The sequence below is a fragment of the Capra hircus genome, chromosome 5, assembly GCF_001704415.2.
Source record: "Capra hircus breed San Clemente chromosome 5, ASM170441v1, whole genome shotgun sequence".
Lineage (NCBI taxonomy): Eukaryota > Metazoa > Chordata > Mammalia > Artiodactyla > Bovidae > Capra > Capra hircus.
This window is the reverse complement of record NC_030812.1, coordinates 17,472,030-17,544,118: the sequence shown is the minus strand read 5'-3', so window position 1 is coordinate 17,544,118 and position 72,089 is coordinate 17,472,030.

The window sequence follows — 72,089 nt, the reverse complement described above, 5'->3', positions numbered from 1 at the left end:
GGGGCTCCAAAATCACTGCAGATGGTGACTGCAGCCATGAAATTAAAAGACGCTTACTCCTTGGAAGAAAAGTTATGACCAACCTAGATACTATATTCAAAAGCAGAGACATTACTTTGCCGACTAAGGTCTGCCTAGTCAAGGCTATGGTTTTTCCTGTGGTCATGTATGGATGTGAGAGTTGGACTGTGAAGAAGGCTGAGCGCCAAAGAATTGATGGTTTTGAACTGTGGTGTTGGAGAAGACTCTTGAGAGTCCCTCGGACTGCAAGGAGATCCAACCAGTCCATTCTGAAGGAGATCAACCCTGGGATTTCTTTGGAAGGAATGATGCTAAAGCTGAAACTCCAGTACTTTGGGCACCTCATGTGAAGAGTTGACTCATTGGAAAAGACTCTGATGCTGGGAGGGATTGGGGGCAGGAGGAGAAAGGGACGACAGAGGATGAGATGGCTGGATGGCATCACAGACTTGATGGACGTGAGTTTGAGTGAACTCCGGGAGATGGTGATGGACAAGGAGGCCTGGCGTGCTGCGATTCATGGGGTCACAAAGAGTCGGACATGACTGAGCGACTGAACTGAACTGAACTGAAATGAACTGAACTGAACTGAACCAATAAAGAAAATTTATTGAGTCATATAGCTGTAAAGACAAGAGGTAGAGTAGGTTTCAGGTATCACAAAAAAATCATTTTATTTCTCTCAGTCCAGCCTTGGATATGGTCAATTTCCTCAGCTATGGTTCCCTCACCATCTTGAAATGGTTGCTAATAGATACTAGAACTATGAATGTCTTTTTTTTTTTTTTTTTAATTTTTTCTTTTTCACGTCTAACATACTAGAGATAGACTTGGATCCAGAATTCCTGGATCTGGGTTGAAGAGAACAGCTCCTTGATACACTGGTTTGGTCATATGTTTACTCTTGGAATAAATCCTTTGCCTCATAGCAGGAAATGAATTCCTTTTTCATCCTGCTAGGGTTGGAGTCCATTTTCCTCAGTCTCCTTCCACTTTTTTTATTCATTTGGGAAGTGGCAGGAAGAAAATATTTCTGGTGAGATGGCTAACAAATGTTATCACCAGTCAAGTTTTATAGCCAGTAATGGCCACACACTTACTTCTTGGGTATGACCTCACCCCACAGACTGTACTATCATTCTCTTTAGTCTGCTATTCTTGTCTCTCTGAATCCTAGAAAAGTATGTTAATCTTGCTTCTGTGGTTGAAGTGAAAAACGAACAACCCCACAAAGACTTCTGTGTGGTCAAGGAGAATTAAACTCTGAAACAACAGATCTTTCTTGTAATAGCTTCTTGTTTTTCATTCTTTCCTCCTTGCTGCATCTGGCTGATGAAGATGGCAAGTACACTTTTGCTTCCATCAAAGGTTATCCAGAAACAGAAAAGTCTTAGTCTCAGTCCTTTGTCAAATCCTATATTCCCTTTTCTCAATCCCATAACTATAATTTGGTTCTGCTGACACAATTATGGAGAGTGATTTACTAAGGCAGGGAAAAGAGGAAGCTGAAATAGCTTTTTGCCTAATCCTCAGAAACCTTTATGTATTCCTCTTCAAGCAAAAAAAAAAAAAAAAAAAAAAATTCCAGAGGGAAGTTTTATAGAGGCTGTTCCAACAGCTGCACTTATCAAAATACCATAAAGTGCACTGGTCATTCAAGGGTGGTAATGGAGTGAAGTATTTAACCAGTTCAACATCTTATTTTTCACTTGTTAGCAACTTGTTCTGTGTTATTACCATTTGCTTTCAAAACACTAAGCTAGGCACTTGTCCATCATTGGTAAAACACTTGTTCCTAGCTATTCTCTGAGAACATCTGGAAAAGCAGAGTGATTTCTTCATGAAGAAATTATGTGTGTGAGAGAAACAATATTAGTATCAGTTCAGTCGTTCAATTGTGTCTGACTCTTCGCGACCCCATGAACCACAGCATGCCAGGCCTCCCTGTCCATCACCAACTCCTGGAGTCCACCCAAACCCATGTCCACCAAGTCAGTGATGCCATCCAGCCATCTCATTCTATGCCATCCCCTTCTCCTCCTGCCCTCAATCTTTCACAGCATCAGGGTCTTTTCAAGTGAGTCAGCTCCTCGCATCAGGTGGCCAAAATATTGGACTTTCAGCTTCAGCATCAGTCCTTCCAGTGAACACCCAGGACTGATCTCCTTTAGGATGGACTGGTTGAATCTCCTTGCAGTCCAAGGGACTCTCAAGAGTCTTCTCCAACACCACAGTTCAAAAGCATCAATTCTTCTGTGCTCAGCTTTCTTTATAGTCCAACTCTCACATCCACACGTGACCACTGGAAAAACCATAGCCTTGACTAGATGGACAATTTTTGGCAAAGTAATGTCTCTGCTTTTTAATATGCTGTCTAGGTTGGTCATGATTTTCCTTCCAAGGAGTGTCTTTTAATTTCATGGCTGCAGTCACCATCTGCAGTGATTTTGGAGCCCAAAAAATAAAGTCAGCCACAGTTTCCACTGTTTCCCCATCTATCTGCCGTGAAGTGATGGGATCGGATGCCATGATCTTTGCTTTCTGAATGTTGAGTTTTAAGCCAACTTTTTCACTCTCCCTCTTTCACTTTCATCAAGAGGATCTTTAGTTCTTCTCCACTTTCTGCCGTAAGGGTGGTGTCATCTGCATATCTGAGGTTGTTGATATTTCTCCTGGCAATCTTGATTCCAGCTTGCGCTTCCTCCAGCTCAGCATTTCTCATGATGTACTCTGCATATAAGTTAAATAAGCAGGGTGACAATATTGCTTTTCCTATTTGGAACCAGTCTGTTGTTCCATGTTCAGTTCGAACTGTTGCTTCCTGACCTGCATATAGGTTTCTCAAGAAGCAGGTAAATATCAGTAGTGTCTGACTCTGTGCAGCTCCATAGATGGCAGCCCACCAGGCTCCCCCGTCCCTGGGATTCTCCAGGCAAGAACACTGAATTGGGTTGCTATTTCCTTCTCCAATGCAGAAAAGTGAAAGGTGAAAGTGAAGTCACTCAGTCGTGTCCGACTCTTTGTGACCCCATGGACTGCAGCCTTCCAGATTCCTCCATCCATGGGATTGTCCATGTAAGAGTACTGGAGTGGGGTGCCATTGCTTTCTCCAAATATTAGTATAAATTACCCTAATTAAATATAAGGTACTTCAGTGCCTAAATCATGACCAAAGTAAGGCATTGTAAATACTATTAGTACTTTAAGAGTGAAATGCCACCTCACACAAGCCCACTAGTTCTAAGAATTCTCCAGTTGTGCTGAATGAATATTTTGGGGGAATTATGTCCCTTATTTTCTGTCTGCAAGACACAGTGTAATATCCTGCCACAGCCTTAAAGATGCTTTTAACCAATGGACTAACATTAAAGCTCTTTTGCCCTAGAATTTATATTTTAACAAATTTGAACTCAGTTGCAAAGGTTAAAATGTGAATTTTATCCTGTTTACTCAGAATTCTATTTTAACATTTAAATAATTAAAGTTGAAAACCATGTCAAACCTTTAAAATAGTCAATACAGTTCAGAATGTAGATCATGACAAGCAGAATGCTGGATTTTTGGTCTAAGAATTCATCCAAAATCAGTGACATTTTAGCCCCAAGAGGTGGATCTTCTGAATATAAACAAGTACTTTCTACTTGCAAACAATGTTCAATACCTGTTTTCAGGCTTTAATTTTCTTTTGCCTTCTTATTTTCTCTTTTGTTTTTCACCTAAAAATCAATGATCCCTAAGGATTTGTCGATGGATTTCTCTCTTTCCTTAGGCAAGGAGTCTTTAATCAGATTTGCTCTTTTTCAATGGTTTCTCTACCCTCCATTGAGAGAGCAAGATTTCAGCAACAATTGTCAACTAGCACAAATAGATTGTGATTATATACAAAACGTCTGTGAACATTTGCAGAAATCGGAGTTTTATGTTGAATAGCACCTGAAATATAATTAGATGTTGGAGATGAGAGGAAAATGCTTCTTGAGGCAATGAAATGTCTTTGCAAAGTGTTCATTTATTTGCATATTTTAAAATACATATTATCATGAACTTTGAAGGCCTCTGAAAATATTCCATGAATTCTGAGGGGTGTCTTCTGCCTTTGTAATGGCTGACTGGAAATATTTCCAAGGGTTTATTTATCACTTAATATTAAAGGAAATAAATCCTGAATATTCATTGGAAGGACTGATGTTAAAGCTGAAGCTCCAATACTTTGACCACCTGATGTGTAGAGCTGACTCATTGGAAAAGACCCTGATGCTGGGAAAGACTGAGGGCATGAGGAGAAGGGGGTGACAGAGGGTGAGATGTTTGGATGGGATCCTCAATTCAATGAATATGAGTTTGGGCAAACTTTGGGAGACTGTGAAGGACAAGAAACCCAGTATGCTGCAGTCTGTGGGGTCACAAAGAGTCAGACATGACTGAGGTACGGATTAATACTAATAAGTGAGGTACAACTTAAGATATCCTTGAGAATGATAGGAGATTGATCCTTATATTCCACTTTCTGCCGAATATTTCAAAATTTCCTTCCATTTTTTTTCTTTCAATGTTCTTTCTGGATATTATGCCTTACAAGGCTTTTTATTATCTTCTATCATAATACTGCTGTTTTGTTATTGCCTGTGGAGGGCAAGGGCTGAGTTCCTGTAAAACCAAAGTTGGTTTTGATATGGAGACTGAGGACACCCCACATGCACAAAGACAGTGTGGAAAGGTTTATTACTCATATAATGAGACTTTCCTGGGTTAACAGGGTAGACACCAAACCAGTCTGAGATGGCCTGACCAAAGGGATAAATGAAGGCTTGGGTTTTCACTGTGGTTAAGGGGTGGGGCCACAGGGAGGGTTCCTGGCAGGGCTCCAAGTTTGTGAGCTTTGAACTTCTGGCTGACATCAAAAGAAGGAGCACTTTCTCTCGACTTGACTCTTTCATTCCCTTTCTTAGACTGAGGGCAAGAAGGGAAGGGGGCAGGGGTGATGCTGGAAAGCTGTGTTTAAACATCCCAAATTAAGGGAGACTTGAATACAATCACTCTAAATGAAAGTCTGTTTTCATAAAATTTAAAAAAAGGGAATCAAAAAACATGTATGAGGTTAAAAACCAAATGTAATGTGGGGATCTTCTTTGAGTTTTTAAAAGTATGTTGACATAATTTGAGACATAGAAAGGCTAAAGGAAACTCAGGCTTTATCTCACATTGTTCTCCCCAACTCCTCCCCAACTCTACCTGCACCTTGGACAAGTTGTGCGTGAGAGTCGCAGCTGGTCCTCTCTGCTCTGTTACTCGTCTCCAGCTCCTACCTCTCTGGCTCTTCTGCTCCATGACAGTTACTGCCTTCTCTCCTCTGGTATTTGCCTCAATTGATACCCTCGTGTATCAGCTTCCTCTAAACCCCTGACTGCCATGACTTTTGACTATAAAGTTCCTTCAGCTTCTTGAGACTTGCTCAGCTTATTTAGAGGGTTTTCCATTGAGAGAACTGTTGAGCCTCTAGGTATACTTTTATCTCCCCTTACACATTGATAACTTACAGTGATTTTGGATTCATGATCTCCAAACAAGAGATTTAGCTTTGGGACCAGGGACCATGCTTGATCACTCAAGAGCTTTTATGTAGCAGAGTTTTATTACAGTATACAAAGGGACAGAGAAGGCCTCTCACATAGACATCAGAAGGGGGTGGAGAGTGCCCCATCACTAGTCTTATCAAGGGAGCTATATACATTTTAAATTGGTTATTACAATAAATCAAAAGAATAACTCAAGGTTGTAAAGATCTTACTACACCTACTCCCACAATTTACATTTTAAGATGACAGGATTAGAATAACAATAGAAAGATCTTGCTAGACCCACTCCCATAACATACATTTAAGATAACAGGATTAGTCAGAAGGTTTTCAAGGAGAAACTGTCCTCAAGCAGGATACATTGTTACGTAATCCTTACTAAGGAATGTAGAAAAAAAAGTTTGTCCTTTCCTCCTCTTTGAGAATTCCAGACCCCTGTCCCCTCCTCAGGGACCCCAGACTTCTTATCAACCTGCCTAGGAATTGACTCTCTCAGCATGAGCTCTGGGTGCAGTAGACCTGGGTATGGCATAAACTCCCTTGGAAGAGGTTGCCATTAACTTCAAAACAGAGCCACCAGAACTTACACAGAACTGGGGAAACAGACTCTGGGAGGGCACAAGCAGAACCTTGTGCACACCAGGATGCAGGAGAAAGGAGCAGTGACCCCACAAGAGACTGACCCAGACTTGCCCATGAGTGTCCAGGAGTCTCTGGCTGAGGCATGGGCCGGTGGTGGTCTGCTGCAGGGTTGGGGGCACTGAGTGTGCATGCATGTGACCTTTTGAAGGAGGTCACATTATCTTCATTACCTCCACCATAGTTTGGCCTCAGGTCAAGTAACAGGGAGGGAACACAGACCTGTCTTTCAACAGAAAATTGCATTAAAGATTTACTGAGCATAGTCCTGGCCATGAGAACAAGACCCAGTTTCCTCCTCAGTCAGTCTCTCCCATCAGGAAGCTTCCATAGGCCTCTTATCCTTCTCCATCAGAGGGCAGACAGACTGAAAACCACAGTCACAAAAAAACTAACCAATCTGATCTCATGGACCACAGCCTTAACTAACTCAGCAAAACTATGAGCCATGCCGTGTGGGGCCATCCAAGACAGACAGGTCATGGTGGAGAGTTCTGACAAAATGTGGTCCACTGGAGAAGTCAATGGCAAACCTCTTCAGTATTCTTGCCTTGAGAACCCCATGAACGGTATAAAAAGGCAAAAAAATAGGACACTGAAATATGAACTCCCCAGGTCGGTAGGTGTCCAATATGCTACTGGAGAAGAGTAGAGAAATAAATCAAGAAAGAATGGAGAGATGGAGCCAAAGCAAAGCCAAAATACAGTTGCGGATGTGACTGGTGATGGAAGAAAAGTCTGATGCTGTAAAGAGCAATGTTGCATAGGAATCTGGAATTTTAAGTCCCTGTATCAAGGCAAATTGGAAGTGGTCAAACAGGAGATGGCAAGAGTGAACATCAACATTTTAGGAATCAGTGAACTAAAATGGACTGGAATGGGTGAATTTAACTCAGATGCCCATTATATCTACTACAGTGGGCAAGAATCCCTTAGAAGAAATGGAGTAGCCATCATAGTCAACAAAAGAGTCTATTATGCAGTACTTGGATGCAGTCTCAAAAATGACTGATCTCTGTTTGTTTCCAAGGCAAACCATTCAATATCACAGTAATCCAAGTCTATGCCTCTACCAGTAATGTCGAAGAAGCTAAAGTTGAACAATTCTAAGAAGACCTACAAGACCTTCTAGAATTAATACCCAAAAAAGATGTCCTGTTCATTATAGGGGACTGGAATGCAAAAGTAGGAAGTCAAGAAACACCTGGAATAACAGGCAAATTTGGCTTTTGAGTACAGAATGAAGCATGGCAAAGGCTGGTCATAGAAAACACCCTCTTCCAACAACACAAGAGAAGACTCTACACATAGACATCACCAGATGGTCAACACCGAAATCAGATGGATTATATTCTTTGCAGCCAAAGGTGGAGAAGCTCTATACAGTCAGCAAAAATGAGATTGGGAGCTGACTATGGCTCAGATCATGAACTCCTTATTGCCAAATTCAGACTTAAATTGAAGAAAGTAGGGAAAGCCACTAGACCATTCAGGTATGACCTAAATCAAATTCCTTAAGTTAAAGGAGTGGAAGTGACAAATAAATTCAAGGTATTAGATCTGATAGACAGAGCCTGAACTACTATGGACAGAGGTTCATGACATTGTACAGGAGACAGGGATTAAGATCATCCCCAAGAAAAAGCAAGGCAAAAAGGCAAAATGATTGTCTGAGGAGGCCTCACAAATAGCTGTGAAAAGAAGAGAAGCTAAAGGCAAAGGAGAAAAGGAAAGATATATCCATTTGAAAGCAGAGTTCCAAAGAACAGCAAGGAGAGATAACAAAGCCTTCCTCAGTGATCAATGTAAAGAAATAGAGGAAAAAAATAGAATGGGAAAGACTAGAGATCTCTTCAAGAAAATTAGAGATGCCAAGGGAATATTTCATGCAAAAATGGGCTCAATAAAGGACAGAAATGGTAGGGACCTAACAGAAGCAGAAGATATTAAGATGAGGTGGCAAGAATACACAGAAGAACTATACAAAAAGATCTTTATTATCCAGGTAACCATAATGGTGTGATCACTCACCTAGAGCCAGACATTCTGGAATGTGAAGTCAAGTGCATTTTAGGAAGCATCACTATGAAAAAAGCTAGTGGAGGTGATGAAATTCCAGTTGAGCTATTTCAAATCCTGATTTGAAAGTGCTGCACTCAATGTGCCAGAACATCTGGAAAACTCAGCAGTGGCCACAGGACTGGAAAAGGTCAGTTTTCATTCTAATCCCAAGGAAAGGCAGTGCCACAATTGCACTCATCTCACACGCTAGCAAAGTCATATTCAAAATCTTAGAGACCAGATTCAACAGTACATGAACTGTGAACTTCCAGACGTTCAAGCTGGATTTAGAAAAGGCAGTGGATCTGGAGATCAAATCACCAATGTCTGTTATATCATAGAAAAAACCAAGACAATTCCAGAAAAACATCATTTCTGTTTTATTGACTATGCCAAAGCCTTCAACTATGTGGATCACAATAAACTGGAAAATTCTGAAAGAGATGGGAATACTAGACCACCTGACCTGCCTCTTGAGAAATCTATATGTAGGTCAGGAATCAACAGTTAGAACTAGACATGGAACAATAGACTGGTTCCAAATAGAAAAATAAGTACATCAAGGTTGTATATTGTCACCCTGCGTATTTAACTTATATGCAGAGTACATCATGAGAAATGCTGGACTGGATGAAGCAGAAGCTGGAATCTAGATTGCTGGGAGAAATATCAATAACCCCAGATATTCAGTTGACAGCACCCTTATGGCAAAAAGTGAAGAGGAACTAAAGAGCATTTTGATGAAAGTGAAAAAGGAGAGCAAAAAATTTGGCTTAAAGCTCAACATTCAGAAAACTAAGACCATGACATCTGGTCCCATCACGTCATGGCAAATAGATGGGAAACAATGGAAACAGTGAGGAACTTTTTTTTGGGGGGGGCTCCAAAATCACTGCAGATGGTAATTGCAGCCATGAAATTAAAATACATTGGCTGCTTGGAAATAAAGTTATGACCAACTTAGACAGCTTATTAAAAAGCAGACATTACTTTGCCAACAAAGGTCTGTCTAGTCATAGTTATGGTTTTTCCAGTAGTCATGTATGGATGTGAGAGTTGGACTGTAAAGAAAGTTGAGTGCCGAAGAATGGTTGCTTTTGAACTGTGGAGTTTTGAAGACTCTTGTGAGTCCTTTCGACTGAAAGGAGATTCAATCAGTCCATTCTGAAGGAAATCATTCCTGAATATTCTTTGGAAGGAATGATGCTGATGCTGAAACTCCAATACTTTGTCTACCCAATGTGAAGAAATGACTCATTTGAAAAGACCATGATGCTGGGAAAGATTGGAGGTGGGGTAAGAGGGGATGACAGAGGATCTGTTCAGTTCAGTCACTCAGTCGTGTCCGACTCCTTGCGACCCCATGAATTGCAGCACGCCAGGCCTCCCTGTCCATTACCATCTCCCGGAGTTCACTCAGACTCAAGTCCGTCGAGTCCATGATGCCATCCAGCCATCTCATCCTCGATCATCCCCTTCTCCTCCTGCCCCCAATTCCTCCCAGCATCAGAGTCTTTTCCAATGAGTCAACTCTTCGCATGAGGTGACCAAAGTACTGGAGCTTCAGCTTTAGCATCATCCCTTCCAAAGAAATCCCAGGGTTGATCTCCTTCAGAATGGACTGGATCTCCTTGCAGTCCAAGGGACTCTCAAGAGTCTTCTCCAATACCACAGTTCAAAAGCATCAATTCTTCGGCGCTCAGCCTTCTTCACAGTCCAACTCTCACATCCATACATGACCACAGGAAAAACCATAGCCTTGACTAGATGGACCTTAGTCGACAAAGTAATGTCTCTGCTTTTGAATAGACTATCTAGGTTGGTCATAACTTTTCTTCCAAGGAGTAAGGGTCTTCTAATTTCATGGCATCAGTCACCATCTGCAGTGATTTTGGAGCACCCCAAAAATAAAGTCTGACACTGTTTCCACTGTTTCTCCATCTATTTTTTGTGAAGTGATGGGACCAGATGCCATGATCTTCGTTTTCTGAATGTTGAGCCTTAAGCCACCTTTTTCGCTCCCCACTTTCACTTTCATCAAGAGGCTTTGTAGCTCCTCTTCACTTTCTGCCATAAGGGTGGTGTCGTCTGCATATCTGAGGTGATTGATATTTCTCCCTGCAATCTTGATTCCAGCTTGTGCTTCTTCCACCCTAGCATTTCTCATGATGTGCTCTGCAAAGAAGTTAAAGAAGCAGGGTGACAATATACAGCCTTGACGTTCTCCTTTTTGTATTTGGAACCAGTCTGTTGTTTCATGTCCAGTTCTAACTGTGGCTTCCTGACCTACATATGGATTTCTCAAGAGGCAGGTCAGGTGGTTTGGTATTCCCGTCTCTTTCAGAATTTTTCACCGTTTATTGTGATCCACACAGTCAAAGGCTTTGGCATAGTCAATAAAGCAGAAATAGATGTTTTTCTGGAACTCTCTTGCTTTGTCCATGATCCAGCAGATGTTGGCAATTTGATCTCTGGTTGCTCTGCCTTTTCTGAAACCAGTTTAAACATCACGGAGTTCACGGTTCACATATTGCTGAAGCCTGGCTTGGAGAATTTTGAGCATTACTTTAGTAGCATGTGAGATGAGTGCAATTGTGTGGTAGTTTGAGCATTGTTTGGCATTGCCTTTCTTTGGGATTGGAATGAAAACTGACCTTTTCCAGTCTTGTGGCCACTGCTGAGTTTTCCAAATTTGCTGGCATATTGAGTGCAACACTTTCACAGCATTATCTTTCAGGATTTGAAACAGCTCAAGTGGAATTCCATTACCTCCACTAAGTTTGTTTGTAGTGATGCTTTCTAAGACCCACTTGACTTCACATTCCAAGATGTTTGGCTCTAGATTAGTGATCACATCATCATGATTATCTGGGTCATGAAGATCTTTTTTGTACAGTTCTTCCATGTATTCTTGCCACCTCTTCTTAGTATCTTTGCTTCTGTTCGGTCCATACCATTTCTGTCCTCTATCGAGCTCATCTTTGCATGAAATGTTCCCTTGGTATCTCTAGTTTTCTTGAAGAGATCTCTAGTCTTTCCCATTCTGTAGTTTTCCTCTATTTGCATTGATCACTGAAGAAGGCTTTCTTATCTCTTCTTGCTGTTCTTTGGAACTCTGCATTCAGATGCTTATATCTTTCCTTTTCTCCTATGCTTTTCACTTCTCTTCTTTTCACAGCTATTTGTAAGGCCTCCCCAGACAGCCATTTTGCTTTTTTGCATTTCTTTTCTGTGGGGATGGTCTTTATCCCTGTCTCTTGGACAATGTCACGAACCTCATTCCATAGTTCATCAGGCACTCTATCTATCAGATCTAGGCCCTTAAATCTATTTCTCACTTCCACTGTATAATCATAAGGAATTTGATTTAGGTCATACCTGAATGGTCTAGCAGTTTTCCCTATTTTCTTCAATTTGAGTCTGAATTTGGTAATAAGGAGTTCATAATCTGAGCCAAAGTCAGCCCCTGGTCTTGTTTTAGTTGACTGTATAGAGCTTCTCCATCTTTGGCTGCAAAGAATATAATCAATCTGATTTTGGTGTTGACCATCTAGTGATGTCCGTGTGTAGAGTCTTCTCTTGTTTTGTGGAAGGCGGTGTTTGCTATGACCAGTGCATTCGCTTGGCAAAACTCTATTAGTCTTTGTCCTGCTTCATTCTGCATTCCAAAGCCAAATTTGCCTGTTACTCCAGGTGTTTCTTGACTTCCTACTTTTGCATTCCAGTCCCCTATAATGAAAAGGACATCTTTTTTGGGTGTTAGTTCTAAAAGGTCGTGTAGGTCTTCATAAAACCGTTCAACTTCAGTTTCTTCAGCATTGCTGGTTGGGGCATAGACTTGGATTACAGTGATATTGAACGGTTTGCCTTGGAAATGAACAGAGATCATTCTGTCATTTTTGAGATTGCATCCAAGTACTGCATTTCGGGCTGTTTTGTTGACCATGATGGCTACTCCATTTCTTCTGAGGGATTCCTGCCCACAGTAGTAGATATAATGGGCATCTGAGTTAAATTCACCCATTCCAGTCCATTTTAATTCGCTGATTCCTAGAATGTCAACGTTCACCCTTGCCATCTCTTGTTTGACCACTTCCAATTTGCCTTGATTCATGGACCTGACATTCCAGGTTCCTATGCAATATTGCTCTTTACAGCATCGGATCTTGCTTCTATCACCAGTCACATCCACAACTAGGTATTGTTTTTGCTTTGGCTCCATCCCTTCTTTCTTTCTGGAGTTATTTCTCCACTGATCTCCAGTAACATATTGGGCACCTAATGACCTGGGGAGTTCCTCTTTTGGTATCCCATCATTTTGCCTTTTCCTACTGTTCATGGGGTTCTCAAGGCAAGAATACTGAAGTGGCTTGCCATTCCCTTCTCCAGTGGACCACATTCTGTCAGATCTCTCTACCATGACCCGCCCATCTTGGGTTGCCCCGCAGGCATGGCTTGGTTTCATTGAGTTAGACAAGGCTGTGGTCCTAGTGTGATTAGATTGACTAGTTTTCCGTGAGTATGGTTTCAGTGTGTCTGCCCTCTGATGCCCTCTTGTAACACCTACCATCTTACTTGGTTTCTCTTACCTTGGGCATGGGGTATCTCTTCACGGCTGCTCCAGCAAAGCACAGCCGCTGCTCCTTACCTTGGAAGAGGGGTATGTCCTTACTGCCACTGTTCCTGACCTTCAGCTGTGTATAGCTCCTCTAGGCCCTCTTGTGCCTGCTCCTTAGGTTGCTCCTCCTGGCCGCTGGCCCTGGCCTCGGGTGTGGGTGGCTCCTCCCAGCTTCCACCCCTGGCCTTGGGCTGGGGTGGCTCCTCATCGTCACCGCCCCTGACCTCGAGTGCGAGGTGTCTCTTCCTAGAGGCCACTGGCCTTGGACGCTGGGTAGCTCTTCCTGGCCGCCGCCCTGACCTAGGATGCGGGGTGTCTTCTCCTGGCCGCCACTGACCTTGGACGGTTGAATAGCATCACTGACTCAATGGCAATGAGTTTGAGTAAACTCTAGGAGTTGGTGATGGACAGGGAGGCGTGGCATGCTGCAGTCCAAGCAGTTGCAAAGAGTTGGACAAGACTGAGTGAATAAACTGAACATGAGCACTCCCTTCTTCCTTGCTGGGGTTGTAGTGTAGAGAGAGTTTCAGGAAAGGCTGGTTAGGTCAGCTAAGTAGCATTTCATATTGGACCTGGAATCACTCTTCCCTCTGCATTTCATTTGTTGCTTTTGGTACCTATTCTGCCAGACTTCTTCACTCAGTTAATCTTTTTGAAATTCCACCCTTTGTAATCTCTTGCCCAATAAGCTTTCATCGGGGCCCTCCGTCCATCAGCGAGTTCTTTACCTACCTACACCTCATTTATGGGATGCGTTTGTTTTTTTACCCATAGGATGGGCAGGCTCCAGGCAAGTCAAGGATGGGTAGCTGAATATTTATTTCAGAAGTCAAGTGCAAATGTGTTTAAAAAGGGAATGTGAGCTATGTTACATGTATTGATAGACTGAGTAAAACGAAGCCTGAGAATTAAGGCTTTGGAAAGTAGAGGTCATTTCTAATCTTGGCTTTTGATATTTTCAGGGAATTTGGGTGATAAAATCCTCGTGGAGAGTGTTGAAGTGAGAACACTATGATGGGAGTGGAGGCTGTTGAGTGTGGAAAATACTAAGGAACTGTGCTGTGTGAGGATCACTAGAGACACACAGAGAGAGAAACATCATTGCTTTGCAAAGGCAATGGTTTTTAGTAGTAAAAAGGAATATGAAAAGATTGATGACACAATTGAAAGTATGCATCGGCCTTAGAGAGGAGCATGAATCATTTATCCACTGTAAAAGCAGATAAGGAAGAGGAAATAGGAAAATAGGCACAGATGTTGGCAGTTTTGTAGTAAGCACTAGAAGAATTCTCTAGTGATTCCTTCCATTTTTAGAGTGAAATGAAAAGCAAATCACTAGTGTATACTTATGCTTAGGTTGAAGGTATATATATGGCTTATGAGATCATTTGGATTAAAGTCTTCACAATTTTTTCCTTTCAGGATCAGAATGCTTAATATTTAAGAAACCATGTATAATGTGAGGGAGACGTTCTTGAATCAGGTGGGCCCAAATAGGAGAAATTGCAAATTGGTGACTTTCTGCATGGAATAGTCCTGTAGATGGATTTTTCTTTTAAAGCTCTAATACAGTTTTAACATTTTAAAATTTAGTATCATTATTTAAATATTGGATATTTTATATTGAAACTAAATTTCACATTTCTTAGAAAAATGGGTTTCTTAGTTGCACTGGGACTGCATTCCTGCATGGCACTAGTAGGAGGGAGTTGAGCAACACTGAGCCTTTAAGCAGGGAATTCCAGTGTTTTCCAGTTCCTCACACTCACCATCATTGCCTTATAATCAGCTTGATTTATTCCAGTAGTCTGCTCCTGTAAATGATCTGAAATTGAGGCATAGGCTATGCATGTTACAACTCCTGGACGCACCTTTTATAGTGTTTGTGACTGTTAACACCTGCAGTGGTGTCCATTGGAGATCCTTGGTCTGACATGCATTTGCAGTTCCTTTTTTGATGCTCACATTGAGTTAAACAACCAAAATGCACGCCAAACAGATTGGTTTTCATACTTAAATTTATTCCTAAGAAAAACCTCTTCAATGTAATTTTCTTTCAGGGCCTGTATGCTCCTTCATTCAGGGGTTAAATTGTATCCTCCAGAAAGACATATTTAAGTCCTAACCGTCAGTGAGTGGGATCTCATTTGGAAATCTCATTTGGTCTTTGCAGATATAATTACTGTACAAGTGGAAATAAAACCACACGGGATTAGGGTGGGCCTAAATCCAGTCACTGACGTTGTTACAAGAGGAGAGACAGAGAGAAACTGGCACAAATACACTCAGGGAGAAGACCATGTCTGAGGCAGAGATTCCAGGTGGTGCTATGGTAAAGAATCCACCTGCCAATGCAGCAGACACAAAAAACGCAGATTCGATCCCTGGCTCGGGAAGATCCTATGGAGGAGGAAATGGCAACCCACTCCAGTAATCTTGCCTGGGAAATTCCATGGGCAGAGAAGCCTGGTAATCTACAGTCCAGGGGGTTTCAAAGAGTCAGATGCAACTGAGTAGGCACTCATGAAGTAGAAATTAGAGAGATGCAGTCAAGGACTGTTGGCTACCACCAGAAACTAGGAAAAGATGAGAAGAGGGAGATGGCCTTATGGCACCTTGATTTTGGCCTTCTATTCTCTGAACTGTTAGAAAGTAAACTTGTTCAGTGGCACCCCACTCCAGTACTCTTGCCTGGAAAATCCCATGGGCGGAGGAACCTGGTAGGCTGCAGTCCATGGGGTCGCTAAGAGTCAGACACGACTGAGTGACTGCACTTTCCCTTTTCACTTTCATGCGTTGGAGAATAAAATGGCAACCCACTCCAGTGTTCTTGCCTGGAGAATCCCAGGGACGGGGGAGCCTGGTGGGCTGCTGTCTATGGGGTTGCACAGAGTCGGACACGACTGAAGTGACTTAGCAGTAACTTAGCAATTTGTGGTAATTTGTGACAGCAGCTCTAGGAAACTAATAAGGGCCCATACTTCTAAAATTTTCTTCACTCCTTTTTTCCTAAGACACTTTGAAAACTCTTAATGTTCATATTCATACTTTATCTTATTTGAATGAGTTCTGATATTTCAGAATTAAATAAGGATCCTGCATTTGAAATATGCTTACTGCCTTTTATCAGTGCTGAAGTAATTTAAACTTCCTAGGCAATCTATATTCACCTATTTTCTCCAATAAAATCTATACATGTCTTTAGGTTCTACATAGTATATTGAAAGATTCTTAAAAAAATGAGGTACTCTGATGAGTTTTTTAACTTTTGGACCACTAAGTGTGTAATAATGATTATGACATCCAGTGATTAAAGCAGAGCTTAATTCTGTTCGTACATTTAGAAAAAACTTGGGAAGAATCTTATTTAAGTATTATTTTAGTGGATAAATATGCAGATCATCAAAATTAGTTATCTGGTAAAAATCTGCAGTTACAGTGTTGCCTAGAGGTAATTTACCAAATGCAGAATCTACTTTAGAAAAAAGATACAATTGTACTTAGAAGAAAGAAATGAAAAGAAATATTCTTAAAATGCTTATCAAAAACTTTTATGTGCTATTTAAATTTTGGTTCCAGACTTTGGAAATACTAGGTGGTAGCAACACTTTAAAGTAGTTTGTAGTATCATATAGAAAGACAGCAATAAACAAAAAGTGAACATAAATATTGTAACAGATGACTTACTCAAAGTCAGAAAAATATGTGATCACCCTAGTGTGATCCTCACTCTCCAGTGAGCAGTATATTGAATGAATTTGAATTCTTGAACTTCTCTTACATAGCTATATATTTTTAGTCCAATCAGAAAAGAAGACATGCAAAAGAAAATGCATTAGGCATTGGGCTTTGTGATAGTTACATTATTAATTACATGAAAAAATGTGGACATATTATTAATTTAACATTTCGGTAATCGGAAAATTAATTGTTTAAGATGAAAGTCTTTCTTTCAAATGAATGACTCCATTAAAACATTTAATAATCTCCATCTCACTGAACTTAATTCTGCTGTTAAAAATCTTCTGAATAATTAAACTGTTCTAATGGTTACAGAGTTGAATATTTTCTGTTACTTTTCTAAATAGATAGGCTAAGTTAGATGCTGTAGCTTTAAGTATATGAATATCTAACCCTAACAGGGAAATAATTTTACAGAATGTCAGCTCTCTTAACAAAAGTTATCAAATCATAGATACATTACCTTTGGTAGTAACACGTTCAGTTACTTTTCAGAGATATGTTAATATTCAGTCACAAGTAATGAATTATTAGTATGGTACACAGCTAAATCCTATCATATTTAAAATTTATTAATATTTCTTTACTATAATAAGAAGAATTTTTCTAAGTTTACATAGACTCTTTTTGCTACTGATTTTTCATGGAGGAAGCAGCAACTCTATGACTACATCAAAATATTTTTCTGCATATAGTCTTATTGTTATCATTAACAACCCTAACAATCCACCCTATCTAGATACAAATTTACTAATAATTGTAATGCATAATAACTAACTTGGTTGCCGTGATATGACTGTATGAATAAGAACCAGTCTAATTCCATTTAACCAATCCATTCTGAGTAATTGTGATATGTTCTGCCATGAACACAAAGGCAATATTTAATGAGCAATTATTTATTCTTCATTTATCAAAATTAAGTGAATTCTTACTATGTTTCCAATACCAGGGATGTAACTATGAGCATGAGGTAGAGCTTTATGAAGCTTATCGTCTATGGGAAAATAAATGAATGTTTCTACATAAGATATTTTCTTTTCACAAGTTTTATTGTATATAATAAATGGTTGCAGGCTTTCCTAGTAGCTGAGACAGTAAACCATCCACCTGCAAAGCAGGAGAACTGGGTTCGATTCCTTCTCCAGGAAGAACCCGTGGAGAAAGAAATGACAATGCCCTCCAGTATTCTTGCCTAGAGAATTCTGTGGATAGAGGAAGCTGAAGGACTATGGTCCATGGGGTCACAAAGGGTCAGACATGACTGAACAACTCACACACACATAGATGAAATGTTTGTGTACCTGTCAAGTTCATGTGTTGAGACTTAATTCCCAATGTGATAGTATTTGGAAGTAGGGTGTTTTAAAATTTTTAATTAATTAATTAATTTTATTTATTTATTTTTGACTGTGCTAGGCATTTGTTGCTGCATGGGCAGCAAGAGGGGGCTATCGTCTACTTGTGGTGCATGGGCTCCTCTCTACGGTGACTTCTCTTGTCTTAGAGCCCAGGCTTCAGTAGTTGCGGCACATGTGCTCATTAGTTGTGGCTCCTGGGCTTCAGAGCACAGGTTCAACAGTTGTGGTGCATGGGCTCAATTGTTCTTCAACCAACAGCATGTGGGATCTTCCAGGATTGGGGATCTAACCCATATCTCCTGCATTGGCAGGTGGATTCTTTACCACTGAGCCACCAGGGAAGCCCCGGAGGTAGGGCCTTTAATTGGTGATTAGAACATGAGGGTGAGGCCCTCATGAGTGGGATCAGTGCCCTTGAAAAAGAGACCCTAGAGAGCTCCCTCATCTCTTTTACCATGTGAGGGTGTTGCAAGAAGACAGCCATCTGTGAACTAGGAGGTGGCTTCTCACCAGACACTGAATTTAAAAGGGTCTTAATCTTGGACACTGCAGCCTTCAGAGTCATGAAAAACAAATTTGTTTTTTTATAAACCATCCAGTCTATGGTATCTGTTATAGCAACCTGAATGGACACTAGGTGGGACAGATGTACATGTTTGGCTGAGTCAAGACATTCTGTATTTCTTGCTTCTAACAGAGGGATCAGGCTAAACATTTTGCTCTTGTGTCAACTATTTTCATAACAAAGTCACAGTAATACTTCATTCCTGCCCTACTTTCCCATCCCAGGTACTGACAATGATAGTAGACAGTTTCTGCTTTACCCAGTTTCTCCTGATGTTAACATTTCATATAAACATGGTTCATTTGCTAAAACTAAGGTTGACACTGGTATATTACTATTTACTAAATTTCTGACTTTAGTAGGATTTCGCCAATTTTTCCACTCACATCCTTTCCCTATTCCAGAATTCAATTTAGGATACTACATTGCATTTAGTGGTGCATCAGTTTTGTGATTTTCTTAATTTTAAACCAAATGTTTTGATACACAGTTTTCTTGCCTTTTCCTCTTCCTATTTATTTTTTTTAAAGTACTGTAATTTTAAAAAAGATTTTTTTATGTCTCTTGAACTTCTCAATAAGTTTATAGCTCTGCTGAGTTTCAGGATGTAGTTTTGAACACAGAGTCAATAAAGAATACATTAGGAGGAGAGAATATGATGAACTCTTCTTAAGTTCATAAGACATTTGAATATCATAAGACCCAATTTACTCCCCCTCCAAATTTCAGAAAACATTTTGTGCTTCTAAGATAGAAAAAAAATTGATTGTATTGCTGCTTGACCTACAAATACATAGTGTTCACAGAAACTGAACTAATGTTTGTAGGAAAATCAAACTGAAATAACTTAAAGAATTAAACAGTCAGAGTTACAGAGAGGTCCTGATGAAACAAGTAAGCCAGAGCACTGCAAACTTATAAGGATTCCTTGCATTGTCCGACATCTGTGAACACCATAAGAGTGAACAAGACATTGAGTGAGTGACACTGTTGCCCTTAATTTCCCAAAGTTCCTTGTACATTACATAGTTTTAGTACCTCACGAGTTTCTCTTTCATTTTACTTTGACTGTGAAGGCTTGTTTCTGGTCTAAAAAAGAATGTCTAGAAAAGTTCAATCATTTTCATTTTCCTCAAGATGAACACATCATTTTTGTTTTATATTTAAGGAAATTTTATCCATTCATTTTATTATTACTATTTCTAAAGATAGAAAATGGTGCATATGGTTAAAAAATTTTACCATTGACTTTATAAGAAAAACAACAGATACCCTTTCATTATTCCAGGCTCATATGTCAGAGGTAAATTCCTTTAATTATTTCTGTTTTGGTTTTTCTGGTGGCTACATTTGAAAATCTAAACAGTGTGTTTATGCTGCCTTACTAGCAACTTCTCTCTAGAAAATAAGAAAATTTAATCTCTACTCAGTCATTGGCCTCCTCTACTTCAAACTGGTTTTTGCTATCTTCCCAGGCTTTGATAGTCATTATTTCCCCTTTTCCCACAAGTCATCTTTATGATTTAATATTAGATTAAGCACCTAATTCTTGTTCCACTGACTTTAGACAAAGCTTTTATTTTTCTCTTCCCATTATGTACAATAGAGTTATTATAGCCCTATTTCTTCCCCACTTATTTTTCTAATATCTATTATGGAGGCTTTCATTTTTTTGTTGTTGAGATTAATAACATTTATGTTTTATTTTATAATTGTCTTGTGCAATTTATCTATAAATTTTAAAATATGAAAACCAGTAAACAGCATTCACATTATGGTCATAAAGCAAATATTATTCCCTATTGATCCCTTAGGGGATGCTAGAAAATTACATTTCCATCTTTATAGGCCCAAAGTAATGATCCCTCTTTCACTCAAAGGTGAGTGTTCTTAGAATTGATATTTTACTGCTCATATCCTATTAATTCAGGGTATGGCTGAATGGCTCAGTAAGCAAAGAAAAAAGTGAAAGTACAAGTATTTCACTTTCAGTCATATGCAACTCTTTGCAAGCCCATGGACTTGCAAAGTCACTCAGGTGTTTCCAACTCTTTGCAAGCCCATGGACTGTAGCCTGCCAGGCTCCTCTGTCCATGGGATTCTCCAGGCAAGGATACTGCAATAGGTAGCCATCCCTTCTCCAAGGGATCTTCACAATCCAAACTGAACCCATGTCTCCTGCATTGCAGGCAGATTCTTTAAAATCTGAGCCACCAGGAAAGCCCCAGTGGGTAAAAAATCTACCTGCAGGAGACTTGGGAGACTACTCAGTAAATTGTAGTGAATGACACAAACAGAAATCTCTGTCTCCTAGAAGTAGAGATGGAGTATAAGAGGGTGGTGCTGATTGTGGTTATAATTTAATATAAGGTAGTTAGAAAAGACCTCCTTGAGTATACAGTATTTGAACAAGTTAAAACAGAAGAAAGGGAAGGAATGGTGAATGTTGTGGACAGGACAAATTTCGATTGTACTGAGTATGCAGGGAGCTGAGGCTTGAGTAACACTGAGTAACATTGAGTAACATTTGCCTTTTTTGTAGACAAAACACCCCCAGACTCTGTGGCTAACCACCACCACCACAAAGTACTTCTCATCCTCTTCTGCTTGTTTCATTTGGGTTCACTCACTCTTCTACCAGGGATTTCCCTTGTGGTTCAGAGGGTAAAGCATCTGCCTGCAATGCGAGAGACCAGGGTTCAATCCCTGGGTTGGTAAGATCCCCTGGAGAAGGAAATGGCTACCACTCCAGTATTCTTTCATGGAGAATCCCATGGATGGAGGAGCCTGGTAGGCTATAGTCCATGGTCGAAAGAGTTGGAAACACCTGAGTGACTTCATCTTACTTCATGTGGGTTCATTTGGTTGGAAGTTTGGCTGAGATTGATGATCTCAATTTTGAGGCTTGGAAAGCAGGGCCAGACAGGGAGGCAGGCTTCTTTATGTGGTCTTCCATGCTGGGATTTCAAGTGGAAGAGGACATGAGTTTCCAGAACTCACATAGGGTCATTTTTGCCGCATTCTGTTGTTCAAAATAAGCCACAAGGAGCAGTCCAGATTCCAGGGATTGGAAAAGAGATTCTACTTCTCAATAGGAAGAGCTGCAAAATACAGCCTTGTTTTCAATGTATAAAAAGTCAGTTGCCTCACAAATAAGATGATGAGGGATATGCGTTGGGTGTTAATGCTTATGTAAGTTCCCCTTATTTACCTTCCCACAAGTATTTAGAGAAAATAAATTAATTTTGGTCATTTAAATTCTTTTTGATTGTGCATAAGATTGTAGAGATGGGAGCAACTGGCACAGTGGTTAATAAAAAGATCTTTAGGTAATCTTTATCGTACATTCACCTTTTCTTTATCTTCTATATCTGTTCACCCTGAGGCTATGCCTGTTCATAATTACACTGCAAGAATGGGCTACCTCATTCGCTGCAGCTTGATCATTTGCATATTCTAGACTGCTGCCTTTTCCACTTTGTTTCTTTATCAGAACCCTTCCATCTGGTTTATGTCTTCATGACGTATGTTGCAATTTCTTGATGCTGAGTTGTCTCTGAATCTCTTTGTTGGCTGCATCATTCATTTCCACTCTTTTCTATGCTTTCTACTGTATCACAAGGGACTGAAAATCTGGAAATTACATTTCTAGAATATGTTGGTTTAACAGTTATGATGCAATTTATGTTCTTCTAATAAGAGGTGCTCACAGAAGATTTGGAAAGAAAAAAAGAGCAAAAACCATTCTTCCTCTGGCAGCTGCATTAAGCTGGAGCAGATGTGTGTTTCTGCAGCATCCAACTAGACTCCATGTTCCACCGTCAGTCATTGGGTTGGGGGTTGAGAGCAAATGAGGCTTTTTGAACTTGTGTGGTGGTTTTCTGACTTTGATTGCAGTTCACTGCTTTGTGATCTAAAGAACCAGTAACTGTTTATTCCTTATATTTTTCTTCAAGCTTTTCCAATTTTTCTGTAAACTCCCATTTTTTTCTTCTGTATTAATTCCCTTTGTGCTTGAAATACCTAGTGTTTTTTCTCTAATTTCCTAGCAGGTTCTTGAAGTTATTACTTTCATTCCTTAATTTGCAATTGTATAGTCCATGGGGTCACAAAGAGACTGACATGCCTGAGCGACTTTCACTTTCACTATACTTACCACTTCTTTTGCTTTTATCCTACATATTTCTCGAGAAAAACTTACAACATATTGAAAGGCAGGAAAAGAGCATTTCTTAATTTTTTAAAATAACTTTAATATGATGTTTCTTGGACACTGAGACAGAACACAGCCCTCCCTTGGAGAGCATTTTTTTCCCCATGGGATGGACAGGTTTTTGTGTCAGCTTGGAGAGGCTACAGTCCCCTGGTTTATTCAAATGTGAACAAGGTGTTGCTGTGAAGGCATTTAATAGATATAGTAAAGGAGAATGTCCTCAGTAATCTGGATAGGCCTGAAATAATCAGTGGAAACAACTTAAGAGCAGAAATGAGGTCTCTGAGAGGAAGAAGAAATTTCACCTGTTGGCTGCAGTGACAGTGCGTCCATGCATATTTCCAGCCTGTCCTTCCTGACGGTCTGTACTCCAGATGTTGGTCTTGCCTAGCCAGTCCCATCCCAACCCCTACATTCCATAATAATCTAAACCAATTCCTTGAATTAAATCTATCTATCTACTTAGCTATCCAGCTTCTCTTTGCCTGGTACTACAGACTACTGTGACCTCCAAGCCACTGAACTGAAAAGAAACTATGTCACCATAGCCCAATCAAGAGGATTTTTTCAAGTTTTAGTCTTTTTTTGTCCCTCTGTTCTCTAGATTAAAAGTGAAAGTGTTAGTCACTCAGTCATGTCCAACTCTTTTCGACCCCATGGACTATAGCCTGCCAGGCTCCTCTATCCATGGAATTCTCAAGGCAAGATGGAGTGGGAAGCCATTCCCTTCTCCAGGAGATCATCCTAACCCAGGGATCAAACCCATGTCTCCTGCATTGCAGACAGATTCTTTACCATCTGAGGTTTTCTAGATAGATCATGATTTTATTTTTATTCTCAAATCTTTGATTTAGAGTTTATTCTGGAGTATAATATAAAGATCCAACTTTACCTTTTTCAAGATGACTACATAATTGCCCAATGCTAAGTCGCTTCAGTCGTGTCCAACTCTGTGCAGTCCCTTAGATGGCAGCCCACCAGGCTCCCCCCTCCCAGGATTCTCCAGGCAAGTATACTGGAGTGGGTTGCCATTTCCTTCTCCAATGCATGAAAGTGAAAAGTGAAAGTGAAGTTGCTCAGTCGTGTCTGACTCTTAGCAACCCCGTGGACTGCAGCCTACCAGGCTCCTCCATCCATGGGATTTTCCAGGCAAGAGTACTGGAGTAGGGTGCTGTTGCCTTCTCTGCAATTGCCCAATAACATTCATTAATATCTTAAGTCCATTAGTATATCTGGGTATATTTCTAGACCTTCTGTTTAAACTTTGAGGCTTTATATTTTAATAACCAATAACCTTGGAAGAAAAGTTATGACCAACCTAGATAGTATATTCAAAAGCAGAGACATTACTTTGCTGACTAAGGTCCGTCTAGTCAAGGCTATGGTTTCTCCAGTGGTCATGTATGGATGTGAGAGTTGGACTGTGAAGAAGGCTGAGTGCCGAAGAATTGATGGTTTTGAACTGTGGTGTTGGAGAAGACTCTTGAGAGTCCCTTGGACTGCAAGGAGATCCAACCAGTCCATTCTGAAGGAGATCAGCCCTGGGATTTCTTTGGAAGGAATGATGGTAAAGCTGAAGCTCCAGTACTTTGGCCACCTCATGCGAAGAGCTGACTCATTGGAAAAGACTCTGATGCTGGGAGGGATTGGGGGCAGGAGGAGAAGGGGACGACAGAGGATGAGATGGCTGGATGGCATCACTGACTCGATGGATGTGAGTCTGTGTCAACTCCGGGAGTTGGTGATGGACAGGGAGGCCTCGCGTGCTGTGATTCATGGGGTTTCAAAGAGTCAGACACGACTGAGCAACTGAACTGAACTGAACTGAACTGAACTGAACCAATAGGGCTGTTCCCACCTTGTTGCTCTCCTTTTTTCAGATGTGCAACTCTTGCTTTTTAGCTTTTTTTCTTTGAAAACTTTCAGTTGTACAGTTTCATTAAAATGTATTAGTAATTTTATAGGGATAATATTACATTTATATATGTAAAGAGATTTGTTGTCATTATAATATTGTTTTCCTAATTATAAATATGGAAAATCTTGCCATTTGTTTACACCTACTTATATAGCCTTTCAGTTTTTCTCATATAGGTCTTGTATATTTCTTAAGTTTATTCCTAGGTATTTGTCATTTTGCTGCTATGATAATTGCAATATTCACTTTACAGCTTTGTTCCCTAATAGTTATTCTTTGTATAAAATGGAGGAAATTGTTTTCTGAATACAAAGATACTAAATTTTTTTGTTTTTGTAGAGCTTTTATAGATTCTTTTCTGTTTCCACATACACAATTACAGCTGAAAGTAGTTATAGTTTAATCTTTTCTATTTTTAATTTTTAATGTCTTTAATTTTCTTTTATTATCTCAATTCATTGCCTAATACATTTAGTAGAATATTATTACAATACTGTCAGAGAACCTGTTTGTAGTATCATTTTGTTTAAATGCCTCCAGTGTGGTCCCATTAAATATAATGCTGGCATACTGTACAAGAAAGTACCAATCGGTTCTTATTTTAATGATGATTTTTAGAACAAAAATGAGTGTTAAATTTTTGTGGAATGCTTTTTCAGTGTCTGTGGAATTGATCACACTTTTTCATAGATGTATTAACAGATAGTTATTAAGTTTTTCTACTGTTAAATTATTATGTTTGAATATGTGGAATGAATCCCAGTTTGTGAAGTAATAAACTCTCATTCATCTTACTGATCATTTGCATTGACATTCATAAGCGAGATACAACCATATATTTCTTTTTAAATCAGGTTTGTTATTGGGGTTACAACTAATTCAGGAAGTAGATTTTATTGTTGTTGTTTTGTACTAATTTTTTACCTCTAATCCTTGTGAAAGATTATAACTCCTCATTCAACTGTCATCGATTTGGCCACATTACTTGGTCTGAGCACATGAGCAGTTGTGAAAGATGTTACTTATTGACAGAAAGTTTAAGGACTATCAGCCTTTCCCTTTGCCACGAGGTCAACATGTCCCTGATAGATGGTGCTTTTTCAGTCTTCATCCCCAAATGAAGAAAACATGAAAATAGAAATAGGCAACTCTCCACAGATATGAGGAACAAACATTTCTTCTAGTAAACCAAAGACATTTGGAACATTTATTACTGAAACATAACCTTCTTGTTAAAATTATTCCTAGGGATTTAATCATGTTTGCTGACATTTTATCACATTAATAATTCATAATGGTTGTTCTTTGTATGCAAAATCAAAATTGTTTTCTTATATGACTGAGAAAAAATACTAAAAAGTTTTACTCCTTTTTCTCCTGGGTAGATTAAATTACATATAATTTTCCTTGTGAAGTCAACTGGGAATAACAATATTTTTGGAGAGCAAAGTATCTCTTTGATAGTTTTAAAGTTGCTTTTTTGAGGAGGTTCTTTTTAGACTATTTTTTATTGTCAATTTTGATAAGCTTATTTTCCAGAAAATTATTATTTCAGATTTTCATATTTACTAACAAAATTAGTTCAAATTAGTTACTTGTAATCTCTATATTGTCTCAAATTTAAAAAAATGTCCTATAGAAAACAAATTTATGGTTGCCAGGCTGGGGGCAGGGAGGGATAAGTTGGGAGATTGGGATTGACATATATACACTATTATATATAAAATAGATAATTAAAAAGGACCTACTGTATACCACAGGGAACTCTACTCAGCACTCTGTAATGGCTGTATGGGTAAAGAATCTAAAAAAGAGCAGATACATGTATATGTATAACTGAGTCATTTTATTGCACACCTGAAATTAATACAACACTGTAAATCAGTTACACACCAAAAACATTTCTTAAAAAATCTTTATTTTTATTTGTACAGCAAAATGTGTGAAAGACAAAATTAGTAACTGAATTTGAAACATTAACTTCTAAATATAAAAATCAGTATTTGTTTGGATCAAAATAAAGTTAAATTTTTTCTAGTTATAACAAATGAATTTAAGTGTTAAAATCTTTTACTATTTATGTTAATATGTATGCTTCAACTTTCTTGCTTTCTATTTTTCCTATCAATTACAAAACCTCCATCTTGAAAAAAGTAGAGAAACCTTTATTAAAAAATTGAAGTTGGTGATATGTGAGGAACATGACAAAATCTCTTTCATTATCACTGTGGAAAAATAGATACAGCAGTCAAATCAAAGATCAATTTGGAACTGGTTTAGTAGTAGAAAAATATTGATTAATCATCCACATTTTAATCAATAACTTGGAGGGTGACAGAGAAACCATGTTACTAAAGTTTGTTGTTGACAAAAACGCTAAGTGAGGTAACTAATATGATGGATGATAAAAAAGAATGTTCAAAATAATCTCAGTTGAAATAGGTGAAGGTGGTCAAAAGGTACAAACTTTCTGTAAGTCCTAGGGGTGTAATGCAAAGCTGGTAACTCTAGTTAGCAATACTGTATTATAAATTTGAAAGTTACTAATCTGCCTGCCAATGCAGGAGACACAAGAGATGCTGGTTTGGTTGCTGAGTTGGGAAGATCCCTTGGAGTAGAATGGCAACATCCTCCAGTATTTTTGCCTGGAAAATTCCTGGCAGGCTAGAGTCCATGGGGTTGCAAAGACAGACATAACTGAGCACACATGCAGCAATCAAGATAGTAGATATTAAAAGCTTTCATCACGAGAAAAAAAAATATTTTTAACCATGTGTGATGATGGATGTTAAGTAAATTTACTGTAGTAATCACTTTACCATATATACATATATAAAATCATAATGCTGTAGATCATAATATAGTTTAGATCATTTATATCTCAACAAAAAAAGAAAAACTGATCTCAATAGTTTAGAATACAGGCTGAGATAAATAAGATGCAATTTTATGGAATAAAAGTAAACATCAGTATTTGAGTATTTATGAATTGTCACTCTGTAGAAAGAGGTTTCGGAGAAGGCAATGGCACCCCACTCCAGTACTCTTGCCTGGAAAATCCCATAGATGGAGGAGCCTGGTAGGCTGCAGTCCATGTGGTCGCGAAGAGTCAGACATGACAGAACGACTTCACTTTCACTTTTCACTTTTATGCATTGGAGAAGGAAATGGCAACCCACTCCAGTATTCTTGTCTGGAGAATCCCAGGGATGGGGGAGCCTGGTGGGTTGCCATCTGTGGGGTCTCACAGAGTCAGACATGACTGAAGTGACTTAGCAGCAGCAGCAGAAAGAGGTTTACAGCAGTATGATAGCTAGGTGACGTCAGTCAAACATGAGTGGGCCGCATTGCATCCTGGATGCAGTCATCTTTCCCTCCCCTGCTTGGACAATGGTGATCAAAACACACCTAGCAATCTTTCCTCTTGTGGTCAAGCACCACTACTTGGTTTCCAGCCACATCATCGTGACAAAGCAAGATAAAACTGCCAGCACAGGTTGGCACAGGTGCAGCAAGATGTGAAAGATGACTCAAAGGGTCCTGGGGTATATCATGCCATGGTTGCAATAAATTAGCATTGTGGCTTTTGCTTTCCACCATGGATTTTGCCTCGGCACTTATGGGTAAGCGCCTGCACACTAGGAGAAAAGCTACATAACCTAAAGCTGTCAATCAGCTTGTCACTCAAATGATGCAGGACACAGGGAGGGACCTATTCTTAGTTTGGACTAATAGAAATGCGAGGAATAAATCCTAAGAAGTACATATCTAACTATTCTATTCTCTGTGCCAGACAGACTCTTTTGGCTTATTGTATTCAGTTTTGAATCAATATTTTTTAAATAAAAAATCAAAAATTTTTAGAGATTTACAACTGGGATTTGTCAAATAACAGTTATTTAGATTGTGAAACTGGTAAGATCTAGAAACTATATTATTAGAAGAAGTTTTAGAAGCACCTGAAATTTTGAGTGTAGAGAATAAAAGACTGAAGGCAATTTCTCTTCTAAGAAGTCTTACAAGAATCTCTGTGTTTGTCCAAGGGCTTTCCTTCTTTGCCTGTCTCACATACTGAATATTCATTCATTCTTAGTGGAATATATTATTCCACTCCACAAAGAATTGTGTGGGATACCTGCTGTATGCCTGCTAAATGCCAGGAGCTATTTCACTCTGTGGGGCACATAGTGATAAATAAAACAGATAATATTCCTGCTCATAGAATTGACTCTGTGCCATCACAGACGTTAAAGTACACACATTAATGACAGGGACTGTGAGAAAGTAAAATATCAATCATTATTATTATAATTCTCAAAATTATGGTTATTACAATTGAAAGAGAAACATAAAGGTGTTGATTTTTGAGGTGAGTTATGAAACATAAAGGAAACTCAACATGGTTAATTCTAACTTTTCTTATATATTTGGAGAATAGAATTAGTACAAACGGCTGAAGTGATAATCTGTCAGTTTCATTTGTGTAAATTATTTCTTCCTCCTCCACCCAGACTGATTGTGAGTTGGATGCATATCTAATATTTTCAAAAGAGGAACTGGCAGCAAGCTTGCTTTGTTGGCATTTTTGCTCATGCAGATGATCTAACTATTCCTAGGGATGGTATAGTTTTTACCTTCCTGTTATCACACTCATTTCTTTATAAAAGCAACCGTTTCAGAATATGAACCTTTTAGATTTAGTTTATTCATTTTAAAGTACCTATCTTTTAAACTTTTTTTCATTTCCATTGATATATGAAGTCTGTAGATTCTATGCTACTAAAAGTCTTTGATATTTATCAATTATCTGGAGCTTTCAGACTGATTAATTATTGATTAGCCAAATGAATCAACCTATCAAGCCATAATACATATTTAATATTTTCTTGGCATGAAGTGATGCATTTCATGAAGATTTTTTTCATCATATCATCCTTCTCTGTGTTTGAATTTCCAGTGTGCTGTGCTGCAATTAGATATAATCCACTTTCAGTGAAGAGAATTTGTTGGTCCTCATATCATACCATGTTTTAAACAAACCAAGCATATAATATAGTTAATCACCATATATTTTTCATTCAAATGTAGATGACTTTAAATGTATCTTTGTTTGGGATTTGGGGGAATCTGATAGTCTGTATTAACAACCAAAAATGTATGTATTTTTCACCAAACAGAGGATGTTTTTGCTGTTCTGACTAGGTACGTCTGTAAGTACAAAGTCACTTTTCAAAAATTGATTGGTTCAGATTAGTATTTGTAAAGAACTGTTAAACTTAGACTACAAGGTGCTGTTACCTGTCTCCATGGAATCAATGCTGCATAAACAAATCATCATTCAATCATGAAAAATACCAATTTCCTCAACAACGTAAGCTTTTACAACAGCAACTGCATTCAAACAATGAAATACTTATAATAACATACTCTTTGTGTAAACATATTCAGGAATTGTTGAAGAACACAAGTGTGTTAGCAGTATTAACCATTCATTAATTTAACAAACATGTGTATATACTCTGCACATTATGGTAGATTCGGAGAATGTAACAGCGGAAAGGACAGAAAGGTTTCTAGCATGAGAGATAAATGCAAGGCCAATTACATAAGTGTGCTGTGATAATGAAAACACCCAGAACTAAGGTAGCAAGCAGTGAACATACCTAACCCTCTGCATTTGTGTGTAGGGGTGGCAGAAGGGGATAAATACAAATTTGCAAGTTGAAGTTGGAGGAAAATAGTTGAAACAGAAGGAAGGGTCCATGCAAATACATGGGATTTTGAAAAGGGTAATTAGTAACAAAGAGAGGAAGGAAGGGGAATGAGAAACATTTAAATGAGCCTAATGTAGTAAACGGTGCAGGTGTTTTAAATAAACATTAGTGACTAAATAAACAAATGAAATAGTTAAAAGTTTGTGAGCAAGTGGGGGAACAATAGTGGAAAGATGCAAGAATTAAAAAAGAAAAGGAAGAAAACTCAGGAAAATATTAAAATTTAGAACATTTATGAATTTATTGTCTAAAAGGTAAATGTGATAATGACATACACGGATTGGATAATGTGTTGTATGGGTGCTATTTAATATTATTTTAAATGCATCTTCATTGCAGTAGATATTTGGGAAAAATTGGACAGATTTATTTATCATAGGATTTTTTAGAGCCTTTAATATTCTAATGTTCTTACAGAAAGAAATATTACTGTGTAGCTTTCTCCCATATTTCTTGACCATGATATTTTTCCCAGTACTATTTCCAGGGATTAAGCTTCTGAGAAACACAATGGGAAATGTATTAACAGAGATATATCCAAAAAATGGAAAGGAGAAGGGGATTAAAGCAACCTTATTTGTTTTTCCTGAATTTGGTGTCAATTCTCCCTTGAGAATTGACAAGGAAAGTAAAACCCCTTTCTGTCTGTCACATCTTTTCCTACCAGGTATTTGGTCTGCTATAATTTATTTTTCAAGCATAAATCCCATGATGTCCTGTATGTATCTATGTGGTGGTTTACTTGCTAAGAGGTGTCTGACTCTTTTGTGAACCCATGGACTTTACCCCATCAGACTCCTTTGTCTATGGTATGTATGTATGTTTGCATATATATATATATACATGTGTATATATACACCTATATACAAAGGTATACATGCATACATTATATATACATATATATATTTTTGGTTTTCCTTAGAAATCAGTTTTCTATCTTCAAGGAAAGTAGAACACATTAACCAAAGATATTCAACAAACTTGACAGTTGAGTACTTTATACAAAAAAAGTAGTAATAAAGACTCATGATTTAAAATAAATATGAAAAACTTATAAGAAAAAGTACAAAAATGTGGAAAATGCTATAGAAATATTTCCCCAGCATTCAAACAGATTACAGCACAGAAACTCTTCAGGGACCACTAACCAGGGTGTTTATGCATGCCATATGGAAATAGCTCCTCTGCCATGTGCCTGCACTGCTATTTAAATGGAGAATAAATGTTATGTTAGCAGTATTTTTATATAGTCTAGAATTTTATTTTTTAATTTTTTCTCCATTGCATCTGGATGGTAAATAAAAGATAAAATTCAACTGGGAAGTATTTATTTGTATAATTTAATACAATAATATGATTTAAAAGGAAATTTTAAAATTTCATCCTTGAAAGAATAAGTGGCTTTTCCTTTTTTAAAAACTAAGTTCAATTGGTAGGTAAATATGTGCTCCAACAAAAATAATAAAAGATTTTATAGACTATTATACTATACCTTTGAGATAAAGCTAAATGTAACAATGAACCTTATATTTAAAGTGCTAATTCAAAAAAAAAGTGCTAATTCAAATAGAACAATTCAGTAACTTTGTAATTTCTAAAGCTAGATGTCTATCTAGAGAATTTTCATAATGCACCAATTTGTTTTCAGGATTTTTACTGACCAAGTAAGAGTAAAGATGAAAATCATCTTAACATCGTTAACTGTTCTTATAAAGTACTGCATTTTATAAAGCATACTTTCCAAATCACAGGAAACATGGAAAACATAAAATTATATAAAGAATATTCAACTTGCAGATATCCAACCACCCAGTGTTAACTGCTCTTAACACTTACCATATTTGCCTACACAGGGATTCTATCTGTACTTCTCTATTTATGATGTGTTATAGACACACACTGTTTACTTTCAACACAGCATCACACTGTATGCATTCCAAGCCATATATTGCCATTTTCCCCCCCAACTGCACTCTAGACAGATTCTCCTGTCTACTCAGACATAAGTCCTGTAGTGTACAATGTGGTATCCACAGCTTGCTTCCTTTCCTTATTTCTAGCAGCCTTTTCATGTTGTCTATTATTATCACTTCTCCTAGATACTGTTATTGCGTACTGCACTACATGCCTATAACAAACCCCCCTCCTTCCTCCATGGGGCCCCAGCAGAGCCGATTTCTGTGAAACTCCTGAAGCCTGAACATCCTTCTATACGATGGGGAAGAGGGAAGAGAACACCTTTTCCCATGCCCATAAAATTACGTTTCCCTCAGTGTATTAAAGCGGTGAGGTTTGGCCCTCAATTTTTGCAGATTTTTTTTTAAAGGTGTTTTATTGTTTACTTATGATTGCAATTTCATTCCTCCATGAAATGAGAGGGTTGGGCAGGAGACGCATCTAAGTGACAGTTGTCCTCTCCTCTCACACCGCTAAAACTTTGTGATTTGTCCACACTTGTGACTCTGGTGCAGTAGTATAATATCATCTGTTAGTTCTGTGCCTCCAGGGTACAGAATATCATGTTTGGCACATGATAAGCCCTGAACATTTGTGTGTCAGTGTGGGTGTGTGTGGAGAGGGTTCAGTTCAGTTCAGTCATTCAGTCATGTCCGACTTTGCAACCTCAGGGACTGTAGCACGCCAGACTTCCCTGCCCATCACCAACTCCAAGAGCTTGCTCAAACTCATGTTCATTGAGTTGGTGATGCCATCCAACTATCTCATCCTCTGTCATCCCCTTCTCCTACCTTCAATCTTTCCCAGCATTAGGGTCTTTTCCAGTGAGTCAGTAGTTTGCATCAGGTGGCCAAAGTATTGGAGATTGTACAAGCTCAAAGAATCTGCCTGCAATGCAGGAGACCCTAGTTTGATTCCTGGGTCAGAAGATCTGCTGAAAAAGGGATAGGCTACCCACTCCGTATTCTTGGGCCTCCCTGGTGGCTCAGCCACCAGGGTAAAGAATCTGCCCTCAATGTGGGAGACCTGGGTTCGATCCCTGGATTGGGAAGATCCTCTGGAGAAGGGAACGGCTACCCATGCCAGTATTCTTCTGCTACTGCTAAGTCACTTCAGTCGTGTCCGACTCCGTGCTACCCCATAGACAGCAGCCCACCAGGCTCCCCCATCCCTGGGATTCTCCAGGCAAAAACACTGGAGTGGGCTGCCATTTCCTTCTCCAATGCGCGAAGGTGAAAAGTGAAAGTGAAGTCGCTCAGCCGTGTCCGACTCTTCTCAACCCCATGGATTGCAGCCCACCAGGCCCTTCCGTCCATGGGCTTTTTCAGGCAAGAGTACTGGAGTGGGGTGCCATTGCCAGTATTCTGGCCTGGGTCAAAAAGCGTGTAGGGTAGGAATAGCATTTATATATATGTGTGTGTGTGTATGTGTATGTGGTGAGAGGTGGCCATTATTTTTCCTGAATAAATGGTGACTATATTGGTGAAAAATGCAGATGAAATATATATTTTGTTTTAGTATGAAGAAGCATTCACTTTTGCTAAATATAGCACCAAATTTAATCCCAGGTATTTCTCATGTATATTAAGACACTAAAGCACTCATATCATAGAGAGAAACCATTGGTTATCTGAGAGCATAAACTATACTACATTGCAGGTGCAAAGCTATGCCACAGGAGTGCAGAGATCCTTCTCAGAATGAATTATCATTAGAAAAATCCCCAAAGAGCCTTTCAGTGATGTTGTCCCATTCATCCTTTTTTTTGAGACTTTAGGAAAAGAAAAATCTACTGCAAACACAGAAAATGGCTAATTTCATAGAAGATAGAAAAACAACTATTAGGAAGACTCCAAGTTTCACTGAAATTTCTGATTCCCTTCAATTGACTTGCATCCTTTTCTGTTCAGTAAATCATATTTCACAGAGATCTTAGAAATTCTTTTCATGATTTTGGTATATACCCTCTGGGCCCCAACTCACTAAACAGTTCTGTCAACTTCCACTAAGAAACTATTCCTAGTCCCTACCCAACACAAAGTTCTAGAACTGCTATCCTTTTGGGGGATACAAATGAAATATTCCTGTCTTCATCCTCAGATTCTCACCAATGAGATTTTCAATATGGGAAACTCAGCATTTTCAATGCTTGGGGCTGGTGCACTGGGATGACGCAGAGGGATGGTATGGGGAGGGAGATGGGAGGGGGGTTCAGGATGGGGAACACGTGTACACCCGTGGCGGATTCATGTTGATGTATGGCAAAACCAATACAATATTGTAAAGTAATTAGCCTCCAATTAAAATAAATAAATTTAAATTAAAAAATTAAAAAATTTTTTAAAGTACAAGCAATTTTTTCTTTAAATAGCAAACACTGGTCAACTTATTATCGATCATATTCTGAAATTTCCTAAAAGCCACCATGTAAGCATCAGTTCAGTTCAGTTCAGTTGCTCAGTAGTGTCTGACTCTTTGTGACTCCATGAATCGCAGCACGCCAGGCCTCCCTGTCCATCACCAACTCCCGGAGATCACTCAGACTCATGTCCATCGAGTTCGTGATGCCATCCAGCCATCTCATCCTCGGTCGTCCCTTTCTGCTCCTGCCCCCAATCCCTCCCAGCATCAGAGTCTTTTCCAATGAGTCAAGTCTTCGCATGAGGTGGCCAAAGTACTGGAGTTTCAGCTTTCGCATCATTCCTTCCAAAGAAATCCCAGGGCTGATCTCCTTCAGAATGGACTTCTTGGATCTCCTTGCAGTCCAAGGGACTCTCAAGAGTCTTCTCCAACACCACAGTTCAAAAGCATCAATTCTTCGGTGCTCAGCTTTCTTCACAGTCCAAATCTCACATCCATACATGACCACTGGAAAAACCATAGCCTTGACTAGACCGACCTTAGCTGGCAAAGTAATGTCTCTGCTTTTAAATATGCTATCTAGGCTGGTCATAACTTTTCTTCCAAGGAGTAAGCGTTGATATAGATTTTACTGTTAGCTAGAATACTAAGTAAAAGCTACAATTGATGTTTATATTATATGGTTTTTCTTTAATAACTTTGCTAAATCTCTTCTCTGTATTTATTTCTAAACTGTCAAATATTAACATTTCTGAGTTAAATACAACTAAAATGTATTTCAATTAATTTCTCATTATTCAAAAATTAAAGTAGAAAATATAACTAAAATATAATTATACTTTCTCAAGACACTCTTTAGAATAATTTTTAATCAATAAAGTCTTGGTTATTGAGTTCATACTTAAAAAGGATACATAATTGTCACTTAAGCTGCTCAATTATGTAGTGGCCATCTCATATGGTCAGACATCCTTCTGACTTCTCACCAAGTCATCTTTTCCAAAGGGCAACTGATTTTTGTTCTTGTTATAATCCTTCAGTTAGCTGTAGGTGAATCTAAGATTCAGCTTTTTTGAGGCCAATTCTGTCAGTGGTAATGTAATTTTGTAAACATTAATAGGTATATAAGCGCATTGCTGTCCAAGATTAATAAATAGGATATGAGTGGAGACCTCTATTCCAAGAGACAACTAGACACAGGGAGATCAAAAAAAGAGAAAGATGTCGGTAGGGTGGGGTGAGGTGAGGGGGTGGTGAGCTCTGGGTACCTGGGTCTTGGTTTGATTCTAGGCCCGTGAACGGGCACTTGAGAACCCTCTACTTGTATGCAGCATGCCGGGGTCCCTGAGATGGTACAGTCAGTATCACCCTGTCTGCCAGTGGAGTGCAACCCACATTTCTGTCTGGCCATATTTTGGGGAGCTCCCAACCTGACAGCGGAGCTGCCTGCACACACAAGAATCCAAGAACCCACATACCCCAGTTAGACAGAAAGCCAATTTCTTAGGGCACAAAAGGAGACAAAAAGGCCATGGTTGTCTGAGAGAGAACAGGTCAACAACCAGCGGGTACCCGTCACAAGTCACCGCTGGATTCGGACCAAATCTTCCACATGCATTTGCCTGCCAATTGAATCTGGAAAGAAAGAACAACGTGAAGGTTTCCCTTCCTCCCTCGCCCAGGCACCACGATCTAGGAGAGCTGACTTAGATAAGAATTCTTACCCTCTTCTGGCTTCTGCCAGTTTCCCCAGGATCCTGCAGGTTCTGGAGCCAGTGGGGCGTCCCAGGGGTCTCATCTTGTCCAGGAGAAAGTGAGGAGGAGGGGAAATAGTTTTTCCTCTAAGCTTTACAGTGAGTGCTGGCTTGAGATCCCTTTTTCACTAAGGTACCTCCTAAACAGCTAAGCTTATCCAAGTTAAATGTTCTCAGCTGCAGCCACTGTAAAACAAGATTACCCTGGGTAAGGGTACCTGCTTGTTTGGACTTAAAATTTTATTCACCTGGCTCCTCATGCTGGGCCCAATCCTGCTTAAGTGGACCCAGTCGGACCTGGAACCAGTTCTGTGATCCCACTCCCAACCGAGTTTCTAAATCAGCCCCTCAGTTCGACACCGACTGGTTTCCAGACTGGGTCTGGAGGAAGAAACCTTCAAATGAAGCCCGAAGGCTCCAGGAGGAACCGATGGACCGACCCAGCAGCTCCTGAGGCAGGAGACGCCGTGAGCTTGGAGCTCAACAGGTATCTCATCTGGTTGCTTGTTGTTCATGAGGCCGCTGGGGTCTCCTTCGGTTTCTGCTTCTTCCTGTTACTAACAGAACTGTTTAAAAAGATAAAGTGAAGTATGCTAAACATTTTAAGAGTTTATTTGAGCAAAAATTAATTTGAATTGGGCAGCATCTGGTCTAGAAGATGGAAAGGAGGAGCTCCAGGAAACTGTTCAAAATGAAAGACTTTTTAAAGGAGAAGGGAGCAGGAAAGAGGAAAAAACAACCAACCAACCTAGGCCAAGAAGAGGTTGGTGAATACAAAGTTGTTTTCCTTCAGGAATGGCACTGGTCTATCAGGCAGATGACCCTGCTAATGCTGATCAGGTGGTTCCTGACTGACTAGTTTAAAATTGTCTTTTTGGGAGAGCCAAAATAGTGATTGTCTGTTGATAATGTGAGGATTAGCATTAGCAACTCCATCTTGGACGTGTTGTCTTGCTTTTAATACTTTATGATTAAATGTAATGTCATGCTTCAAAAGTCTTCTCCATTATAAATGTGAATTAAATATTTAGTGCTTTCTTGAATATTTTACCTTCATCTATTATGTATTTGTTTTTATTTTCAAACTTTTTGGTAAGAATACAAAAAGGATTGTTGCTTAGTCCCCATGTTGTGTCTGACTCTTTGTGACCCAGTGGACTATAGCCTACCAGGCTCCTCTGTCCATGAGATTTGCCAGGCAAGAATACTAGAATGGGTTGCCATTCCCCTCTTCAGTAGATCTTCCTGACCCAAGGGAGCAAACCAGTGTCTCCTACATTGGCAGGTGGATTCTTTACCCCTGAGCCACCAGGGAAGTCCTCCACAAAGGATACAGCTGTGTAATATTTTTCTAAATGAATAGTTGATATTCTCAACATCCTTAATTGTTTTATCTATCTTCTTCCCATCTATTTGGAATACATATTTTCCAAATGTCCTATTTAATCCATCTTTGAACACTATTTAATTGACTTATTTGTCTATTATGTTTTTCAAATAGTTGTTCATTAGAGAAGATGTCCCTTTAGCCAATATGATTGGCATTAGTATTTTCTCATTAAACAATAATAATTAAAAAAAAAACAACTGGTGGCTCTCCTGGTGGTTCAGTGGTAAAGAATTCACCTATGATGCAGGAGAGGAAGGTTTGATCCCTGGGTGGGGAAGTTTCCCTGGAGGAGGAAATGGCAACCCATTCTAGTGTTCTTGCATGGGAAATCCCATGAACAGAGGAGTCTGGCAGGCAATGGTCGATGGGATATCAAAAAGAGTTGGACATGACTCACTGAATAAACAACAACAACATCTAATAATAATAATAAAAACTGGTTAGAGCAGAAAATCATAAAAATATATCATATCATAAATATTTTAACTTAAAAAAATGTATGACTGCATGTTTGCCAGTCTCTTGAATTAGATCTCAGGCATTTATGGTTCTACTGTTAATTTTTGTGTCATCAATTTTCAATTTAATGATGCTCTCATACCTTTTTAAAAAGTGCGACAAGTCTTAGAGGAAGACTTTCATGAGTAATCCGAGTGAGAATCCTTCTAGCTTTTTTTGATTTGTACCTTAGTCTGTTGGCATTTTCCACTCTAGTTCAAAATATTTTTTCAGTAATTTACTGTTGTACTTTTCTAAAACATTTAACTTAGTTTTCATAGAAACAGTCTTCTTTCAGAACTTATATTTTGTGGGTTTACATAGTATTTAATTAAATTAGGTAATTATTTGGTATATACAGGTATAGACAGTTCTGAGTTTTAGTTTTGCTTCTAAGAAAGGAATCAATGGACTCACCTGTGGGAACAGAGTGTGACTGCAACAGAATGTGGTCCATTGGCTCTGTTTTCAGTATGCAGGGGGCATCAGATGCTATGTTTCATAGTGGAAATAGAGCGCATCACTTAAACTGGTAGATTAGTTAAGGGAAGGATGATTGTACTTCACTTGTGTTATCATCTGGGAATCTTGTTATAAGAAATGCATATTTTGATGGTCTAGCCTTGACCTAGAAAATCAGAATTTTTAGTGTTTGACTCACAGGGAAATTTGAGAGTTAAAATGCATCCTGGATGATTCTTCTGCATTATTTTAGAGCCAGGGTTATATAACTTCACTGGTATCAAGCTACTCTAATTTATGTATCTCTATTATACTTTAATATTCTGTAGTGCTTCTCCCTCGGTTTTCTTAATTTCCTTGGCTAGTTCTATATGTTTATTTTAACAAATCAAAGTTAAAATTTTACTTTCAAATTACCTCATTGCAGGTCATATTGATTCAATGGATTAATTTAGAGAGAATTAGCATCTTAACATTGTGACATTTTGTTTTCCACAAACAAGTTATGTGTTTCCATTTATCCAAGGCTTTTAATATGCCTCACTAGTGCTTTAAGGTTTTCTCTATAAGTCCTATGCAATTGTTAAGTTTCTTCCTAAATGTTTATCTTTTTTAATCCCTATTTAAAAGAAGATTGATTTACCTTTAACGTTTCTAACTCCCTTTGGTTTATGTATTGAAAAGCTTTTGCTTTTATATTTTGATTTTGTAATGTCTCCTGATTCACTTTTTTAAATTGTTTTTAGTAACTTTCCTCCCTAGTTTGTTCTTTTGTGTTTTCTAAATATATAGTCATATCTACTGCAAACAATAATCCATTTTTTCTTTTCCTTCTCACAATTTTTATTTCTGGTTTCTCTTTCCAAATGCACTGACTTTTAGATCGGCAGTTTGCTGTTCTGCAATGTGGAGCTGGGTCTACATGGGGATCTTGTTGACTCCTCTTGTTACTGCTGCTGCTGCTGAGTCACTTCAGTCGTGTCCGACTCTGTGTGACCCCATAGACGGCAGCCCACCAGGCTCCTCTGTCCCTGGGATTCTCTTGTTACTGGCCCATGCTGATAACTCTCAGCAGTCTGAGGAAATGATGCTGAGGCCTTACAGGGTTGCATCATTTCCTTCTTGAATAATATTCTCCGAAGTGTGGAAGGTTGCATCTCCCTATTTGCCTCAAAGTGCACAGTATTTGGCAAATCTTTTTCTTAAGTTGTGTTTTAAATTTGTAGGGTTTTTCCTTAAGCAAGGAAGATGCTGTGTTTTTGTTATTATTGGGTTTCATGTAGAATAATTACTTTTACCTATCTAATTATCACAGGAGGTCTTCATCAGCTTTTTTAAAGACTTTCTGAAAAATATATCATTTGGATTTTAATTTGTCTTTCTTTTTTACATGAATTTACATAGTCAGACATAGGCTTTTTTTATGTGTAACTTGGTTCATCCTTGTCATAGAAGGTTGCAGAAGGTAATTGTTAAAGCTGGATAATGAAAACCCAGGAATTCATGCTATTATCATTCCTTTTTGTATGTTTATAGATTTTCAAAATTAAAAAGATTAAGAGGACATTGAGTACAAAAAGGTATTTTTCTATTTTGAGATCTGACATTTACCAAATATTTTCTCTTATGATTTTATTTGTAGTAAATTATTTAATTTAGAATTGTTTTGTATGATGTTAGGTGAGCATATGATATTCCCACCCCCACAAAGAGGCAATCAATTATCCCAGCACTATTTATTGAAGAAATTTTCCTCTTTCTTTGTCCTCCCTCCCTAGACAGAATTATGATGCTACCTTCATTGTCATGTAACATCATCATGTTAGTCTATTTCTGGGCAAATTATCCATTTGTCAATTCTTACATAATAATCTAATTACAGCTTTTGTGATTTTAATTAATTTTAGTATTGGTCATAGCAGATCTTTATTTTACTTAAAAGTTTACTTGGATCTTTTAACCCATTCACTCTTCTTGATAAAGTTTGGAACTCATTCTGTCAACTTCTGATAACAATCACTGGGATATTATTTTTTATTCAAGAATACTAGTTAATATATAATTTAACATATAATAAGTGATACAGTATATATGAAAGTATATATTGAAACCACAATTTAAAAATATGATTATTTAGCCTTATTTTCACAAAATAATAAGCAATTTACATCTCTTTTAGTGGAAATGTATTTTTATTTTAAATATAGCAGTGTGTACATGTCAGTCCCAAATTCTCAATCCTCCTACCCTTCCCAACTAGTAACCGTAAATTTGTTTGCTGAGTCTGTGAGTCTGTTTGTTTTGTAAATAAGTTCATTTGTATTTTTTTAAGGTTCTGCATATGAGTGATGTCATATGATGTTTCTCTTTCTCTGACTTCACTTAGCGTGAAAATTTCTAGTCCACCATGTTTCTGCAAATGGCATATTTCATTATTTATAATGACTGAGTAATATTTTATTGTTTATATGTATCTCATCATCTTTTATGGGGTATAATATAAACAGAATTAAATCCACATAGTAGAGAAGACATTCAGTGTCTTTTCAGCTTGGTGCTTAGTGTGGTTTTCCAATGGTTTTAGTTTTAAGATTCTCAGTAAAATTTAGTAGTTTTTTTCATATATGTCTAGCATATTTTTGTAATTTTTAAATGAAGTTTATTCACTTTGTTGCTGCTGCTGCTGCTGCTAAGTCGCTTCAGTCGTGTCCGACTCTGTGCAACCCCATGGACTGCAGCCTTCCAGGCTCCTCCATCCATGGATTTTCCAGGCAAGAGTATTGGAGTGGGGCGCCATTGCCTTCTCCAATGCACTTTGTTAGCAGTTGTGAATTAGATACATATTTTTCCTAATAAATTTTGTATTTTTCATGAGTTATATAGTACTAATGGTATTTGTTTGCTTTAGTGTATACCTCTTTATTAACTAATTTATTAATTTTATGTTTTTTTCTAGATTTGTTTGTATTTACTGAGAAGATAACTTATCAATAAATAAATGACTTTTCATTTTATTCTTTATATTATTCACTGGACAAGGGCTCCAGAATAATCTCATAGTGATGATACTGGCTAAACTTACACTATTTCTGATTTTAATAGGCATTTCTCTAGTGGTTTATTGTTAATTATGATACTGTAGGCTGATTTCATTTTAAGAAAATAATTTTGAAACTTTGCTAATTTCTTGTTTTTGAAATTTTGTTTTAAGTACTGACAGATTCTGACTTGTGTTTCAGCTTTACAGTTGTTTGACTTTGAAATTGTAAAGGGAAAATGATTCGGTAGAAACCATATTTGAATTTTAATCTTTTCCTGGGCCAGTGATATGTGGTAGATACTCTCTCAATACTCTCATGATGTGGAGCAGTGGCAGCGAGCTGCAGCTCTTGATCAGCCATATGAATATGAGTGTAAACAACTAATATACTGAATATACATTCTGTACCCTGGAGGTCATTCTGTTTATTCTTTTCAGTATGGTATTCAATAAATTCCATGTAATATTCAGCAATTTATTATAAAATAGGCTTTATGTTAATAATTTTGCCCAACTGTAGGCTACTATAAGCGTTCTGAGTGTGTTTAAGATAGGCTAGGCTAAGCTACGGTGTTTGGTAGGTTAGTGTATTAAATACATTTTCAACATGATATTTTCATTTTTGACTGAGTTTATTAGGATGTAATTGGAGAAGGAAATGGCAACCCACAAGTTGAGGAAGATCTGCACTTCAGCTCTATCATGTGTCAAAGTGCATAATTCAATATTTATTCATTTCTCATCAGTTTTATATTTATTTTTATTCTTAATTTTATGTTTATGCTTTCCATTTATTAGACTTATTCAAAATTTGACTCATGATTTAACAGAAAAAAATCTGGCTCTTAGGTTTACTCTTTATTCTGTTCCTATTTTTAATTAATATTTGCTTTAATCTTTATTTCTTGGGCTTTGTGCAGTAATGCTTTTTCTAACTTTTGAGCTGAGCATTTTACAACATGCTTTCATTTTTTTCATTTACTAATGGAAGTATTCTATAACTTTGGCCATAAAGCGTATGCTGTTTCGTTTTTCAATGTTGGCAGTGTTGTGTTGGTCTCTGCCATACAGCAACGTGAATCAGCCATAATTACACATATATCCTCTCCCTCCTAAGTCTTCTTCCCCTCCTCCCATCCCACCCCTCCAGGTCATCACAGACACCAGATTGGGCTCCCTGTGCTCTACAGCAACTTCTCACCAGCTAGCCATCTGACTCATAGTAGTGTATCTATGTTGGTGCTACTTTCTCCATTTGTCCCACTCTCTCTCTCCCCCGCTGTGTCCACAAGTCCTTTCTCTGCATCTGTGTCTCCGTTCCTTCCCTGCAAATGGGCATCAGTATCATTTTTCTAGATTCCATATGTATTTGTTAATATACTTTTATTTTTTTCTCGTTCTAACTTACTTTACTCTGTATAACAGGCTCCAGGTTCATCTACCTCACTGGAACTGACTCGGATTTGTTCTTTTTCTAATGACAGTGATATTCCATTGTATGTGTGTACCACATCTTTATCCATTCATCAACCATACACTTTTGATAGCATATCAGTTACTATTCAAGCAAGAACTGAACTTGGCAAATAATACTTTATTTGAGAAATCTGTAGATTTTTGGATTTTTCTCTGTCAATGTTAACATATGCCTGGTATTGAGGTTCCCGCCCATTAGAGAGAAGACCCTCTATACTTCCACATCAATAGCTAGAAAGACTAGTTATTACTCTGATAGTACTGTGTATTAACCAACTGAAAATTCTTATGGTTTTCAATACAGAGATTTATTTTCCATTCTGGGCTTAGGAAGTCAGCCTGAGCAGCTTCCTTCAGGCTCTAGGTCAAGATCAGCTCTCTGCTCATAACTATGTGGTATGGCTTCTACTCATTCCACTGGTTAAAGTAGAGCGTATGACCATGTCCAAATGGGTTGGAAAAGTATACTTTGCTTATACAGAAATTATGGGAAGGATAGAGAAGGAAGAATTGTGAAACAGTAACAAAGTCAACTCTAATCATGATGATATAACAAATGTTAGATTTTTCTTTCCAGATCTTTTAGGAACAGCAGATGAATAGGACCAGGTGCTTAGTCACTCAGTCGTGTGACTCCATGATCAGTAGCCCACCAGGCTCCCCTGTTCATGGGATTCTCCAGGCAAGAATACTGGAGTAGGTTGCTATTTCCTTCTCCAAGGGAGCTGAATTTGAAGTGTTAGCTAGGCCCAGAATCCAGTAAAGCACCTACTTAAAGGGGATTTAGAGACTGGAGTTATTCTTGCCGTATGTGTAAGGGGATGCGGGTGTGTGTGCTCAGTTGTGTCTGACTCTGTAATCCTGTGGGCCATAGCTCTTCAGGCTCCTCTGTATATGGGATTCTTTACACAAGAATACTGGGGAGGATTGCCATTTCCTCCTCAAGGGAATTTTCCTGGCCCAGGGATCGAACCCATGTCTCCTGTGTCTCCTTGCATTCAGGTGCATTCTTTACCACTGAGGCACCTGAGAAGCCCCGTATGTAAGGGGAAGAGGTCACCAGGTTAAAGGTTATTTTATAAACTCGAGTGTAAATGAAATGGTACATTTCTTTTATTTCTTTAAACTATGTTAGGCTCTGAGTTTTTCTACCACCTAGGGGTTTATAACAATAATATTCCCTGTCTTTCCCATTCTGTCCCTGACCATTACAAAACAATTTGGGGGCTTAATGTGGTTCCCAGAAAATGTGGGAAAGGTCTCTGTTTACCAACCTAGCGAAATTGCTCCAGATATCTTTATCCGCCCACAACTGTAGAAAGGAGGAGGGATACACAACAAAAGGTTAAGAGCAGCTACTTTGAGAATGGAAGTGCACAGGTGAAAGATGTGACTGGAGAGAAGGAGGGGATTTTTATTTTTTTCCTTTTCTATGTTTGTAATTATAAGTGGTGGGTTTTTAATCAGCATTTTTGTGTTCTTGATGTTTTTAAGGTAAAAATAAAGATAGCACTAAAGATAAATAAAAATAAAGATAAAGATAGCACTAATTTCATAAGTTTGTTAGGAGGATGAAATGAATGATACATATAAATGATTTAACCCAGTGCCTGCTTAGTAAGCTCCTTAACTCGCTGTGTGGGATTGCCCTGTTGTTAACATGGTTACATTAGAAGCTATATTTCCTAAAATTTCCTTCCTTGTGTTCTACTGGGTAAGAATTGGCTGAAAATGAAGTTGCTTTATTTTTGAGAGGCAAAAGAGAAGCTGCAGCCCTGTTCTGAAGGTCACTGTGGATTAAAGATTGTGAGCAGTTGCAGTTATGTGAGCAGGATTCATCTTGTCCTTGCTCTTGCTCACTCCATTTCTAGAATCTCCCTAACTGTCTTTCCTCCTAACCCACAGCAGCTAGTCCCATCACAATATGCTTGATTATGAACTAACAGAAGAGGCCATGGAAAGTTAAGCTCTTTTGATAGCTTGTACTAGCTCCTCTTTTTAATAACTTTCCCAGGAGCCAGATGCTTCAGGCTTCCATAAAACCCTCCAAGCTCCAGCTCATTCAGCTGTGTCAGGACTAGTTGGTGAACATTCTTTATAGTTATTAAAAATATGCAAATTTATATTGAAATTATTAACAATGTGATGTGAATTGAGGATAATGTGATTTAATATCATTCTAGATCAAAGGTGAATAAAGTGTGAAACATTCTATCTCATTGTCACTTTCTGTGTATTAAAGATAATAGAATAATAAACATTCCTTAGTGATAACATTATGTGGTCAGTTATTGTAGCTACATTGTCAAGTAATGAAAGAGCTTAATTACCCATTTCCTAACATCATTGCATTTTCTACTTATAACTGCATAGCATAGAGCTAAAGAGTCTTCTTGTCTTTGAAAAGAAATCAAAGCATTCATATCAGGCATTCAAAACTTGAGAACCTGCAGTGAGAGAATCACATCAACTATGATAATAAAATATCCTCTGCCAAATAAGATTTCACCCACATAATTGAATGATCATGACAAGCTGTGATCAATAATACCAAATTTCCCCAGGGACTCTTTCTTACCCATTTTTAGGTTTCTGAAAACTAATTTGTAGTTCAGAATTCACTCACCTCAAAAGCAGATTTGAGAATCTTGTGAAGAAACAAGAGATAGACTTACGAATATCTCCAGGGCATTTATACTTAAATATTATCCATATAGAATTTACAGTATTGTGGATATCCATATGTATTTAATTAGCAGAAACTGAATAGATGATGTCTGTAATTCATGATTATTCATTTAATAAACACCAAAAATTTACAGTGGTAAAAATAAAAGAATATGAAACACATTGGGTGTGTAAAATATGTATTTTCAGTGCTAACATTAAAAAATACTATCAGCATAATAAACTTATTTACATCACCATCTGTACAAGTATTAAACTACACCAATACAAATTATGTCATAGCTCTATAAATAAAGGCAGCAAAATACAATCAAAATATATAGTATCATAATACTATATATTAAAGCACATCAAGATTTCAGTCACCAAGGTATTGATTTCCCATGGAGTCATAATTAATTCATATTCTATTTCCCATGGAGTCATAATTAATTCATATTCTATCTCTTCTGTGTACAGAGAAAAGTACACAAACAAGAGGTGTTTTCATTCACAACTCCTCTTCGGCCAAATTTCAAATGAAATGAAACTAAAGCAAGCATGCTACAAAATTTGATTCAAAGGAAACCTCAGACACTGAAGCCATTAAGCACACATTTCTAAATAAAAAATGAGTTGTCTTCAAGCTGTCTTGACACGGTCTGCAAAGTCTCACTGCATAAAACAGCAGCTCAGCAGTTTGTCATAGAGCTCCTGAGATAAACAAAAAGGATATCAGACTTCTTTCTCCCTGTCTTTTTGCATTTCAGCTGCTTCTTGACAGAAAAAAAAAATGTTCTTCACTCTCTAAGAGATCTGCAAATATAGCATTTGGGCATTGCCTTTTGATTTGAGAATAGGTTTACAAAAATGGAGAAATAATGCGCTGATTTATATGATAAAAGATGCCTACTAATTAATTTAAGATTTTGAAAATTACTTTTATTAGGTATATCAACTGCTGGTAATTAAAACTTAATTTCAGAAAAATTTAAGGTGATTATATTTAAGAGCAGAGGATCTGGATTCAGACAGTTGGCCTTGAATTCTATTTATACATATACTGTCTCCAACTTCAGCAAATATACTTGACCTATCTGGGCCCCAGTTTCTCTGTCTTTAATGGGAGTAATGAAGGTACTTAACTCACAGTTGTCTTAAGAGTCAAATTAGTTAATATATATTTTGGAACAATATTTTCTGCTATGTAGTAAATTTTATATGTGCTAGTTCTAATATAAAATTATTATTATATTATTTGTTTTGCTTATTTAATTCCTAGATGTTTTCTGTAACCTGTAACCTCTGCTACTATGTAGTCATCTAAGTTTCATTAACTATACTCTACTATCATATTCTAGAAGCCTACTTCTGGATTTTTAGACATATGATAAACCAAATTATATAACCAGAGAGATGAGATAGGATGTAGAGTGAGCAACAGTGGGTGCCCCTAATTTTTTATTTTATTTATCTACTTATTTAATTTTTGTTGGAGCATAGTTGATTTACAGTGCGTTTCAGGTGTACAGCAGAGTGAATCAGTTATATGTGTACCAACTCCATTTTAGGTTTTTTCCCATATAGGTCATTATAGAGTATTGAGTAGAGTTCCCTGTGTTATATGTGTGTGTGTCTTAGTCACTCAGTTGTGTCCGATTCTCTGTGACCCCATGGACTGTAGCCCTCCAGGCTCTTCTGTCCATGGGATTCTCCAGGCAAGAATACTGGAGTGGGTTGCCATTTCCTTCTCCATCCCTGTGCTATATAGTAGGTCCTTATTAGTCATCTATTTTATATATAGTAGTGTCTGAGCACCGAAGAATTGATGCTTTTGAACTATGGTGTTGGAGAAGACTCTTGAGAGTCCCTTGGACTGCAAGGAGATCCAGCCAGTCCATTCTGAAGGAGATCAGCCCTGGGATTTCTTTGGAAGGAATGATGCTAAAGCTGAAGCTCCAGTACTTTGGCCACCTCATGCCAAGAGTTGACTCATTGGAAAAGACTTTGATGCTGGGAGGGATTGGGGGCAGGAGGAGAAGGGGACAACAGAGGATGAGATGGTTGGATGGCATCACGGACTCGATGGACGTGAGTCTGAGTGAACTCCAGGAGTTGGTGATGGACAGGGAGGCCTGGCGTGCTGCAGTTCATGGGGTCGCAAAGAGTTGGACACGACTGAGCGACTGAACTGTACTGAGTGTGTATATGTCACTTCCAATCTCCCAATTTATTCCTGGGAAAACTACATGTAGCTATCCAGTTTTACCCCTTCTTTTCCTCCTGGTAACCATGATTATTCTCCATTGAACTGGCAAAAAAGTTCATTTGAGTTTTTCTGTAAGATGTTATGGAAAAACCTGAATGAACTTTTTGGCCAACCTAATGCATCTGTGATTGTATTTCTGTTTTGTAGATAAGTTCATTTGTGCCATTTTTAGATTGCATGTACAGCTGATATCATATGATATTTGTCCTTCTCTCACTTCCTTTACTCATCATGACAATCTCTAAGTGCATCCATGTTGCTGCAAATGGCATTATTTCATTCTTCTTTATGGCTGAGTGATATTCCATTGTACATATGTACCACATCTTCTGTATTCATTCCCCTGTTAATGGGCATTTAGGTTGTTTCTATGTCATGGCTGTTGTAATTAGTGCTGCAGTGAACAATAGGATCCATGTGTCATTGTGAATTATAGTTTTCTCCAGGCATATGCACAGTAGTGGGGTTGCTGGGGCTTATGGTACTTCTGTTTTTAATGTCTAAGGGAACCTCCATACTTTTCTCCATAGTGGCTGTACCAGTTTGTATTCCCACCAACAGTGTAGGAAAGTTATCTCTTCTTTATACTCTTCTCCCTCACTTATTGTTTGTAGATTTTTTTGATGATGTCTTTCGGACTAGCGTAAGGTGATATGTCATTTCTTTAATCATTAGTGATGTTGAACATGTTTTCATGTGATTTCTGGCCATCTGTATGTCTTTTTGGACAAAAGTCTTAGATCTTCTGCCTATTTTTTGGATTTTTAAAAAATTTCTTAATACATATATTTTATTGAAGTATAGTTGACTTATAATGTTTCAGGTGTTCATACTATGGGGGTCAAAATGTCATAAATGTTTTAGTTAATCCATTATCATTGAAGGTAATTCTTGATATATGATCCTATTGTTGTTGTTGTTCAGTTGCCCAGTTGTGTCTGACTCTTTGTGACCCCATTGGGGTTACAGGTCTCACCATCTCCTGAAATTTGCTCAAGTTCATGTCCATTGCATCAGTAATGCCATCCAGCCATCTCATCCTCTGACTTCCTCTTCTCCTTCTGTCCTCAGTCTTTCCCAGTATCAGGGACTTTCCCAATGAATCCTATTACCTTTTTCTTAATTGTCTTGGGCTTATTTTCTGTAGGTTTTTTCCTTGCCTTGTTTCCTGTCTAAAGAAATTCCTTTAGCAGTTGTTATAAAGCTGGCTTGGTTATAAAGCTGAATTGTCCTTACTTTTGCTTGTATGGGAAGCTTTTGATTTCTCCATCAAATCTGAATGAGAGTCTTGTTTGGCAGAGTACTCTTGGTTGTAGTTTCTTCCCTTTCCTTACTTTAAATATATTATGCCATTCCCTTCTGGCTTGTAGAGTTTGTTGACATATCAGCTGATAATCTGGTGGGAGTTCCTTTGTCAGATTAGGTGACCATACATGCATGAATTTATCTCTGGCTTTCTATCCTGTTCCGTTAATCTGTATTTCTGTTTTTGTGCCAGTACCATACTCTTCTGATTTCTGTAGCTTTGTAGTATAGTCTGAAGTCAGGGCGCTTGGTTCCTCTCAGCTCTGTTTTTCTTTCTCAAGATTACTTTTGCTATTTGGAGTCTTTTGTGTTAAATTGTGTACAACTCTTTTGTGATCCCATTTTCTATAGCCCACCAGGCTCCTCTGTCCATGAAATTTCCCAGGCAAGAATACTGGAGTGGGTTGCCATTTTCTTCTCCAGGGGATCTTCCTGACCCAGGGATTGAACCAGCATCTCTTGCATTGGCAGGCAGATTCTTACCACTGAGCCATCTGGTAAGCCCTGTGCTTCCATACAAATTGTAAATTATTTTGTTCTAATTCTGTGAAAAGTGTCATTGGTAATTTGACAGGAATTGCATTGAATTTGTAGATTGCTTTGGGTAGTATAGTTATTTTGATAATATAGATTCTTCCACTTCAAGAATGTATCCCTAGATCTTTTTGTGTCATCTTTGATTTCTTTTGTCAGTATCTTACAGTTTTCTTACTACAAGTCTTTTATCTCCTTAAGTTGGTTTATTCCTAAGTATTTTATTCTTTTTGGTGTAATAGTAAATTATTTTCTTAATTTATCTCTCTGATCTTTTGTTTTTAGTATGTAGAATGCAAGCAATTTCTCTGTGTTAATTTTATATCCTGAAACTTTACCAAATTCACTGAGAGCTCTAGTGGTTTTCTGGTAGCATTTTTAGGATTTTCAATGTATAGTATCATGTCAGCTTCAAACTGTCTGTTTTACTACTTCCTTTCCAATTTGGATGATTCCTTTTGTTTCTTTTTCTTCTGATTGCCATGACTAGAACCTCCAAGACTATGTTGAATAAGCCTGAAGTGTTTCAAAAGCACTTATAAGGAAAGAGAATTCCGGTTTTCTATTTCTTAAGATTACTCATAAACAAAACTGAAGTTAGCAGATTGCTCTAGATTTTCTTCTGTGGTGGTTGTTCCTTGCTATACCCCTGCAACCAATGCTTGAGTGGAGTTCTTGCCTTGAGAACTTCTGTTGGGTTTAGCATCTTGACACAATGGTCCACACTCTGCATCTTTCCCTTATTCTTCAGTTCATTTGCTGTCATCCCACTCCCAGTGATACATACCCAAATTTTATATCTCTCATAATCTTGTCCTCTGTTAGGCAGTACTGGATTATAGTGTGTTCATAAAAAAAAAAATGAATCCCACCTAGGACATTAGCTAAGGGATATGTTACCCTTTCTAGATAGTGCCTCAACCTCCCTCCTTCTGCCTTGCATAGCTCTTACACATAACACTTACGAGCTTATTTAATATAGACATTTTGAATCAACTTGAAGGGCATCAGAGTTCATATGTAAAAGATAGGACTTCCTCATACACTAATCTGTTATGGAAAAAGTGCTCCTTAGAATGGGCTTCACAGGTGCTGCTAGTGGTAAAGAACCCGCCTGCTAATGCAGGAGACATAGGAGATCTGAGTTTGATCCCTGGGTGAGGAAGATCACCTGGAGGAGGGCACAGCAACCCATTCCAGGAGTCTTGCTTGGAGAATCCCATGGACAGAGGAGCCTGGCAGGCTACACTCCATAGGGACACAAAGAGTTGGACATGATGGAAGTGACTTAGCAGGCACACATGTTCCTTGGAATTCCCTTTGGAAAAGACTGCCTTACATGCAATGTAGTGGAATATATACAAATGTTTAAGTCATTATACTTACAGAAAGACTTGATATAGATGAAAAATAGGCATAAAATTAAAAATTACACTTTATTAGTAAAAATATTTGAACTAAGTATTAATTTTTTCTTTTTCTAATTTGAATACTTGACTCTCTAAACAGGCAGATTTTGATTTTTAAAACTGATGAATAGCAGTGAATTGAGATTTACACAGTAAAGATATGGCAAATGGTAAGTGGCTCATGGCTTAGCCTCTGTGTAGCTAATTGAATGAAGTGAGAAAATTAAGTTGTCATATTCCATGGACTGTACAGTAGCTCACACTGTTCTGGGAATTAGCCTAAATTAAATCTAGATCACAGGAAGCTTTACATGTTATTAGAAAACTGTTGTTATCAATCCTTTCTCTAATGAGAAGTCAGAATAATTGAAACTGAACTGGACTAATGTGTCTCCAACTCCTAGTACAATTGGTGAACACAGAAGCAGAAAGCTTACAATGACTTATTTTTATAGTTAAGGAACTCTGCCAAATATGCATTATATTGGAAAACATAGGAATATTGGATGCTTTAGCTCCCCATTAGAGGCTGGAAGAATGTTAATTCATTTTATCTTGTGCAGGCCATTATTATTCTGAGCTTGAGTCAACTGGAAACAAGTTGTCCCCATGTACCAATGCCTACTAGAAAACTCTTCATGCTTCTTCTCATTCTTTTCCCGGAATATTTAAGGGCACCACATGCTTAAGTAAAATAATGTAATCATAGCACCTAGACATGCTTCTTCAGTTCCCCAGATAATCATTCCCCAGTTTTTACTAACATCAGAAGTACCAAGTAGAATTGTACTTCTAATGTCTTCTCTAATTTGGTAGTTTTGGAACCCTCATCTTTCTTACTGTTAGTCTAAAAGACTTATTTATAGTAAATTAGTATGGTGTTAGAATTCATCCCAAACCCCCAAGAGTTGAAGTCTTATTTTTTTCTTGCTCTTAAATACATTCTCTGAGCATAGAAGGGACTAGAGAACAGAAACTTACTGGTCTAAAGGCTTTCTATTCCTCTTTATTCATTTTAATTTTATTCCTACAATTTTTTTTTAAATGAGCATGGAATAGTGAAAGCTAGAAAAAAATTATGGTGAAATTAAAGAGGGACATGATGGGTGTGAGGAATGTGTAGGAACAGGGAAAATGAGGATGAGAAGGAAATTTCTCCAGTTACAAATGTGCTTTAAGAGCTTTTATAGCACATGAAAATACATCTAATCAAGGCTGGCAGTTAAAATCAGCTAGATAGGAAAAGCTGACAAGAAAATCCTTGTTTAAAAATTGTGGGAAAAAACTCAGGTATTAAAATAGACACAAGTAGATGCAAGAATAAATTGAGTACAAATGAGACTGGAATAGATGGAGTGATCATGAGTCCCATTGGGCAAGATTGAAAATACACTCAAATTTTTTAGACATAAAAACTCAGAAAAGTCATTCAAGAGTTGGTAGTCTTAGTGTTTGGAATCAGTATTTCAGCTGATGCTTAAGGTGAGATGAAGGAGATATCTATATATAAAGCATAAAATGAAAAGAATTAGTAACCAAAGATTAGAAATTCATATAAAACTTGAAGTATCACATTGAATTAATCAACAACTAAATACATTTATTTTAAGATAAAGTGGAGTTAAAGATAGAAATATTATAGGTAAACTGACAGAGCTTCAAGAACAAGTGAAATTAGTCCACTGTAATTAAGATCATGATGAAAAGATATATATTCAAGAGAGAATATTGAAAGAATACTTCAAATTAAAGGCCTGAATAAATGGGCCAAGAAATCAGTAATGGATGAATTTTGCACCAGTGCACAACCATAAGGGAGCCATAAGGCATGTTACAGATATTTTCTTGAGGAAGAACTAGATCTTTAGACTGTGAATTGTTTCCCTTAATATTATCACATCTGTTATATAAAGTTGTTGTTTAGTTGCTAAGTCATGTCCAACTCTTTTTTGTGACCCTATGGACTGTAGTACCCCAAGCTCCTCTGTCCATGGGATTTCCCAGGCAAGAATACTGGAATGGGTTGCCATTTCCTTCTCCAGGGGTCATATCAAGCAGTTACAAGGAGTAAGAAATGATGATTATGATTTCCAGCTTCCTAAAGGTACAGTTCAGTTAAGTTCAGTCACTCAGTTGTGTCCAACTCTGCGACCCCATGAACTGCAGCAGGCCAGGCTTCCCTGTCCATCACCGACTCCCGGGGTTCCCTCAGATTCACATCCAACGAGTCAATGATGCTATCCAGCCATCTCATCCTCTGTCATCCCCTTTTTCTCCTGCCCCCAATCCCTCCCAGCATCAGGGTCTTTTCCAATGAGTCAATTCTTCTCATGAGGTGGCCAAAGTACTGGAGTTTCAGCTTCAGCATCAGTCCTTCCAATGAATACCCAGGACTGATCTTCTTTAGAATAGACTGGTTGGATCTCCTTGCAGTCCAAGGGACTCTCAAGAGTCTTCTCCAACACCACAGTTGAAAAACCTCAATTCTTCTGCACTCAGCTTTCTTTATAGCCCAACTCTCACATCCATACATGACCACTGGAAAAACCATAGCCTTGACTAGATGGACCTTTGTTGGCAAAGTAATGTCTCTGCTTTTGAATATGCTATCTAGGTTGGTCATAACTGTCCTTCCAAGGAGTAGGCATCTTTTAATTTCATGGCTGCCATCACCATCTGCAGTGATTAATTTTAGCTAATTAAATCAGAAAGTCTAAACATTTCCCCCAAAACTATGCATGTAGGTCAATGAGAACAGCAAGTAAAATTACTTGTAATTGACATCTATGGGATAATTAGGACACCAAAATTACTACAAGTTTCAAGTTATTTGTAGGTAGTAAAATAAACATGCAAATTCAGCAGATTCATTCTCAGAACACATGACTGTTTAGGGAGTCTGTGGGAGACTGAGTGGAAAATAGGAAAAGTAGATAGGAACCTAATAGTGATAAATACTGGTAAAATCACACACAGAAAGAATCAGCATTTCGCGTAGAATTGCTGAGAACAAGTCAGAGATCTTGTTGGTCACAGCTCTGGTTACAGGAGGATAGAAAAGAAGAGCCATGAAAGTGCATGAAACCAGTGGTGGAAATTCTGAAGAAGCTCCTTTTCTTGGGTGAACTGGGGAGATTTAGACTGGGGAGTCAGAGAAGGCAATGGCACCTAACTCCAGGACTCTTGCCTGGAAAATCCCATGGATGGAGGAGCCTGGTAGGCTGCAGTCCATGGGGTAGCTAAGAGTCGGACATGACTGAGCGACTTCCCTTTCACTTTTCACTTTCTGCATTGGAGAAGGAAATGGCAAGCCACTCCAGTGTTCTTGCCTGGAGAATCCCAGGGACAGGGGAGCCTGGTGGGCTGCCATCTATGGGGTCTCACAGAGTTGGACACAACTGAACTGACTTAGCAGCAGCAGCAGCAGACTGGGGAGTATCCTTGGAGTCTTACTGGTTAGACAAAGGAAGCAAGGAGTGGATGTTAAAGATCCTATAGAAATTAAAAGGCAGAGGAGGATAATCTTGAATTAAAAATCCTATTAACACAAAATTCCAACATTGGTTAGATAAACCTACCACTTTTGTATATGAAAATATTAAATGAACATAACAGAAAGCTGCATATGAAATCCATGCAAAGTTGTGATAAGAAATAAAAGAATAAAAATGGTGAATTAGATCAGACTGCCATAATAAAATATGATAGACTGGTAACTTGACTTAGAAATTTGTTTCTCACTGTTCTGGAGGCTGAAAGTCTGTGATTCAGGTTTCAATGTGACTGAGTTACAGTGAGAACTCTTTTCCTGGCTTGAAGACATCTCCTTTCTTACTATGTACTTATGTAGCTTTTCCTTAGGGTGTGTTTATGGAAAATGGGAGATAACGTTCTTCCATTTTCTTTTTATTTATAAGGACATCATCATCTCTATTGAATTAGGGCTCTACCCTTATGACCATTCAGTTCAGTTGAGTTCAGTCGCTCAGTCATGTCCAACTCCTTGAGACCCCATGGATTGCAGCAAGCTAGGCCTCCCTGTCCATCACGAACTCCCAGAGTTCACCCAAACTCATGTCCATTGAGCTGGTGATGCCATCCAACCATCTCATCTTCTGTAGTCCTCTTCCCCTCCTGACCTCAATCTTTCCCAGCATCAGGGTCTTTTCAAATGAATCAGCTCTTGGCATGAGGTGGCCAAAGCATTGAAGTCTCAGCTTCAATGTCGGTCCTTCCAATGAACACCCATGACTGATCTCCTTTAGGATGGAGTGGTTGGATCTCCTTGCAGTCCAAGGGACTTTCAAGAGTCTTCTCCAACACCAGAGAGCATCTTTTAATTTCATGGCTGCAGTCACCATCAGCTGTGATTTTAGAGCCCACCAAAAAGAAGTCTGCCAGTTTCCCCATCTATTTTCCATAAAGTGATGGGAAAAGATGCCATGAATTAGTTTTCTGAATGTTAAATTTTAAGCCAACTTTTTCACTCTCCTCTTTCACCTTCATCAAGAGGCTCTTTAGTTCTTTGCTTTCTGCCATAAGGGTGGTGTCATCTGCATATCTGAGGTTAATGATATTTCTTCTGGCAATCTTTATTCCAGTTTGTGCTTCATCCAGTCCAGCATTTCTCATGATGTACTCTACATATAAGTTAAACAAGCAGGGAGACAATATACAGCCTTGATGTACTCCTTTTCCTATTTGGAACCAGTCTGTTGTTCCATGCCCAGTTCTAACTGTTGCTTCCTGACCTGCATACAGATTTCTCAGGAGGCTGGTCAGATGGTCTGGTATTCCCGTCTCTTGAAGAATTTCCCACAGTTAGTTGTGATCCACACAGTCGAAGGCTTTGGCGTAGTCAATAAAGCAGAAATAGATATTTTTCTGGAACTCTCTTGCTTTTTCAATGATCCAGTGGATATTGGCAATTTGATCTCTGGTTCCTCTGTCTTTTCAAAAACCAACATGAACAACCGGGAGTTCACAGTTCATGTACTGTTCGATGCCCGGCTTGGAGAATTTTGAGCATTGTTTTACTAGTGTGTGAGATGAGTGCAATTGTGCAGTAGTTTGAACATTCTTTAGCATTGCCTTTTTTGGGGACTGGAATGAAAACTGAGCTTTTCCAGTCCTGTGGCCACTGCTGAGTTTTCCAAATATGCTGGCACATTGAATACAGCACTTTCCAAGCATCATCTTTTAAGATTTGAAATAGCTCAACTGGAATTCTGTCATCTCCACTAGCTTTGTACATTGTGATGCTTCTTAAGGCCCACTTGACTTCACATTCCAGGGTGTCTGGCTCTATGTGAGAAATCATACCACCAAGGTTATCTGTGTCATGAAGATCTTTTTTGTAAAGTTCTTCTGTGTATTCTTGCCACCTTATCCTAATATCTTCTGCTTCTGTTAGGTCCATACCATTTCTGTCCTTTATTGAGCCCATCTTTGCATGAAATGTTCCCTTGGTATCTCTAATTTTCCTGAAGAGATCTGTAGCCTTTCCCATTCTATTGTTTTCCTCTATCTCTTTGCATTGGTCATTGAGGAAGGCTTTCTTATCTCTTCTTGCTATTCTTTGGAACTCTGCATTCAAATGGATATATCTTTCCTTTTCTCCTTTGCCTTTAGCTTCCCTTCTTTTCACAGCTATTTGTAAGGCCTCCTTAGACAACTGTTTTGCTTTTTTGCATTTCTTTTTCTTGGGATGGTCTTGATCACTGTCTCCAGTACAGTGTCACAAACCTCCATCCATAGTCCATCAGGCACTCTGTCTATCAGATCTAATATTTTGAATCTATTTGTCACTTCCACTGTATAATCGTAAGGGATTTGATTTATTTTTTCTTTTTTAAAAAATTTTAAATTTTACTTTATTTTACTTTACAATACTGTATTGGTTTTGCCATACATTGACATGAATCCACCACGGGTGTACATGAGTTCCCAATCCTGAATCCCCCTCCTACCTCCCTCCCCATATCATCTCTCTGGGTCATCCCAGTGCACCAGCCCCAAGCATCCTGTATCCTGTATCGGATCTAGACTGGTGATTCATTTCTTACATGATAGAATACATGTTTCAATGCCATTCTCCCAAATCATCCCACCTTCTCCCTCTCCCACAGAATCCAAAAGTCTGTTCTATACATCTGTGTCTCTTTTGCTGTCTCGCATACAGGGTTTTGTTAACATCTTTCTAAATTCCATATATATGTGTTAGTATACTGTATTGGTGTTTTTCTTTCTGGCTTACTTCACTCTGTATAATTGGCTCCAGTTTCATCCACCTCATTAGAACTGATTCAAATGTATTCTTTTTATTGGCTGAGTTATACTCCATTGTGTATATGTACTACAACTTTCTTATCCATTCATCTGCTGATGGACATCTAGGTTGCTTCCATGTCCTGGCTATTATAAACAGTGCTGTGATGAACATTGGGGTACACGTGTCTCTTTCAATTCTGGTTTCCTCAGTATGTATGCCCAGCAGTGGGATTGCTGGGTCATAAGGCAGTTCTATTTCCAGGTTTTAAAGGAATCTCCACACTGTTCTCCATAGTGGCTGTACTAGTTTGCATTCCCACCAACAGTGTAGGAGGGTTCCCTTTTCTCCACAGCCTCTCCAGCATTTATTGCTTGCAGACTTTTGGATCGAAGCCATTCTGACTGGTGTGAAATGGTACCTCATTGTGGTCTTGATTTGCATTTCTCTGATAATGAGTGATGTTGAGCATCTTTCCATGTGTTTGTTAGCCATCTGTATATCTTCTTTGGAGAAATGCCTATTTGTTCTTTGGCCCATTTTTTTGATTGGGTCATTTATTTTTCTGGAATTGAGCTGCGTAAGTTGCTTGCATATTTTTGAGATTAGTTGTTAGTTGCTTCATTTGCTATTATTTTCTCCCATTCTGAAGGCTGTCTTTTCACCTTGCTTATAGTTTCCTTTGTTGTGCAGAAGCTTTTAATTTTAATTAGATCCCATTTGTTTATTTTTGCCCTTATTTCCAGAATTCTGGGAGGTGGGTCATAGAGGATCCTGCTGTGATTTATGTCTGAGAGTGTTTTGCCTATGTTCTCCTCTAGGGGTTTTATAGTTTCTGGTCTTACATTTAGATCTTTAATCCATTTTGAGTTTATTTTTGTGTATGGTGTTAGAAAGTGTCCTAATTTCATTCTTTTAGAGTGGTTGACCAGTTTTCCCAGCACCACTTGTTAAAGAGATTGTCTTTACTCCATTGTATATTCTTGCCTCCTTTGTCAAAGATAAGGTGTCCATATGTGTGTGGATTTATCTCTGGGCTTCCTATTTTGTTCTATTGATCTATATTTCTGTCTCTGTGCCAGTACCATACTGTCTTGGTGACTGTGGCTTTGCAGTAGAGCCTGAAATCAGGCAGGTTGATTCCTCCAGTTCCATTCTTCTTTCTCAAGATTGCTTTGGCTATTCGAGGTTTTTTGTATTTCCATACAAATTGTGAAATTATTTGTTCTAGCTCTGTGAAAAATACTGCTGGTAGCTTGATAGGGATTGCATTGAATTTGTAAATTGCTTTGGGTAGTATACTCGTTTTCACTATATTGATTCTTCCGATCCATGAACATGGTATATTTTTCCATTTATTAGTGTCCTCTTTGATTTCTTTCAGCAGTGTTTTATAGTTTTCTATATATAGGTCTTTTGTTTCTTTAGGTAGATATATTCCTAAGTATTTTATTCTTTTCGTTGCAATGGTGAATGGAATTGTTTCCTTAACTTCTTTTTCTACTTTCTCATTGTTAGTGTATAGGAATGCAAGGGATTTCTGTGTGCTGATTTTATATCCTGCAACTTTACTATATTCATTGATTAGCTCTAGTAAAAATCTTGTGGAGTTTTTAGGGTTTTCTATGTAGAGGATGATGTCATCTGCAAACAGTGAGAGTTTTACTTCTTCTTTTCCAATTTGGATTCCTTTTATTTCTTTTTCTGCTCTAATTGCTGTGGCCCAAACTTCCAGAACTATTTTGAATAGTAGCAGTGAAAGTGGGCACCCTTGTCTTGCTCCTGATTTTAGGGGAAATGCATTCAATTTTTTCACCATTGGGGATAATGTTTGTCAAATATAGCTTTTATTATGTTGAGGAATGTTCTTTCTATTCCTGCTTTCTGGAGAGTTTTTATCATAAATGGATGTTGAATTTTGTCAAAGGTCTTCTCTGCATCTATTGAGATAATCATATGTCTTTTATTTTTCAATTTGTTAATATGGTGAATTACACTGATTGATTTGCGGATATTGAAGAATCCTTGCATCCCTGGGATTAAAGCCCACTTGGTCATGGTGTATGATCTTTTTAATGTGTTGTTGGATTCTGATTGCTAGAATTTTGTTAAGGATTTTTGCATCTATGTTCATCAGTGATATTGGCCTATAGTTTTCTTTTTTTGTGACATCTTTATCAGGTTTTGGTATTAGGGTGATGGTGGCCTCATAGAATGAGTTTGGAAATTTACCTTCCTCTGCAACTTTCTGGAAGAGTTTGAGTAGGATAGGTGTTAGCTCTTCTCTAAATTTTTGGTAGAATTCAGCTGTGAAGCCATCTGGACCTGGGCTTTTGTTTGCTGGAAGATTTCTGATTACAGTTTCAATTCCCATGCTTGTGATGGGTCTGTTAAGATTTTCTATTTCTTCCTGGTTCAGTTTTGGAAAGCTGTACTTTTCTAAGAATTTGTCCATTTCTTCCACGTTGTCCATTTTATTGGCATATAATTGCTGATAGTAGTCTCTTATTTTCCTTTGTATTTCTGTGTTGTCTGCTGTGATCTCTCCATTTTCGCTTCTAATTTTATTGATTTGATTTTCCTCCCTTTGTTTCTTGATGAGTCTGGCTAATGGTTTGTCAATTTTATTTATCCTTTCAAAGAACCAGCTTTTGGCTTTGTTGATTTTTGCTTTGGTCTCTTTTGTTTCTTTTGCATTTATTTCTGCCTTAATTTTTTAAGATTTCTTTCCTTCTACTAACCCTGGGGTTCTCCATTTCTTTATATCTGAATGTTCTAGTGGTTTTCCCTACTTTTTCTATGTGAGTCTGAATTTGACAATAAGGAGTTCATGATCTGAGCCACAGTCAGCTCCCAGTCTTGTTTTTGCTGACTATATAGAGCTTCTCCATCTTTGGCTGCAAAGAATATAATCAGTCTGATTTCAGTGTTGACCATCTGGTCATGTCCATGTGTAAAGTCTTTCTTGTGTTGTTGGAAGAGGGTGTTTGCTATGACCAGTGTGTTCTCTTGGCAAAACTCTATTAGTCTTTGCTCCATTTCATTCTGTACTCCAAGGCCAAATTTGCCTGTTACTCCAGGTGTTTCTTGACTTCCTACTTTTGCATTCCAGTCTCCTATAATGAAGAGGACATCTTTTTGGGGTGTTATTTCTAAAAGATCTTGTAGGTCTTCATAGAACCATTCAACTTTATCTTCAGAATTACTGGTTGGGGCAGAGACTTGAATTACAGTGATATTGAATGTTTTGCCTTGAAAATGAACAGATTATTCTGTCATTTTTGAGATTGCATCAAAGTACTTTATTTCAGACTCTTTTATTGGCTATGATGGCTACTTCATTTCTTCTGAGGGATTCTTGCTCACAATAGTAGTTATAATAGTCTTTTCAGTTAAATTCACCCATTCTAGTCCATTTTAGTTGATTCCTAAAATTCGATGTTCACTCTTGCCATCTCTTCTTTGACCACTTCCAATTTGCCTTAATTCATGGACCTGACATTCCAGGTTCCTATGCAATATTGCTCCTTATAGCATTGGTTGTTGCTTCTAGCACCAGTCACATCCACAACTGAGTGTTATTTTTGCTTTGACTCCATTTCTTCATTCTTTCAGGGGCTATTTCTCCACGATCTCCAGTAGCATATTGGGTACCTACCGGCCTGGGGAGTTCATATTTCAGTGTCCTATCTTTTTGCCTCTCATACTGTTCTGAAGTGGCTTCTCCAATGGACCACATTTTGCTTGAACTCTCTATCTCTACCATGACCCATCCATCTTGGGTGGCCCTACACGACATTGCTTATAATTTCCTTTAGTTAGACAAGTCTCTGGTCCATTTGATTAGATTGGAATGACCTTATTTAACCTTAATTAGCCCCTAAAGCTGCTATCTCCAAATATAGTCACATTGGTGATTAGAACATCAACATAGACATTTGGGGAACAGGGGACACAATTCAGTCCCTAGCAAGTAGAAAATTTTTTAGCTGATGAATAGTATTTCTTCAAGACCAACAATGAAGCCAAAAGAGTAACACAGTACTCCCTCTAATATTAATTAAATAGCATACACAAGTGGCTGCAGGGCTTCCCAAGTGGCGGCTATTGGTAAAGAACCCACCTGTCATTGCAGGAGATTAAGAGATGTAGATTAGATCCCTGGGTAGGGAGATCCCTTGGAAGATGTTATGGCAACCCACTGCAGTATTCTTGCCTGGAGAATTCATAAACAGAGGGGCCTGACAGGCTACAGTCCATGGGGTCCCAAAGAATCAGACACACCTGAAGTGACTTAGCATACATAAGCAAGTGTGTGCAGATAGGAACAAACACTTCCCATTAGAAATATAAAATCTTGGTATAGAAGTAGACAAAAACCAGGAAGATATGAATTAAAGTCAGTTACGTTCAGAAAAGAAATGGAATAAAAGGGCAAAAATCATCCCAGAAATAAAGGAGAAATCATCTCAAAAAATTTATGAAAGCTCAAGGAAAAAGTTAATTGCCTAAAAATACTACAAGATTTCACTTAATTTAATTAAGTGAAAATAGGAGAAAAAAAGATCAGCGAGAAAGAGATATAGAGCATAGATAAAGATGAAGTAACATGTACATAATTGAATATCTGAAGAAGAAAATACAGCAATGAAACAGAACTAATAGTTGACATCATAAACCAAGAAAGTTTTCTAAAGATAAAATACTTGAATTCGACATTAAAGAGCCTTCCATGTGCCTGGAATAATTAACATATCAATAGAACAGTCACATCTGAGAAGTATTTCAATAAATCCATTACACTTTAAAGATAACACATCTTCTTGGGCCTTGAAACAAACACATAAAATAAAAAAGGAAAGAAAGGTAAGTTGACATCAGATCTCTTGAAGCAAGATATAAAACAAGACAGTAGTGTTAAAATTTTTCTACAAAATCAAGAAAATTAAGGATTTTATATCTAACCAAACTGTTATTCAGCTTGCCTTAAAAAAAAAAAAAAAAAAAAAACGAAAACCACAAACACAGTTAAATATGCATTGCCTCTGGGGATACTATACTTAGGAACTGTTTCTGAGGAACTGACTGCAGAATGAAGTCACCAGCACAAGTGTTGACTCTGAAACCTTAGATACAAAGAGTAATGTTGAATTGAATATATTTCATTTCACATCCAAGAATAAAACAAAGTAGAGACATTGATAGAAAAAGTGTATATAATAACAAAGCAGAGGTAAGGAAACTAAAAAGTAGGAGAAAAATGAAATAAAGTAAAATATTGAATAAGCTCATTGATTTTCATGTGAGTATTGGGGTGTATCAATGGATATAAGTAGATCTGACAAAGTAGTTAAAGTCTAAGTAAGAAAATAATCCATCCATTATGAGTTCTGCTGCTACTGCTAAGTTGCTTCAGTCGTGTCCGACTCTGTGCGACCCCATAGAGGGCAGCCCACCAGGCCTCCCCATCCCTGGGATTCTCCAGGCAAGAACGCTAGAGTGGGTTGCCATTTCCTTCTCCAATGCATGAAAGTGAAAAGTGAAAGTGAAGTCGCTGAGTTGTGTCTGACTCTTAGCGACCCCATGGACTGCAGCCTACCAGGCTCCTCCATCTATGGGATTTTCCAGGCAAGAGTACTGGAGTGGGGTGCCATTGTGAGCTCAGTTATGTCCAATTCTTTGCAACCCCATGGACTGTGGCCCAGCAGGATTCTCTGTCTATGGGATTTTCCAGGCAAGAATGCTAGAGTGGGTTGTCATGCCCAGCTCCACGGGATCTTCCCCAGCCAGAGAATCAAGCCAAACTGTATCTCCTGAGTCTCCTGCCTTGCAGGAAGATTCTTTACAGCTTAAACCATGAGGAAGCCCAAGGAAACAATCAGAACACTTAAAATACATTAGCATAAAAATAACCATTAAGAATAAAAATATAAACCTTTCCTATACATCACGGAAATACAGAAGAACAAAATCACTGAAAAGAGAAAAAAGCACAGTAAATATTACATAATACACACTAAATATAGTTATATAATATTAGAGAGTTATATAATATAAAAGTTAAGTCACTTTTAAAAGAAAAATATTTTCAGATTAGCTTATTATCAAAGTTTTATTCAATTCAGTTCAGTTCAGTCACTCAGTCGTGTCTGACTCTTTATTGCAGCACACCAGGCCTCCCTGTCCATCACCAACTCCTGGAGTTCACTCAAACTCACCTCCATCGAGTCGGTGATGCCATCCAGCCATCTTGTCCTCTGTCATCCCCTTCACCTCCTGCCCCCAATCCCTCCCAGCATCAGAGTCTTTTCCAATGAGTCAACTCTTCGCATGAGGTGGCCAAAGTACTGGAGTTTCAGCTTTAGCATCAGTCTGTCCAATAGAATATTCAGGACTGATTTCCTTTAGGATGGACTGGTTGGATCTTCTTGCAGTCCACGGGGCTCTCAAGAGTCTTCTCCAACACAACACTTCAAAAGCATCCATTCTTCTGCACTCAGCTTTCTTCACAGTCCAACTCTCACATCCATACATGACCACTGGAAAAACCATAGCCTTGACTAGACGGACCTTTGTTGGTAAAGTAATATCTCTGCTTTTCAATGTGCTATCTAGGTTGGTCATAACTTTCCTTCCAAGGAGTGCTGCTGCTGCTCCTGTTAAGTCACTTCAGTCATGTCCGACTCTGTGCAACCCCATAGACGGCAGCCCACCAGGCTCCCTGTCCCTGGGATTCTCCAGGCAAGAACACTGGAGTAAGCATCTTTTAATTTCATGGCTGCAGTCACCATCTGCAGTGATTTTGGAGCCCCCCAAAATAAAGTCTGACACTGTTTCCACTTTTTCCCCATCTATTTCCTATGAAGTGATGGGACCAGATGCCATGATCTTCGTTTTCTAAATGTTGAGCTTTAAGCCAACCTTTTCACTCTCCTCTGGCTTTCTAGTTCCTCTTCCCTTTCTGCCATAAGGGTGGTGTCATCTGCATATCTGATGTTATTGATATTTCTCCCAGCAATCTTGATTCCAGCTTGTGTTTCTTCCAGTTCAGCATTTCTCAGGATGTACTCTGCATATAAGTTAAATAAGCAGGGTGACAATATATAGCCTTGACATACTCCTTTCCTGATTTGGAACCAGACTGTTGTTCCATGTACGGTTCTAACTGTTGCTTCCAGACCTGCATATAGGTTTCTCAAGAGTCAGGTCAGGTGGTTTGGTATTCCCATCTCTTTCAGAATTTTTCACAGTTTATTGTGATCCACACAGTCAAAGGCTTTGGCATAGTCAATAAAGCAGAAATAGATATTTTTCTGGAACTGTCTTGCTTTTTCGATGATCCAGTAGATGTTGGCAATTTGATCTCTGGTTCCTCTGTCTTTTCTAAAACCAGCTTGAACATCAGGGAGTTCACGATTCACATATTGCTGAAACCTGGCTTCTAGAATTTTGATCATTACTTTACTAGCGTGTGAGATGAGTGTAATTGTGTGGTAGTTTGAGCATTCTTTGGCATTGCCTTTCTTTGGGATTGGAATGAAAACTGACCTTTTCCAGTCCTGTGGCCACTGCTGAGTTTTCCAAATTTGCTGGCATATTGAGTGCAGCACTTTCACAGCATCATCTTTCAGGATTTGAAATAGCTCAACTGGAATCCCATCACGTCCGCTAGCTTTGTTCGTCGTGATGCTTCCTAAGGCCCACTTGACTTCGCATTCCAGGATGTCTGGCTCTAAGTGAGTGATCATACCAACATCATTATCTTGGTCTTGAAGATCTTTTTTGTACAGTTCTTCTATGTATTCTTGCCACTTCTTCTTAATATCTTCTGCTTCTGTTAGGTCCATATTATTTCTGTCCTTTATTGAGCCCGTCTTTGCATGAAATGTTCCCTTGATATCTGTAATTTTCTTGAAGAGAATTCTCATCTTTCCCAATCTGTTGTTTTCCTCTATTTCTTTGAATTGATCACTGAGGAAGGCTTTCTTATCTCTTCTTGCTATTCTTTGGAACTCTGCATTTAGATTCTATATCTTTCCTTTTCTACTTTGCTTTTCACCTCTCTTCTTTTCACAGCTATTTGTAAGGCCCCCCCCCCCAGACAGCCATTTTGCTTTTTTGCATTTCTTTTCCATGGGGATGGTCTTGATCCCTGTTTCCTGTACAATGTCACGAAAGTTTTATTAGGTGACTACAAATGATAAGACAGTAGTTTCAATTTTAATATAAAATAGATATCAGGTAAAAACTAAATAGTAATTAAGATGGGTATTTCATAATGTTGAGGACTGAAATTCACAATGAAGTTTCAGCAGTAGTAAATACCTAGCAAACAATACAGCATTTGCTTTTAAAAAAGATACAAAATTAGTTTTAGGATATAATATAAAGTGAAGAACAGAGTACAAGGTAGAGACAGCTTTGCCTTTTTTGTAAAACAGTAAGGAAAATAAGACCTGTGTATGTGTGTGTGTACTTATTTTCAGGAACAAATAGCACTGAGAACAGAAAGGATAAAAGAAAACTCTATATACCAATTATGTTGGAATTGATTGGAAAGTACAGTAGATAGAAAAGAAAGTTATGTTTATGTAATACATATTTATGTATTTATATATGTTTTATGTGTAATATATAATTATATATTGTCTTGCCTTTTAAAATATATGAATGATTTATATATTTTAAAAATTGATATAAAGATAAAAATTCTATATTTAATTATATTAGAAAAAAACCTGTATGTATATCAAACAGATAATATCATCACTCAGTAAAAGAAGAAATTTAGGGAACTTTTGGACATAGTTCTTTGAGACCTTTAGTGAGCAGTAGACTTAGGGTTAAAGAAGTAAAGCAAACAAACAAAACTCTAAAAATATGTTTCCCTTAATAGATTTGCTATTAATAGTGGCATTGCTTTAATAGTTCAAAAATTATTTTGTGTGTTCTAAAGGATAAAACAAATAAGTTAATATATTGTTATTGTTGAGAATTAGTGTTCTTTTTGTGTGAAAAATGGAGATGAAATCCATAGGTAAAGAAAAATGTGTACTATATATGCATTTCCTATCTCCATTCACAAACTGGGCCAGATTAATGATACATGATTAACAATGGTACCAACTAGTCCCTAGATCTTGGTTTCTAAATAATATTTCTCCTTAAAAGAAACCAAGGTTCTATGGAGAAATAGATGATTCTAGATTTGTGGCAGAAAAGTGATAATGTGAACCTAGAATATTTTGATGTGCCAAAAAGCTAGAAATCAATACTATTGTGCTGAGAAAAGAACACAGAAAGAAATTTTGTTTAAATTAAGGTAGGAGCAGTCTTGAGGGACCTTACATGGTCAAATTAGGGACAAAAGAGGATCACAAACAATGATATTAATGTATTATAAAAATGATTTTAAAAAACTCAGGTACTTTTACTGATTGAAAAGGCATTAAATAAAATTTTGAGATATTTTACAAATAAATTGTGCTAACCACCTTCTAGGGACTTCCCTGGTGGCTGTGTGGTGAAGAATCCGCCTGCAGTGCAGGAGACTCAGGAGACAACAGCTTTGACCCCTGGGTTGGAAAGATCCCCTGGAGGAGAAAATGGCAACCCAGCTGAGTATTCTTGCTTGGAAAAAGTCTCATGCACAGAGGAGCCTGGTGGGCTACAGTCCACAGGTTGCATGACTCAGTCGGATATGACTGAGCGACTAAGCAGGAGGAGGAATAATATTCTAAGAGTTGAACAATAAGGTACATCTCACTTGCCTTAAAATTTGAAAAACTCAGTAGTCTAATTAGTGCAATCATTTATTAATTATCAAAACAAAGCTTAGAATGCCCTTTAACACAGTTCTAAGCACTATTACATGCTTTGCCTCATTTAATTCTCCTAATGCCCCTGAAGTGAAGTGAAGTAAAAGTCTCTCAGTCATGTCTGACTCTTTGCGACCCCATAGAGTATACAGTCCATGGAATTCTCCAGGCCAGAATACTGGAGTGGGTAGCCATTCCCTTCTCCAGGGGATCTTCCCAACCCAGGGATCGAACCCAGGTCTCCCGCATTACAGACAGATTCTTTACCAGTTGAACCACAAGGGAAGCCCCTGAGGGTTAGCTTTATTTTATAGATAGAAAAATCCACTTGGAGAATTTAAGAAAATAGCCCAAAGTCACATAAAATAGCCAGGATTTCAACACAGGTTGATGATTCTCTAAAGTTTATATTACTGTTCTTTGATCTATCATTTGTCCAACTCAGTTGTTTTAAAGGAACTTGCAAGTCACTAATTCATCTGATCACCACAATATTCTGTGAGCTGGTCAAGTTGTCAACTATTTATTACATTTGTTTTACCAGCAAAAGAAATTGAGGTTCACAAACATTAAATATATTGATCTAATTAGTGATATACTAGAACTTGGATTCAAGGTTTTTGAGTCCCACTCAATGCTTTTTCACAGTAGCATGCTGCCAAGAACTTACTATCTTGGGAAAGTTTAGAAAATGAAATGAAAACTTGTTTGATGAATAAAGGCTGCATTTATATGCGTTTTCAGGAGGGAATGCTGGAGGAACTTCTAGAGACTATGGTATGTAGAATAATGGTTCCCAAAGATGATTGCATCCTCATCTCCAAAATTTATGAATATGTTAGGTTGCACGGTAAAGGGCAATCAAAGTAAATGATAGGATTAAGATTTCTAATCAGCTGAAACCAGAATAGGGCGGTAATCTTGAATTTTCCTAATGGGCTCTAAGAAATAACAAGGGTCCTTAAACATGGAAGAGAGGAGACTTCCCTGATGGTCCAGTAATTAAGATTCTGCAATCCCTTAGTTCCACCCTGCAGCTAAGATCCCACATGTGGGAGGGCAACTACCAAAACTCAAGCACTCTGGAGCCCATATGCCGCAACAAGAGGGAGGCTGGTGCACTGCAAGGAAAGATCCCACGTGAAGCAACTAAGACCCGTTACAGCCAAAAATAAATACATTTTTTTTTTTTAAGTGAGAGACATAGAGTCAGAGTCAAGACAAGATGTAAGAATGATAAAAGCAAGGTCACAGTGATGCCAGGTTGATAAGAAATTTTCTGGCTTTAAAGATATTTGAAGGGAGTCATGAGTCAAGGAATATAGGTCTGTACATGCCAGAAAAGGCAAGGAAACAGATACCATTAGCACTTTCAGAAGGATCCTTTCTGACACCTTGATTTTATTCAGGGAGATCCTACATTAGACTCCAAACTCCAGGACTGCAAAATAATATATTGGTGTTGTTTTTAGTCACTCTGGTAGAGTAATCTTTTATGGAAACAATAGGAAACTAATACAGAAAGTGAAGAGGAACTAAAAAGCCTCTTGATGAAAGTAAAAGAGGAGACTGTAAAAGCTGGCTTAAAACTGAACATTCAAGAAACTGAGATCATGGCATCCAGTCCCATAATTTCATTGCAAATAGATGGGGAAATAATGGAAACAGTGACAGACTTTATTTTCTTGGGCTTCAAAATTACTGTGGACAATGACTGAAGCCATGAAATTAAAAGATGCTTGCTCCTTGGAAGAAAAACTACGAAAAACCAAGACAGTGTATTAAAAAGCAGAGATGTCACTTTTCCAACAACAGTCTGTATAGTCAAAGCTATGATTTTTCCAGTAGTCATGTGTGAATGTGAGAGCTGGACCATAAAGAAGGCTGAGGACCGAAGAATTGATGCTTTTGAACTGTGGTGTTGGGAAAGACTCTTAAGTCCCTGGGGCAGCAAGGAGATCCAACCAGTCCATCCAAAAGGAAATCAGTCCTGAATATTCATTGGAAGGATTGATGCTAAAGCAGAAACTCCAATATTTTGGCCACCTGAATTGAAGAACTGATTCATTGGAAAAGACCCTGATGATGGGAAAGATTGAAGGAGGGAGGAAAAGGGGACGACAGAGGATGAGATGGTTGGATGGCATCACCGACTCAATGGACATGAGTTTGAGCAAATTCAGGGAGATGGTGAAGAAAAAGGAAGCCTGGTGTGCTGCAGTTCCTGAGGTTGTAAAGAGTTGGATATGGCTTATTGACTGAACAACAATAAAAACAGACAAAAAGATTTAAACAGAAAGGAAGTTAGATAAATAGTACTGGGTTCTTTTTGAGTCAGTCCTCATGAGATGGAAATGGATAGATGTATTGATACTGTCAATTCTTCGAAGGCTAGAAAGTTATAACACATTTGAGGTTACAAGTTAGGATATCAGATTGGGGGATTATGAAATGTATCTAGGCTAGGAAGGTATAATTGAATCATAACTCTTTTTCAGTTTCAGTCACTTTCTCATTTGCTGTCTTTGGAGAAGACTCAATGCCTTCGTTAAGAAATGTTATTGTGTTGAGAAAAGAACATGAGAGCAAAATTCTGTTCAAATTAAAATAAGAGAAAAATTTAAAAGGCACAGAGCAGGGGGCTTCATCTGATCTCACATTTTTTTTCTCAGCCCCTCTGACCTGCTGTGCCCAGTGGGTCATAGATGACTGTTTGGCATTCTCTTTTGTGAATCTGTTTGAAGGGAATAAGAACAAATTCGTGCTGTGCCCCAAATTTCACTAGATCTTTTTAAGGAAACTTCAGAGGCCTATATACAAGAGAAATGGTGAAATTTTAAGTCCCTTACAGATTGCTAGCTAAAACTACAATTAGGCTGACCTGCATTGTTTCAGTATGACTGAAGAGAATCACTTGAAAATAAGTAGATAATTGATTCAAAATCTCCTTTTTCATTTTCATGTTGCGTACTTCAACATATATATATATATATATATATATATATTCTCTATTGTAAATTCTTTCAGTTAAGGAGTTAAAGGTCTATGGAACATTGGCAGTCTGGATATAGTCATTTTTAATATTGTCATATTAAAATGGTCATAATGTATTTCCATTTTCATATATACTTGTGGTAATGTATATGAAGGGTTAGTTTCTCTAAAGTTGGGAGAATTATAGTATTTTAGTCATGCCTACATTTTGACATTGTTTTCTTTGAGAAAGCTTTTAGACTTCTAAACCCTAATTATAGCAATGACTGGATTTGTAATGATGTGGTGTTGCCATAATGTGGATCCAATGGAGACATTAAGGCAAATGAAACACTTAACCCAGCATTATTATGGAAAAAGAACAAGGACCCCAAACCAAGCAGCATGAGCCAGAAAACAATTTGACCTGCCAAATAAGATAAGACCATAATAGATTGTCTTGGATTTTCACTTTTCCCTTTAGATAAATCAAGCCATGTTGTGGATGATCTTGATGTTAGATTGACATATTTCATCTTAACTCTCTAGCAGTAATGAACTATCTAGTATGGTCTAGTATGTGTACTTTTATTTGGAGGAGTCTAGGTGATATACCAAACCCATCAGAGATTTAGTTTATGGCACTGCAGTTTCTAACCCACTCTTTAGAGTGATGCCACTGTTAACTTTTTAAAACTAATTCGCGTGAAATTGCAACTCAGGTGATATACTTTGTAGTTTCACTCAGCCCCAGTACATCAACTAGAGTAAAAATGAATTTTCATGTCATGAGAAGGATATGTATGTTTAAAAAAGTACTCCTTGGAAGGGCTAAAAAATGGATCACTTTATGCGGTAGCAAGCTTGATTTACAAACTCTCTGGATTTCAATAAACATGTTTTCTCCAGTCCTTTGTATGAGAGCACACTGTAGCACCAAAGGACTGTGGGTATAATTCACCAGAAACACAAAATCATGAGCTGTGCTTTGGGCCTCTTAGAAACCTGAATCCTAGTTTCTTGGTATAACAAAATATTGGAGCTTTTTATTTTCTTAATTGCTAACTTGTGATCTTATTAGGGTAAGAATGAAGCTTTAGTGACTACTCATCTCAAGTGAGTTTTGTTGTTAAGTTGCTCAGTCATGCCCAACTCTTTGTGACCCCAAGGACTGCAGCACACCAGGCTTCCCTGTCCTTCACCATCTCCCGGAACTTGCTCAAACTCATGTCCATTGAGTCAGTGATGCCATCCAACCATCTTCTCCTCTGTTATCCCCTTCTCCTCCTGCCTTCACTCTTTTCTAGCATCAGGGTCTTTTCTGATGAGTTGACTCTTCGCATCAGGTAGCCAAAGTAATGGAGCTTCAGCTTCAGCATCAGTCCTTCTAATGAATATTCAGGATTGATTTCTTTTAGGATT